Source organism: Dermacentor albipictus, chromosome 3, assembly GCF_038994185.2.
Source record: "Dermacentor albipictus isolate Rhodes 1998 colony chromosome 3, USDA_Dalb.pri_finalv2, whole genome shotgun sequence".
Lineage (NCBI taxonomy): Eukaryota > Metazoa > Arthropoda > Arachnida > Ixodida > Ixodidae > Dermacentor > Dermacentor albipictus.
This window is the reverse complement of record NC_091823.1, coordinates 62,948,652-63,019,782: the sequence shown is the minus strand read 5'-3', so window position 1 is coordinate 63,019,782 and position 71,131 is coordinate 62,948,652. Positions and strand designations below refer to the sequence as shown.

Genomic DNA, 71,131 nt, shown 5'->3' with positions numbered 1-71,131 from the left:
AGACAGATGACGATTATTGTTGTGTGCCAAATATACACCCCAAAAGTAGTACATTTGTTTAAGAGTGTATGATGGTGAGCACGTGGTGGAGGAGAGGGGTCCGCGGAGAGGTCCTCATCGATGGTCGAAACTTCCGACGCCTAGAACAACGAAGCGGCACGGATCAGCACTGGATGAACGACGGCTGTGCAAGAGAGCATAGACAAGCGGAAAGAAAATTTGCTGCACAAAAGGTGCACAATTTGCTGCACCGTTATACGCTGTAAGCCCGCGGCGCACAGAGCCATATATGCATATAATAGCTGTAATTATAGTTTGTACACCTGGTCGTGTTAGCACTGTAGGCTCATATACAAGGTGTCCCAGATAACTTTAGCGAAACATTAAATATTCAAATGCCACGTAGTTTAACAGAACTAAGAGAATGTTGTTCGCTGTCGCTTGGATATACTCAGATTATTGTTTTTTTCATTCCGCCTAATAACATAATTCGTCTTAAATTATTAATAACCTTATCAAATATTACAATTATGTGAAAAGTGTAAATTAATGAGAAAATTGTAGAGCAACATGAATAACTACCGATACAGCTTTCTGCATGCGTGCTACATAAGCTTTCTTTTTTTTTATGCGAAGCATATTACGAGAGCTCAACCCAGTTCCTCAGGCGCGGCGGTGTCGCCTTCAATGACCTTTGACCCCATGCCATACCACGTGACACCGTGACGTCACGACAGAGGAGAAACGGAGCTCCAAGTCGCGCCGTCGCTCGCGGCGTCGCGGCGGTTTATAAGCAGCTGTGCTTGTTTCTAGGTGGCTTTGGCTCAACTCTTGCAAGATGGGCTGGGTGGGAATCGAACCAGGGTCTCCGGAGTGTGAGACGGAGACGCTACCACTGAGCTACGAGTACGATGCTTCAAAGCGGTACAAAAGCGCCTCTAGTGAATGGGGTGTTGCCTTAGAAACGAGCTGTTTCTAAGGCTCAGGCGTGCGTCGCTTGCTCAGGCGCACATTTCGTTGCCGCGCCGAACGCTGCGTTGCTCGACGCTCACCGCGTCCAATGCGGGGCGCGTAGTCGCTGCGCCGTAGCCCATTGTCTTACACCCCTTGGCGGGTCGACGGGAACGCTGTCGCGTTCCACTCTTGAAGGCGAAGCAGAGTAACGCATGAGTTGTTTCTTCGTCTAGCCGAACCAAATATAGCCAAGCAACAGCAGTTCACCAGGCTAAACAGTGGTTCAACAACTAAAATAAAGGCTAGTATGCTTCGCATCCTGGGCTTAACCTTAGCTAAGCCACAGCCATTTTTTTTTTTCAAGTGTTAAAGAAGCTCGCGAATACGCAATATTGCCGCGCGACTGGCCGCTGGGGGCACTTCGCGTGTACTTGCTGGCTGTTGTTTGTTTCAGCTGGTGTACCTTCTTCTTTAAAAAAAAATGACGAAAGCTGATCATACGTGTACTTCACGAATGCGAGTAAAGGGAAATGTACTAGAAGTGCTAAAGTGTGATGACGAGCCGCCGAATGGATATATATCACCGGCCAGCCCACACGTAAGGCCAGCGCGTGAGAGAAATTTTTTTATTATATTTGGAGAGGCTTTATAGCTTATCGACAGGGTTGGAGCGCTACACCAGGTGAGGTGGTGAGGGGTGAGAGCAAGGGGGGTTTGATAAAAACAAAAGCAAAGCTCACGTAGACGCGTGCGCAATGTGCACTGACACAAAAGTTTATTTACACAGTCTCATTGAGATCTGTAATAATACATGAAAGCTATGTTCCGTATTTACTCGTGGAGAGAGAGAGAGAGAGCGTAAACTTTAATTTCAAATCAGCAAGATTTGAGTCCGGCGTCTTTTAGTGGGTCTGGGCACCCGCCGCGGACGCGGTTCCGAGACCTTGTCTCGAAGCGGCTTCCTCGGCTCGCTGGACGGCCCAGAGTTGTTCTGTCAGGTCAGAGCTGAGCAGTGCGGTCATCCAGCGTGACTGGAGGCTGGCGGTGGAAGAGACGGAGGGGTCGGCACTGCCCGACTTGTTTGTTAGGTCCCGACACTCCCATAGCATGTGATTTAGTGTGGCAACCTCGCCACACGATGTGCATCTGTTTGTAGTGTACATGTCTGGATACATGGCGTGCATGAGTCTGGGGTTTCTGTAAGAGTCTGTTTGTAATTGTCTGAAGTGTACTGCTTGCGTCCTGTCTAACATAGCGTGAGGGAATGGGTATATGCGTCTTTGTAATTGGTAGTGTGCCGTGATGTCGTGAAAAGTGGTCATACGATCCTCCCATGCCCAGACGTTTGCAGTACCCCGCGGGGGCTCTTCCTCCGATGCTGCTCGGTGAGTCAGGCCTCGAGCAACGCCGTGAGCCGCTTCGTTGGGGGTGCTCATTCCAGTGTGTGCCGGGATCCACAGCAAATGCCTTCGGGTATCAATGTCGGCCTCTCCCTGGTGTATGGGATGTCGCTGGAGTATCTGATACGCCTCTTGCGAGATGCGCCCATTTGCAAAATTGCGAATTGCTGTTTGCGAGTCACAGATCACGTATGTAGCTTTGGTTTGTGTGAGGGCCAGTGCTATGGCCGCTTCCTCTGCCGCTTCGGCATGTGCCGTGTTCACGGTGACGCTCGTGAGGTGGTTGCCTCGGTGGCTAGTAACTGCTTCCACGAAACTCTTCCTGTCTCGATAGCGGGCTGCGTCGGTGAAGACCGCATCCTTGTCGTTAGAGTAACTTTTGTTCATTTGTTGTGCCCTGGCTTTACGCCTCCCCGTGTGGTGTTGGGGGTGCATGTTGCGAGGCAATGGGGGTACGTATAGTTGCTCGCGTATGGGTCTTGGAATGTCTACTTTGACGCCATGTTGCGAGTGGTATGTGATGCCGAGATTTTCAAGCACGTGTCTGCTCGGGCGGGTCTTGGATAGGCGTTCAAGTTGGGACACTTGTTGCGCCTCCACGAGTTCTTCGAGCGTATTGTGTAGGCCTAGTTCTAAGAGCTTGGTGGTGCTGACTCCAGGCGCAAGTCCCAACGCACATTTGTACGCCTTGCGTATGAGCGCGTTGAGCTTGTTTTTTTCCGCAACCGTCCAGTTGTGAAACGCTGCCGTGTACCTTATCTGGGAAATGACGAAGGCTTGGATGAGTCGGATGACGCTGCCTTCGCGCATGCCCGCGTGTTTGTTGGTGATGCGTCGAATGAGCTGCATCGTGCTGGTGGCCTTTGCCGTTATCTTGCGAAGTGCTTCGCCATTGCCACCCTTATGCTCTATCATCATTCCTAGTACCCGGATTTTCTCTACTATCGGGATGGGTAGGCCATTTGATGCCGTTAATTGGATCTTTTGCTTTTCCTGGGGGGTGTAGCATTTAGGTGGGCGCCCCTTTCTGACTGGTCTATACAGCAGCAGTTCGGATTTTTCGGCCGAGCAGGCGAGTCCCATGCCCACGAGGTAGTTTTCTACGCATTGGATGGCCTGTTGTAAACGTTGCTCGATCGCTCCGTCGCTGCCCGTTGTCGTCCAGATCGTAATATCATCCGCGTATAGCGTGTGATGCAGTCCTTCGATTTGAAACAGTTGGTCGGGCAACCCCAGCAGGACGAGGTTGAAGAGCATTGGCGAGATCACCGAGCCTTGCGGGGTGCCCGAGCTGCCGATGTTGATTTGCTCTGACTGTAGTTGCCCCACTCGCATGCGAGCGGTTCTTCCCGTGAGGAAGTCTCGGACGTAGTTGTACGTGCGCAGGCCGAGATTTAGATTGTCTATTTGTCGCAATATGGCATCGTGGCGAACGTTATCGAAGGCCCTCTTCAGGTCCAGCCCGAGGATGGCTTTCGTCGAACGCCCCGGATTGTCTATGATTTGGTGTTTTAGTTGCAGAAGGGCGTCTTGCGTGGAGAGATGTCTTCTGAACCCAATCATGGTGTGTGGAAATAAGTCGTTGTCCTCGAGGTAATCCGTGAGTCTATTGAGAAACGCGTGCTCCATTAACTTGCCCACGCAGGACGTGAGGGAGATGGGGCGCAGGTTTTCCAGCTGTAATTTCTTTCCGGGTTTCGGTATCAGTGTGATATTTGCTTCTTTCCATCGTCGGGGTAGCTTGCCGTGCGCCCAGCACTCATTAATGTATTTTGTTAGTTTCTCGATCGATCCGTAATCGAGATTGCGTAGTGCCCGATTGGGTATTCGATCGGGGCCAGGGGCCGACTTGGTGTTCAGCTTTACGAGGGCCGCCTGGATTTCGGCTACGGAGAATTCCTCGTCTAGGGTGGCGTTGCTTTCTCCTGAGTAGTCTGGATATATTTGCGGTGGCGTTTGGGATATGTAAAGGCGTTCCGTATCCCGTAGGAATTGTTCTTCCGTTCCCCCGTAAGCGTGTATGATTTTGTATATGCCTTGCATGTTTGTGGTCTTGGTGTTGGCGGGATCGATCAGGTACCGCAGTATCTGCCACGTGCGACGCGTGGTGAGTTGACCATCCATCTCCGCACATTTCTCTTCCCATTGTTGATGTTGCAGGTTAAGCGCGTGCTTTTCTATTTCTTTGTTGAGCTGTGCTATCCGTTTACGCAGTCTCCTATTGTGTCTCTGTTGTTTCCATCGGTGCTGCAGGTTAGTTTTGGCTTCCCACATGTGCAGCAACCGGGAGTCTATTGTCTCGAGCCCAGCTGTCGACGGGATCGTTTGCGTCATGCGCTCGATATCCCACCGCAGTTGGTCGGTCCACTGTTCTATATCTGTGATGTCTTCCATCTGTTGCTCATCACGATGTTTGCGTAGCCGATTCCAGTTGGTGATCTTCATTTGACGACCGGCATTGTGTTCCTGCGGACCGCCTTCTGCTTCTATGGAAATAATGTAGTGATCGCTCCCCAAGTCTCGCATGGTGTTTGTCCAAGTGACTTTGCGTGTGTTGCGCGTGAAAGTAAGGTCCGGCGTCGTGTCAGTGCTTACGCTGTTGCCCTGCCTTGTTGGTGCCGCGGGGTCGGTGACCAGCTCGAGTCCGGCGTATTGCGCCGTTGCCCATAGATTGGTGCCTTTGGGGTGATCGTGCTTGTAACCCCACGCCGTGTGCGCTGCGTTAAAGTCCCCCCCAATGAACAGCTGTTGCCCCTTGGCGATGTCGATTGCCCGTTTGAAGAGGACATGGAAGCGGTGCTGGCGGCATCTGGGACTGCTGTAGACGTTGAGTACGAAGATGCTATTGCGGGTCTTGCGTGGTGGAATTAATTCTACGAGAACGTTTTCGATGTCACTGATTTTGGTATCGTGTTCGATAACTGTGTGCGCTCGCTTGACCAGTGTGGTGACGTTTGGTTTCTCCGCCTTGCCTGTTATAGACTGGTACCCCGCGAGTTTGGCGGGACCATTCGTTTCCTGCAGTATGATGACGTCTGGGCGTTCGGGGATCGTTTTCAGGTATTGTTGTAAGTGCGCTCGTTTGTTTTGGTAACTTCTGCAGTTCCACTGCCATATCGTGTGTTTTTGTTTCGATGAGTGTCGGGCCATGCTTATATCTTGTTACATGTGTTGCGCCGCTTCCCTATGCGACGGTACGATCGTGCTGTTTGCGGCTTCTAATCTCGACAGTCTGAGGTGAACACTCTCCAGGCTCCGCTGGATGGTACGCGTGATGGACGCGATGATAGTTTCCTCGAGATTGCTGAAGCGAGCCTCGAGTGCATCTATTCGCGCGTCGCGTATCGCTGCGCGCGTGCGTTTGGGTCGTGTTGCCTCTGTAAGGGTGGGAGTGGGTCTTCGTTTGGTATCGGGGAACTCGACCTCGTCGTCCTCTATGGAATGGCTGCAGTTTTTTTTTTTTTCGCTAAGGTTCGGGGTGAAAATCTGTAGTGCGGCCATTACACGTAGAAAAAGACACAATATTTATTTTTCCTCAATATTTTCGGTTTCGGTGGTGACCTGAGCCCGGAAAATAAAGTTGTTTCCATCCATCGGCGGTATACTTGCTTCTATTGAACTGCAGTACTCGCTTCTACTGGCTATTCTTGGCTATTCCCGCAGCACGTCACATGCCGGATGGAATAAACAGTGTCTCCCCACTACAGTGTATCCCCACGCTCCCCACATACTAGCGACGGCAGCGTCTCGGAGGCAGCCGCGAAATCTCCGAGGCTGTGCTTTTGCTGCCTTTTGCCGAAAACTCGGCACGGCGGATCTGTTTTGCCACACATCAAAGAAAAGGAAAGCTTCGGAACTCACGCACCGCACGACAGACAACACTGCCAACCTTCTAAAAAATCAAGCGTGCGGCCTATACAGGGGTAATTTTTAAATATATTTGTTGGGGGATTTTTCTTTTACGAAGTTCTGCGTGCGGCTTTTGCATGAGTGGGGCCATTGCACGAGTATGTACGGTATATAAGTGCTTCAGTGAGGCACAGTTCAGATCCCATGACAATGATACGGTCTAAGAACGCGCCGCGGGTGATGTCGCGCGTCGCGCCGCATGTTCAACTACAGATAAAAGAGCTCAGTGTGTAGCTATCACACCGACGAATAAAGCGAATGCGTATTGGAAGGATGACGGCGATGCTCTTGGTACGCCATGCCGTTCTAGACACGCTGACATAAACCAGTGGAAGTGTAGCTCGTCAATTCATAAAGGTTTCGAAGCCCTCTCTGTAATATAACGAAGCTATGCTACTGATAAGCTATAAAGTGGGGAAACAAACGTTCGCATCCAACTAAATCCGTTTTGTTTGAGGCTTTGTTTTATGCTATTCCAAAATTTTAGGCCAAGGCACACGTGTACGGATCCTTGTAGAAGAATTCCGCGTATAAATCATTAATTAACCTTCTTTATGTTTTTAAACTGCGAAATCCAAAACATTTCATGCCCTCCAGTGGGCACGCACCACACGAGTGCAAGGGCAACAATCAGTCCAAGCGTACGCGCTCACGCGCTGTTCAGGTGCTCACGCGGCATCCCCTGAGCGCGATCGAAGAAGACGATCCTAGGCCTCTTGGGAACAGAGAGCAGCAGCACCAGTAGCTTCATCGATTTACTCTTCCTCAACAAGCGCGCATATACAGTGCTCAACGATGCAGCCAACAACAGATGATGTCCCGCCCACCTCCGGAGCGCAGGTGCCCCAGGCTAAGGACGAGGAACGCAAGAAGGCGCGATCCAAAACATCCAAGCCTGGTTCCCCCGAGCGCCGTAGCCCGAAGAGGCGAGTCCCCAAGGAGCGAGACGACTTCGACATGCGTCCACCGGATCGTAGCCCAAGCCCTCGAGCGGGACCGCGAGCGTCCCGGCAAGGACGGGCGCAAGGTAATGCGCCCTTTCGAGTTGCCGACCTGCGCGGTTAGGCTTAACCTGCCGCGTCGGTCGTGAGCTCCGACGCGTGGTTTTGGCTGCCAACCCTGATGAGCTGGTATGCGTTGAATTTTGGATTTCTACCTTAGATCGTCGCGTTTGCGACTTTGTAGGCGGCCGTTGGGTTGTCTACGTTTATCGAAGGCGGAGAGGGCCCCTGTGGTGATGGAAGCCCGGCGGTACGGCACACCACGCGCCTATAGCTGCAGGGTGCGCACTCTATTAGGACATCCGCTAACTCTCTGGCATTGTATTACCTGTATTATTGTATTACCTCGAAATGGTTTGGTCCAGCTACGTGGCGTTCGCATATGTTTGAGTCTTGGTGCATGATAGTTGGGACACCCTGTATAGGACGTATGTATTTGTCGCTTAGCGAAACCGTTTCGCAAGCCACCAGCACATATCGCGAATTGTTAGACTACAGGAAAGAAGTCTATCACTGGCACACTAGAGTACAAGAAAGGGAGCGACTTAGGATGTCTGTTCCCGTGGAATGTCTCCTGTGACCTAACATTAATTTTTTTGTCAGATGCAGGAGTCAGAGTTGACCCTGCCCGCTTACCGTTCAATCGCAAGGGCAGGGGCTTTTACCAGGCGAAACCAGTGGACGGTGCCCTGTCACCGACGGGACCGCACCAGCGCGGTCCATCCGGTGCTTCCGGCAACGATCCGACCGCCGCTATGGGGAGCCTACCTATGTCACAAATGTCGCAGGAAGGGCACCTGGACGGTGCACAGAGCCCAACGTCGTTCCCATCACGCCCCATCAGCTCCACGTCGCAAGCCTTCCTCGGACAGCCGCCCTCCAGACCGCCCCCGTTGCCCCAAAATACGTTCTCCGAGGTGACGCCGAAGCCGCGCCGAGTGAGTTCTTTCACTGGGACGATGATGCGCCATTTTGCAGAAAGTTCGATGGATTGACGTCGCTGTATACATAAGCTTCACGGAGTATGCACCAGACTCGCACACACGGTTGTCCACTGCCCAAAACTCGGGCGACTCCAGCGCCGTGAAGGTGTCTATAGGACGTTGGCGTGAGATGTCACTTACTCGATATTCCGACAGCACGGCAAGCTATAGATGAGCCGGAGATAGTTGGAAATTATCCCAAGAAGACGGGGATGCCGCGACGTATGCCTGGACGTGACATCGTTTATGTGGCACTTGTCACTTGTGTCGACGATGTTCCCATATTTTGTAGATGTTTTCACCAAGCACTGCTATTATGCATATAGTCTAATACAAAGATTATCGAAGGGAAATATTACGTATACATTTCCTACAAGTATACGAGGGTGGTGCTATTGCTTTATGCGCTGTTGCGTGAGAAGCCGGCTGAGAAATATATCTCTAACATTATCATTTCGGATGATCCTGTGGGTTTTTGTATTATAAGGATACAATAAGACATTACACTAAACATCACAATAAGAATTTAATTTTTTGCACGCACACGCACACACGCATATACACACGCACACACACGCGCGCGCGCTTTAAGACGTCGTTCACAATGGCTCGGTTGAAACCTTGCCTGGGAGCGGGAAAATGGATTTCACGCCTCATATATAACGCGTGGTAATTTGGAAAAAATGAGTATTGAGCGAAAAATTTCAAAACACATCATTAACGCACAGCTTCAAACTTTCGGTACGCGGCACATACTGCTTTACCCCCCATTTTTTCCTTAGTATGAAATCTCTGCAGTCTTTGCAACTCCTGGTGCAACGGGGAAACTTTGTAAGCGTTTCATATAACGCCTCTAAAAAGCCTAATACAAGAGTTTAGACATTTTTATTTAGACTCCAAATGGCCTACACAGTTCAAAATATGCTTGTCTATCCACCCGAATATTTCCTATATTTTCCAAATGATAAAATTCGGGTGCAATGAACTTCTCTCTCTCGCTTGAGAACCGTGAAAACAGGCATGTAACGTTTTTGAGCGCTTCTAGTCGAACTAACAGCTTCGCTTTAAAATCGTTCAGAATGTGAGTAGTAATGTTCACCAGCCTCCGTCGACATACTGAAAATGTAGTGCGCACATGCATAGCGGCACGCGTAGGCGTAATAACTGCCTTTTTTCTGGTCGTCAAATTTGCGCTGTTAAGCCAGCCTTTTTTCACATTGACAGTTTCGATATTTGAGTACAAAATGTGAGAAGCCGCGGACTACATTCGCAGCATATCCTGTGACGAACTAAAGCAAAATACGGTACCCTCCATAAGCCTCGTTACTTTTGAACGACTATGGCGCCAGACATAGATACCTCCGGCAATCTTGTTATGAACACTTACGCCATCCTAGAGCTTTGACAGCCAACGGAATACGCAATATTCCTTCAGGTCTGCCGCAGCAAACGCCACGTCTTTTGCTTCGCAAGGTGGGTCCGAGTGCAGGCGTCTGACATTGCTCGGATCACGGATTAGCGCGCAACGCAACTATATGCGGCTGTTTGAGCACGATCTTCGTGGAAACAAAACCGCAATATCATATTGGTAAAAAGGTTCTTCATTAGGCTCTGTCACTGAGCGTATATATATACAACGCGCGCGGTTATCAACGCTGCCAAGTTGCTTGCACTCTTGGCGCACAAAACTCGTTGTTATAGTTAACAAGCTGAACCTGCTTCCACTTTTGCGCCGCGAATTCGTTGCCTGCCAAAAAGGTGAACGTTCTTCTTTCGATCTTTCTTTATTGCAGACTTTTGGACCTCTGTGCCTCACTCTTTGTGTACTGACGACGGTCGTGCTTGCGACGCTGGCGACAGTGGCGATCGTGAAGGCTGCCTGGCGTTCGGCGGCGCCACGACCGAGCGCGTGCGAGACGCATGCCTGCCTCGCCTACTCGAGGCGGCTCCGCTCCTCCATCAACGAATCGGCGAACCCGTGCAAGAGCTTCACGCGCTTCGTTTGCGACGGCTGGCGGCGTGAGCACAGTGGCACCATGTGGGAGGAACAATTCCGTTACGTGCTCGACAAGCTTACCACCTCACTGAAGGACATCACCGTTCCGCCGTCCGGACAAAACGAGGAGCAACGGGCAGCCGCCGTGTACCGCAGCTGCGTGTCGCTGTTCGATGGCGGCAGGGACGATCTGCCGGCCGTCCGGAAGGCGCTCGATGACGCCGGCATCGTGTGGCCGCATCCGTCCACGGACGCCGACGTCCTCTACACGCTCATGTACTGCTCCCTCAAACTGGGCTGGGACGTGCTGCTCAATTTCGACATCGTGGCGAACAGCAGCCGCAGCCGCAGTGCGGTTGAGCTGATCGCAGGTCCAGGCAGGCTGTTTTCATTCCTGTACGAGAAACACATGCGCCTGTACGTGAATGATGAGGGCGAGGCGAACTTCGAATTTCTCAAGGAGCGCTTTCAGCGCAACAATACGGTCACCGTAACGTACAGTCAGACGGAAGGTTTCGAGGACCTTGTGCTGAAAAAGCTTTTGTACGCCGGGGCGATGCGCAAAGCCAGCGTCAAAAGTTTAATTCCGGATGCGTCGGACATAGGCCTGACCGAAGCTAAGTGGACGGAAACTCTCCGGAAACTTAACATGAGTCTGGCCGAAGGTCCCTTGCTGAGGACGACGCATGTCGCTTATGTTAACGCATTGCTGGATGTCTGGAGATCAAATGGCTCGGACTCGTTCCACACACTAGTCTCTTGGTCCACGGTTCAAGTGGCAGCACTTTTCGCCAACAGAGAGCTCATTTACAATTATTACGATGCTAACTACAATATGGCTCAGGTGCACTATGGCATCTTCTGTGCCACCAGAGCCATGTTTTTTTCCAGGCAGGCACTGTTTGCGAGATACAACGCCGATTTTTCCCAGGGCAAGGCAGGGCCCGTTGCGAGAGAACTGGCGCTGTCGGTACGGCTTGCCTTCTGGCGCCGTCTTTCCAACTGGACCTACTTCGACGAGAACGTAACCGTGGTAGCCGACTGGAGCTCTCTTACGACAGCGTTCCACAACTTCGAGAAGCACAGCGAAGAGAACGAAACCGTTGTCCGAGGCCAGCTACCAGACATGACGAATTCCTTGGTGAGCAACTGGCAGCATTCGGCAATAGTCAGAAACACGCCCGAAGTGGAACAGATGCTGCTCTCCATGCTTCGCCTACGTTACTACGTCCACTCCTACGGGAAGAGGGACTTCCAGCTGATGCCGTATGCCCTGTCCTTTCCTCTGTTCGATTCAACGCTGCCATCTTCTGTGAACTACGGTGGCTTCGGATTCGGGGTCACCGTAGCGCTGGGCGACTTGCTTCTAAACGTTTACGACGTCCGAAAAGTCCCACAAATTCTCTCCCTATACGATTGCCTACAAGCCAGCCAGTTCGGCGAAGGCGTTATTGGCAGTCATTATGCAGCGCAGACAATTGGCCTCAAGGCTCTTGTCGATGCTTACGAAAGTAGCGGCCGTGCCCTGGACAACGCTGTGAAAGGGCTCGAGAAGTATCAGGGACTGCCGCTGGTGTTCATCGCTATGTGTTACATGCTGTGCGATGGCGACATCACTGTGGGAAATAGCGAGGCTGCGTGCAATCTACCGCTGCAGCAGTTGCCCCGGTTCGCTGAAACATTCGACTGCGCTCCAGGAGAGCCTATGAACCCTGCGGACCGATGCTGGCTGCTTTGAACACTTCGGTGTATGTGTGGTTGCTGCGCACCGTTGAATATGATGGCGCTTTATACTTCTTGTGTTTGTCGTTCAAGACTTACTTGTACAAACTTACGCATAACTGTCGGAGCCAGCACCCCTCGTTAAGAATGCAGGCGGCATCTTGCCTCTATGTGCGCACTGACTGCCATTGCGGGGCCGGTAATCGGTGAAGTTATACGCTGTTCTTTAATTTACGTCACTCTTACGTGTTTGTGAGATTTTTTCAGGTATGTTCTAAGGATTCATTGTTTGTACTGGTGAGCTCGGTTAGGCACTGCCCAATGAAAACCTGTATAAAATCGAGTTATCTAGGTGCTCTGCTACGATCGACTTGCGAGGCTGCACATGTCAAAACAGCCACAAACAGTTTCAGGTGACTTCGCTGCAAATGTGGTTGTGCTTCTTGCGGAACTGTCACTCTTGCGGCAGCTCATGGATTTGACTGCAGTGTAAGGCTTTTTTTTTTGTTGCTGCGCTGGCTCTGGTTGGTGCATGTGGTTTATTTGCTCGATTTTCTTGTTTCTTTATCTTTATCTTTATCTTTATCAGCAATAGCGACTTGGTGCTTAGAGTGGCAAATGAACATTAACCTAACAAAAACAGTATCAATGATCATTACACGCAAAAAGAACCCGTTACCCTTTGTGTACAGCATTAATGGCCATAACTTATCCTCTGTTACAGAATATAAATACCTTGGTTTAGTAATTACGTCAGACCTTAGGTGGAAGTCATGTAGCTCACATTAAAAAGAAAGCCATGAATAAGCTCGGATACCTGAGGAGGACCTTGGCTAAATCTACATGTAATATAAAATTATTAGCATACAAAACTTGCATCAGACCATTGTTAGAGTACGCTACTCCTGTCTGGGATCCGTGGACCCAAGCAAGCATAAATATGATTGAAATGATACAGCGGAAATCAGTCAGGTTTATTTTTAATTCCTACCGCCGTCATACATCAGCTAGCGCTCTTTTACAGCAGGCGAACCTGGAAACCCTAGAGGCAAGACGGTATCGAGACAGGCTCAAAATGTTATATTTAATTCATCGGGAACATGTAAAACTAGATAAAAAATTGTATATTACCCCTTGTAGCCGGCGCCCAACGCGTTCATCACATTCATTCAGGTTAGACGAGTATTCGCACCATACCACATTATTTAAGCAGTCCTTTTTCCCCCGAACCATCCATGACTGGAACGCCCTGCCTGAAAACGTTCTTCAAAGCTCCACCATATTGTCCTTCATGCACGCACTCATTAATCTATGAACCGAAACGTTTCCCACGATTTCTATCCTAATCCATACACTATATATTATATCATGTTAAGGGCACCATCAATTTCTGTGTGGATCACAGTGGGGCAGCACCTGTCGATCAATGGTGCTCCTCCATAAGGCCTACGTCGATGGAACACTCCGATATTACCTCCCGATCCTGCACAAAATATCTCCCACAAGCAAGAGAAAACTCGAGGCAGCACGAAACAACTGCCTTCGCGTATGTCTTGGCCTTCCGAAGGGGTCGTCCCGCTCAGGGACTGTAGCAGAAGCTGGATGCCTGCCTCTGGAAGTGCTATGTTCGCAGGAGACACTTCGGATACACCTCCGCCACGTCATTCATACGAAGACTCACTTTTTAAAGGATATTTCCAGAACCCGTGCTACATCTAGCTTTGGGCAGGCCGTCGGAAGCATATCTACTTCGATTCCTGCTGAGGCGTCACAAATTATGCCGCGAAACATTTCACCATGGACACTGTCCCCACTGGAAATCGTGCCATACATACCTGGAATCAGTGCGAAAAAGAAAATGCCTCAAGCAGCGACTTATCAGATAGCTTTAGAATATATGCACAAAGAATACGCAGCCGCAACGCACATTTTCACAGATGGCTCTACAACTCCACATCGTTCATCATGCGGACTTTTTGTTCCCTCTACAGGACAACGATTCTCGTTTCGTCTTGAGCGAGCGACATCATCTACCTCAGTGGAGCTATATGGCATTAAGGAGGCCCTTGTGTATATACTTCGACAGCAGCCGCCAAAGACATGGGTGATATTCACAGACTCAAAAGCAGCCCTACAAAGTATATGGAACAGGCACAAGCGTTGCAATAATCAACCAGCAGCATTTGACATTGCTTATCTTCACCACAGGGCTAAGATTGCTGGGCATTGCATAAAGTTCCAGTGGATACCTGGCCATGCCGGCATTTCGGGAAATGAAAGAGCGGACGAAGCTGCCAGAAATGGACTCCAATACCGCAAGTTCAGAAGAACATATTTTACAAAAGCCGACGCTTCAACCATGGCAAAAAAATATGCCTATCAAGAAAAAAACCGCATCTTGAATCTGCCGCTTCACCAAGATCACTTCCTACGTTACATTGACCCAGAAATGAGACCGAAAATTCCACGACCACTTCCTCGACACTTAGAGACATTGTACCATCGTCTTCGACTGAACGTGGCATATACGAACAATTATCTGTACCGCATAGGACTTACCACTAACCCATACTGTGATAACTGTCGCAACTTAGAGACAATTGAGCACATATTACTAGAATGCCCCGCGTACCGCGACGAGAGACAATTTTTTGAGCACCAAATGGACATGATTCGCCACGAACCGTTAACATTACCGAGCATCTTAGGTCCAATGCCCGGCCCTTCAAAACAGCGACGGGTTTTGGATTTATTGTTCAAATACCTGACAGAAATTGGTCAAATAGGAAAACTTTAAAAATTGCATCCTTCCTATACAAAAGCCTAAATTAACCCGCCATGTCACGCGTAAAAATTAGTATCAGGTCCACTCGGACATTTCATATTTATTTTTATCCTTTTTTTTCTCCCACTCTCTTCTGGAATCTTTTAATCCCATTCCCCATCCCTATACAGAGTAGCATGCCAGCGGTTATATACGCGCCGGCAAAATTCTCTGTTCTTCCAATAAAGAGCCCTCTCTCTCTCTCTCTCTCTCTCTCTCTCTCTGTGTGTGTGTGTGTGTGTGTGTGTGTGTGTGTGTGTGTGTGCGTGTGCGTGTGCGTGTGCGTGCGTGTGTGTGTGTGTGTGTGTGTGTGTGTGTGTGTGTGTGTGTGTGTGTGTAAGCCATTGTGTAAACATGTGCTGTATTGCAGAATTCTTTGATATCTTCTTTCTTTTTTATTGTTGTTTCTTTCTTTTGCATTGTACCAAGATGACGCTTTGCTTGTTTCCACCTTTTTTTTCTTTTTCTCTTTTTTTTTCTTTCTTGTGTTTCACATGTTATTGACTCTTAAAGCCTATATGTATCTCCCACTCCTGCCTAGGGCCTCTAAAGCAGGCTGGCAGTGCGGAATAAATAATAAAATAAATGTCTTTTCAGAAATCACCGTCAAGCACGCCAGAACTCAATACAGCAAGATGGATAACAGCTCGCATAAATCTCTAAATTAGCGCAACGAAAGACGGTGAAACCATAGGAAATGCGCATTTTCGTTTGTCCTTCGTTTTCTCTAATGAAGAACACGTTATAACGAGCTTCAATAATTGCGTGATTGTTATGCCGAGTAGTCTCGACATGCGCGGTCATTTCGCGTGGCACTCATATTTTGTATTTTTTATGCGTTGCATATTGCAATCACTCAGTTCAGCCCTTGGGCGCGGCCGGGCAGCCATCATTGAGGGTATGAGCCATTGTTCAATGCTGCGCGTCTCATATGTGGGTCTATTCTCTTTTAAGTTTGCTATGTTTGTTATTAAGTTGCTTCTATTTTTATGCGTTGCATATTGCAATCACTCAATTCAGCCCTTGGGCGCGGCCGGGCAGCCACCATTGCGGGTATGAGCCATTGTTCATTGCTGCGCGTCTCATATGTGGGTCTATTCTCTTTTAAGTTTGCTATGTTTGTTATTAAGTTGCTTCTATTTTTATGCGTTGCATATTGCAATCACTCAGTTCAGCCCTTGGGCGCGGCCGGGCAGCCACCATTGACCTTTAGCGCAACCACGTGACGTGACTTCACGACAGCCGGAGGAAAAGCTGGGCCCCAACTCGCGCAATATGCAACGCATTCTTGGCTTAACCAAGCTAAGCCTGGCCATTTTTCTTCGTATTTTTCGTTTTTGATTAACTAGATGGCGAGAAATGTTTCAAACCGTCGCCATGAGGAGACCAATGTCACGTTGTAGTTACGTGACAATAGTAAGTTTATTACCACATTCATCTCCGTCGAGGAGCATTTGCACTCTGAGGTAAAGTGAATCGTTACAAATAAGTTATTGATGCAGTATCTCTATGAAACCAGCCTGCATGCTTATATTTAGCCCGATTATGACGTTAACCGCGTCGCAAACCAAATACACACACAAAAAAGTGTGCACATTAGAGGTTTTTCTTTCCCTTCTTTCCAGCCCCATTTGATCTCGGGGGGCCGGGGAGGTTCTTCTCGAAGATCAGCGGGCTAAATTGCGAGATTTAATTGAAGCACCGAGGTTGGACTCTGCCTACGCATCACCTAAATCATGCCCCCTATTTCCACGAAACAGAAACAATGGCACTCAATCAGAGCGCCTTGTATACGGTGTGCCATATGAATATTGAAACAAAATTTTCATTTATTATGTGCAAAGATCATATTAAAGACACAAATGATAACCACTCTCCGTATATCGCCTCTAACATTGCTCCCATTTCTGTCAAATGTGAACTCGGTGTGACTTACAGTTGTCTTGGGATGCAAAGAAACATTGAGGATAACGGCCGTATATATAACGCTTTCGAGCACTTAGGTTGAATAATTTGCTTTTATAGCAAATAGCAACTAAATACTAATAGTTGGCTCATACCAACTATTGGGGGTTGGCCATGAATCGGATGCCCTTGCTGAGGAGGAGGAGGAAGGAATTTTTATTGTGAGAAACAGTGAGAAAGTATTCTTTTTTCACCCTAGGTGGGCGGCTCTCTTAGTCCAGAAAGCCGTTGGCTAATGCCGCAGCCCGGGCCCAGTCCACAAGACTTCGCTGATCTTCCAGGCTCTGTGCCTTTAACATTGCCTCCCACTTTTCTTCGATGTCTTGTAGCGGTTCTGAGGCATCATCTTGACTGTTTTTCTCGTGGTGGGGGCACACAAACACCATGTCTTGGAGGTTGCCTGGTACATCACAATATCGGCATAGGTATGAGAATTTGGTGGGGCGAACCCGGTGCATGATAATTCCAGTGACAAACGTATTCGCTTGTAGTCTCCGGAGGGCGGAGGCACCTTCCTTGCTTAATTTTGGATGTGGTAGAGGATATTGTTTTCTTTCCAGTCGGTAATGTTGAAATATTACGGCGTAGTTGATGGGAATGTCCTCCACCCTTGTCGCTTTGCGGAGATAGTGCGGCAGGAAATCCCAGCTGGTATACTCTCAGGCGACAGCATGTGTTGCTTCGTTTCCTGCCAGGTGTTCGTGGCCTGGGGTCCATTAGACGTAGATTTCGGGTAGTTCTTGGTGTCTTGTTATCTCCTTTAGAATCTTCACTGCTGCGGCAGAAATTCGGCCTTTTTGTAGGTTTCTACATGCCGTTTGCGAGTCGTGCAAGATGATGCCTGTGTGTTTGCATTTGGCGATGCCGAGGACGATTGCCACTTCCTCCGCTGTTTCTGGGTTTCTGGCCGGTATTGTGGCCGCGACTAGCTCATTCCCTTGATTATTGGTCACGGTAATTGCGTATGCTCTTCTACTGGGTATTCTGCCGCATCTGTATATCTCGTGTTGGGTTTCTTTGAATATTCTTTGCTGAACGCTCTATTTCTTGCTTATCTTTGTGGTCCGTTTCATGCATGTTGCGAGGTATTAGAGCGACGGAGATAGAGTCACGAAGAAGTGGCGGCAATCGGGCTTTAGCGTCTGAGTCTGCTATGAAGTTTTTTTCTGTATGCGAATTTGTGAAGTACTGCTGGGCCTGTTTGAGTCAGCTTAAGGCGTTCCTGCTGGCTGGCTCTGTGCGCTTCACTCATTTCTTACCAGGTGCTACGGAGGCCAAGATTGAGGAGTGTCGTGGTTGAGGTCGTACTGAAAAGACCTAGTGCGCTCTTGATTGATTTTTTGATGACGATGTTGAGTTTTTCAATTTCAGCTTTCTTGAAGAGTAGATAAGGGGTGCCAAATGTGATCCTGCTTATAATGAGTGCTTGAATTAATTGGATGGTTTCTTGCTCTTTAAGTCCTCTTCTTTGGGTGGTTATATGCCGAATGACTGTTCTGTTCAGTCATTCGGCATATAACCACCATTGCGGACAGGCCGCCATTGGAATATGAACCTGGCAACGTTTAACGCTAGAACGTTATCTAGTGAGGCGAGTGTAGCAGTGCTATTGGAGGAACTAGAGGGCAGTAAATGGTATATAATAGGGCTCAGTGAAGTTAGGAGGCCAAAAGAAGCATATACAGTGTTAAAAAGAGGGCGCGTCCTGTGCTACCGGGGCTTAGCGGAGAGAAGAAAACTAGGAGTCGGATTCCTGATTAATAAGAATATAGCTGGTAACATACAGCAATTCTATAGCATTAACGAGAGGGTGGCAGGTCTTGTGAAATTTAATAGGTACAAAATGAAAGTTGTACATGTCTACGCCCCTACATCCAGTCATGATGACCAGGAAGTCGAAAGCTTCTATGGAGACGTGGAATCGGCGATGGGTAGAGTGAAAACTAAATACACTATACTAATGGGCGACTTCAATGCCAAGGTAGGCAAGAAGCAGGCTGGAGACAAGGCAGTGGGGGAATATGGCATAGGCCCTAGGAATAGCAGGGGAGAATTATTAGTAGAGTTTGCGGAACAGCATAATATGCGGATAATGAATACCTTCTTCCGCAAGCGGGATAGCCGAAAGTGGACGTGGAGGAGCCCGAACGGCGAGACTAGAAATGAAATAGACTTCATACTCTGCGCTAACCCTGGCATCATACAAGATGTGGACGTGCTAGGCAAGGTGCGCTGCAGTGACCACAGCATGGTAAGAACTCGAATTAGCCTAGACCTGAGGAGGGAACGGAAGAAACTGGTACATAAGAAGCCGATCAATAAGTTAGCGGTAAGAGGGAAAATAGAGGAATTCCAGATCAAGCTACAGAACAGGTATTCCGCTTTAACTCAGGAAAGGACCTTAGTGTTGAAGCAATGAACGACAATTTTGTGGGCATCATTAAGGAGTGTGCAATGGAAGTCGGTGGTAACTCCGTTAGGCAGGCTACCAGTAAACTATCGCAGGAGACGAAAGATCTGATCAAGAAACGCGAATGTATGAAAGCCTCTAATCCTACAGCTAGAATATAACTGGCAGAACTTTCGAAGTTAATCAACAAGCGTAAGACAGCTGACATAAGAAAGTATAATATGGATAGAGTTGAACATGCTCTCAGGAACGGAGGAAGCCTAAAAACAGTGAAGAAGAAACTAGGAATTGGCAAGAATCAGATGTATGCGTTAAGAGACAAAGCCATATTACTAATATGGATGAGATAGTTCAAGTGGCTGTGGAGTTCTATAGAGATCGATGCAGTACCAGTGGCACCCACAACGATAATGGAAGAGAAAATAGTCTAGAGGAATTCGAAATCCCACAGGTAACGCCGGAAGAAGTAAAGAAAGCCTTGGGAGATATGCAAAGGGGGAAGGCAGCTGGGGAGGATCAGGTAACAGCAGATTTGTTGAAGGATGGTGGGCAGATTGTTCTAGAGAAACTGGCCACCCTGTATACGCAATGCCTCATGACCTCGAGCGTACCGGAATCTTGGAAGAACGCTAACATAATCCTAATCCATAAGGAAGGGGACGCCAAAGACTTGAAAAATTGTAGACCTATCAGCTTACTGTCCGTTGCCTACAAACTATTTACTAAGGAAATCGCAAATAGAATCAGGACTACCTTAGACTTCTGTTTAGCAAAGTACCAGGCAGGATTCCGTAAAGGCTACTCAACCATAGACCATATTCACACTATCAATCAGGTGATAGAGAAATGTGCGGAATATAACCAACCCTAATATATAGCTTTCATTGATTACGAGAAAGCGTTTGATTCTGTCGAAACCCCAGCAGTTATGGAGGCATTACGGAATCAGGGTGTAGACGAGCCGTATGTAAAAATACTGAAAGATATCTATAGCGGCTCCACAGCCACCGTAGTCCTCCATAAAGAAAGCAACAAAATCCCAATAAAGAAAGGCGTCAGGCAGGGAGATACGATCTCTCCAATGCTATTCACAGGGTGTTTACAGGAGGTATCCAGAGACCTGGATTGGGAAGAATTGGGGATAAAAGTTAATGGAGAATACCTTAGAAACTTGCGACTCGCTGGTGATATTGCCTTGCTTAGTAACTCAGGGGACCAATTGCAATGCATGCTCACTGACCTGGAGAGGCAAAGCAGAAGAGTGGGTCTAAAAATTAATCTGCAGAAAACTAAAATAATGTTCAACAGTCTCGGAAGAGAACAGCAATTTACAATAGGTAGCGAGGCACTGGAAGTGGTAAGGATATACTTAGGGCAGGTAGTGACGACGGATCCGGATCATGAGACGGAAATAATCAGAAGAATAAGAATGGGCTGGGGTGCGTTTGGCAGGCATTCTCAGATCATGAACAGCAGGTTGCCATTATCCCTCACGAGAAAAGTGTATAATAGCTGTGTCTTACTAGTACTCACCTACGGGGCAGAAACCTGGAGGCTGACGAAAAGAATTCTGCTTAAATTGAGGACGACGCAACGAGCTATGGAAAGAAGAATGATGGGTGTAACGTTAAGGGATAAGAAAAGAGCAGATTGGGTGAGGGAACAAACGCGGGGGGGGGGGGGGGGGAATGACATCTTAGTTGAAATCAAGAAAAAGAAATGGGCATGGGCAGGACATGTAATGAGGAGGGGAGATAACCGATGGTCATTAAAGGTTACAGAATGGATTCCAAGGGAAGGGAGGCGTAGCAGGGGGCGGCAGAAAGTTAGGTGGGCGGATGAGATTAAGAAGTTTGCAGGGACGGCATGGCCACAATTAGTACATGACCAGGGTTGTTGGAGAAGTATGGGAGAGGCCTTTGCCCTGGAGTGGGCGTAACCAGGCTGATGATGATGATGATGATGATGATGATGATGATGATGATGATGATGATGAATAGTAGACGAAGCGTGGCACTATCGGTCCATCGAACGTTATCATTGCGGTTTCAGACTTGCCGAGCATCCGGGCTTGGACGATTGTCACTCCTTGAGTGTGCACTCGGAGATGACCTAAAAGTTAATCTTCTGGGGTTTCGCGTTGCAGTCCGGGTACCACTCCTTCGAGGTACCCTTCCGGGGTGGTTATGTTGGTGTTCATAGGATGTTTAGTGCCATTGAGCTCCAGCGTTTCGATCTTCACGATCTTCTCTGCCACTTGTTCGTAGGGGGTACTTACAATGATTATGTTTGACCCGCTGCGGAGGCGAAGCAGAAATTTATCGCTCCTGCAGGTCTCCGGGTCGCCGCTTGCACGTTCTGTCCCTCGCGCAACTTCGTAGATTTTAAGTTCTTTTACAACTTGCCCTGGCATGAGACGCATGATAATTTTCATGTCATTTCTGGGCAGCAGCACCACGCGCGTTCGCCGTCGGGGTCTTATAGACGCTACGAGAGATAGTGATCTAAGGAAAGGAAGGACGCTTGGTTCTGCAAACCGTCAGGGAGCACGGCGAAGCGTCAGCAGACGCTACGCCGCATTTAGCTCGCTCTCCCACAGGCGCCCTGGCGTTGCAGCTACTGTTGCCCTTACCGCCGCCTCATCAGAGACTGCTCGAACTTGTTTGCTTAAACCTTTTGTTGTTGTTAAAAACTTTATTTAAACAGAGGTGTTCGGGCCACGTAGGCCCCTGGGCCCCCGCACGACCGTAGTCCACTCAATTGTTTATGTTCCGTAGGTCCATAACACTGGCAGCCCGGCTGGTCGCGATGGTCTGCGTTGCCGGGTCCTCAGAGCGGAGCACGGTCTCCCAGTCCTCCCACGATGTCAGGTGCTCCAGGCCCCGCGGGGGAGGGTCCGCCGGGCAAAGCGAGAGGATGTGGATTGCGGATGCGAACGGTTCGGGACAGAGGGCGCAGGCGGGCGTGCGGAAAGAGGGATGGTAATGGATAGGGTGACAGGGGAGTGGAGTGTGTGGGTCTGGAGTCGCCTCCACAGTGTCGCATGTCTGTTGTCTAGGGATGGGTGAGGTGGGGGGTAGATCTGACGTGCTGCTCTATAAGCCTGCGTCAGATCGCTGAAAGAGTGCATGCGCTCCTTCGTGAATTTCGGATCGGAGGCCACCTGAGCCCGGTAATAGAACCTCGGGCTAAAAGGTTGGCAGCCTCGTTCCCGGGATTCCCGGAGTGCGCAGGCACCCATATCAGCTCCACATGGCGGGGTGGAGGTGCAATGGGCGAGTCCAGTATGCAAAAAGCACGAACATGGACTCGGCCTCGTGCAAAATTTAGTATAGCTGTTTTTGAATCTGTTATTATGTACCGGGCTTCCGGATGGATGAAGACAATGGCAATCGGTGCTTCCTCTGCAGCATCTGGGGAAGAGTGTTGGGGGAGGGGTAGTGTGATGAGTGGGGAGAGGGAGCAGTCCACCATGGGGGCAACCGCTTGCTCTCCCATGCAAGCGGCGTCCACACATACGGCGTCCAGTTCGAGGCCGTAATAGCGATGGAGCACCTTAGCTCGAGCTCGGCGGCGCGTCTCGTGGTGTTGTGGATGCATGTTCCTCGGGAGCGGCTTAATAAGCAGCTCCCGGTGGATGTGGCGTGGGGTGGCGAGTTGTGTAGGGTCGTTGGCCGGTATCCGGGATCCCGAGGGAGTCCAGGATGTGCCGCCCAGTGGATGTTCGTGTCAGGCGAATGTATTGCGGGCTTGCTGTGAGGGTAAAGGTCGTTTTCCGCCATGTGTTGTGTGAGTCTCGATAATATTACATGCTCGAAAAGCTTTCCGAGGCATGATGTTAGCGAGATCGGGCGAAGGTTTTGGAGTGTAAGTGGTTTGTTGGGTTTGGGTATGAAAATGACCTTCGCATGACGCCAGGACTGGGGGACGGTGCCCTCCCTCCAACACTGGTTGAAGTAGTCCGTAATCTGTGTGATAGATTGATCATCCAGATTACGAAGCATAGATTTGGTTACCTGGTCGGCGCCAGGTGCGGAGCTGGCACGGAGAGTCAGGAGGGCCGCTCTGACTTCCGTCTCCGTTATGTCCGTGTCGAGTGTGGGGTTGGGCTGCCCTGTGTAGGGAGGCAAGCGAGTCGGTGTGCCTGGGGAGGTGTACGTTTTTTGAAGTGTATCTATAAGGCTGTCAGGGTTGTCTATGTGTGCGTGGATGAGTCTTGTTACATGGTGTTGTGTTGCTGTTTTTGTCTGCGTCGGATCTATAAGGTGGCGGAGGAGTTGCCAGGCCCGCTTGGTGGACAGGTTCCCAGTAATGCCGTCGCATATCTGGCCGCAGTTGGACCGGCAGAGCTCCTCAGAATGTTGCTGGATTTGGGTTTGCAGCGCGGCCAGCCACTTTTTAAGTGCCCTGTTTAGCTTAGTCCTCTTCCACCGTTCTAGGAGGCTGTGATAGGCCTCCCAGAGGTGGGCCAGTCGGGTGTCTAATGTAGGGGTTTCTGTGGGGGTTTCAATGAGTTTTGTGTTGCATTGGACGTCATCCTGGAGTGATATCACCCAGGTGTCGATATCGGAAATGGGGGTGTCAGAGTGGGCCGCCCGAGTGGTGCAGAGAGAGTCCAAGTTTATGAGTTTGTGTGTCATGTAAGTGTGACGGGGTTGTTTGTATGGGACAGTGACCTGTATAATGTAATGATCGCTGCCTAGTGTGTATTGTGTTCTGGTCCAGGTGACGCCTCGGAGGGAGTGGGTCAGCACCAGGTCCGATCTGGTGTCCATGCTGACGCTATTTCCGATCCGAGTGGGCGTCAGGAAGTTGTTGTGTACGGTGAGGTGGAGGTTCTGGAGGAGCAGCCAGAGCCTGCGACCTCGGTGTGTTGTTGTTTTGTATCCCCAGTCTATATGTTGACTGTTGAAGTCTCCGCCGACTAACAGGGGGTGCTTTCCTGCCAGCCGGTGCACCGATCGAGTAGGGACTCCAGATACGCCATCGGGTGTGATGGGAGGTGATAAATGTTGACAATAAATATGGATGGTAACGTGTGTTTATGGTGTATGATTTCAGTGATCACGCAGGGCGTCTCTGAAGCGATATGGTGTACCCTGTGAGTGATGCTACGGTGTATGAGTGTGGACGCCCTGGGTTTGTCTGTGGCGTCCGAATGTACCGAGGTGTAGCTGGGAAGTGTTGCGCAATGTGCTGCGTCTTGGAGTAAAAGTATTTGGGGCTGAGGAGTGAGTGTGGGAAGTAAAAGCTGCAGAGGTGCATGCTTGCCCCGGAAGCCACGACAATTCCAAGTTGGAATTTGTAGGTAATTATTTCCCCACGCCGCCATACTGGAGCGTGGGGGGGGGGGGCGGAGAGGGGGGGTTAGTTGCGTGTCCATTGGAATGTGTTGGACAGGAGGGGTGAATTGTGTAGGCTGAAGGGTGGGTTGCGAGGGTATGGGAGGACACATTTGTGTGAAGCGGTGTTCTATGTTTTCAAGCATCTTGTTAAGCATAACATCCATGCGGTGCTCTAATTTCTCCGTGAGGGTTTCTACGAGGCGAGTGAGTTTAGCCTCGAGGCGTGTTTCGAGTTCTTGTAGTTTACGATCGGATTTAGCCTCAAGCGCTGCGAGTTTGGCAACTATGTCTGTCAACTGAGGGAGTAGTATTTCCTGTGTGGTTCGCTGTTTTTTCGTGGGAGGTGTGCTGGGAGATTCCGTCTCGGGGGGTGGAATGGAGTTAGGGAGGCCTGATTGTGTCGGGGGTTGGGTATGGATGAGGGAAGCAAATCGACTTACCTCTTCCCTGAGGGCCTGGAGCTCCCGTTCCTGTTGCAGCGCTTCGGGAGTCTGGGTGAGCGGGGGGGTATGTCTTCCGGCGGCCAGGTCGGCCCATGTGAAATGTCGAGGGTCCGAAGGGCGAGAAGCTGTGCTGCCGGAGCGTGGACGCGGGCTGGGACTGGATCGATGGTGTTGTCGATGTTCTGTGTTCTTTTGAGTGGATCGCGGCTGGCGTGTAGTAGGACTTCTTCGATTTGCTTTGCATCCACTTGTTCCGGTCATGTGTGCTCCACCGCAGAGAATGCATTGTGGAGCGCAGGTTGGGGGGTCCACTCTTTCATGAGTTTCGCCACATCTTGGGCATCGGTGGGAGCGGGGCAGGGTACATACATCTGCTCGATGTCCTGGTTTTCTGCAGTTCGCACAGGCGACGATGTGTCCCCGGTAGACCGTGCATAGGTGGACACCGCCGCCGTAGATGATTTCCCTCGGAACTCGTCCGTACGCGAAGGTGATAAGGATTTAGCGTGTTTTCCCCATACGTCGGGCATCAATGATGGGGACTTCGGAATTTCGGGCCTGAACGTCTGCGATGACCTCGCTGGGGGTTTCATCCCAAAATGCGTTCGTGATCACTCCGCGCACCGCCCCGGCTGGTGGGGCGATGTAGGCTGTGATAGCATATTTTCCGTCGCGCAGTGTAATTTCCTTGAGATTGACGAGTTTGAGGGCGGTCTCTTGGCACGTGTTGTTGGTGGGATGTACTTGGATCTAGATGCCTTGTTGGCCTTGTAGCTGCGCTGCTTGCATGATTGTGGCGAGTAGCGAGCGCGGTGGGATGTCGAGAAGCGCGAGCCCTCCCTGCGATCGGTAGACAATTTTGTAAGCGTCGGCAGGCAACGGCGCGAGTTGGCGACCTTTGAACGCTGCTGCTCTCGCAGCGCGCAGCTGTTCTTGGCGAGGCTGGAACGCGGGCGGCGATGGCGTCGTGGCATTTGTGTTCTGTGGCGTCCCCATGCTGGATCCTGGGCATGCGGGAGACGATTTGGAGGCTCCGGTCGTGTTCCGACGGAACGCGTGCATGGACAGGACATGCTTCCAGTCCCGGGGGTTGTATTCGGACGGGTTCAAGTCCTCTGCAGACACTGTGACCTGCATGCTGGAGTCTGGGAGGTGGCCGCGCGAGGCCCTGTGCGGCGGCTGCGCCGCTGCCAGAAAGGAAGGCTGACGGCTCAGCAGGAGAGCGTCGGATCTCCAAAAATGTGGGGTCCTCGGGAAGCTCTCACCTTGCTGCGTTGATTGAGGTAGGCAGTGGAGTTCCACGGCGGGTTCGCTGACCGCTCTTAAACCTTTTAGTTCTCGCAAAGATAGCACAAGTTGCCACTGACCGTTCTTGGCTTCGTCGTCTTCCCTGGCTGAGTCGTTCTCCTCGTTCTCGTCGGCGTCGCTGGTTGATTCCCCCTGTATCACCGCGTCAGGCGAGAGGAAGTCCTCTTCAGCGTCGGCCGCAGATCCCGCTCGGGTTTCGATGGCTTGATCATCCGTGTCTATGGTGTCCTGGGCTAGTTCCGGGTCGTTGTCCGTTGGAAGTTGGGCCGTGGCGGCGCCATGCTTGGGCCGGGAGCTGAATGCCGGGGGTCCGCGCTCCGCTATGTCGTTAGGCTTAGCGTGGCGGGCCGGCATGCTCGGGCGATGGTCGTATATTCTTGGAAGAAGACGTGTCCACTTGTTAAAAAAGGGGATATCAGCGTGCTCCTGGTGTATTTCTACACAAATCCTGTGAATTCCATGGTGGTCACATGATTTTGACCGCATGCTAGGCAAGATTATTGACGGAGCCGATGCGAATACGTCTGAACTCCTTGGCGCCACCGAAGATTCGCAAAGGGAAGGAGACAGGGGAATTTTAATTATATTTGGAGAGGCTATATAGCATCGACATGGTCGGTACGCTGCACCACCTGAGGGACGACAGAAAGGTAGTTTGATAAAAACAAAAGAAAAGCACACGTATAGGTGCGCGCGCAATGTGCACTATAACACGAAGGTTTACAGAGTTTCATTTAGATCTGTAAGACTACAGGAAAGCTATACGCGCTTTATTGTAGCACAGTTCATATGCGAAAACAAAGGTACGGTCTAAGAACACAGCAGGATGTCGCGCGTTGCGTCGCATGTTCAACTTGGTATAAAACACAGCTGACAGTGTGTAGCTCTCACATCGACGAATAAAGCGAACGCGTATTGGAAACATGCGGCGACGCTCTTGTTACGCCATGCCGTTGTAAACACGCTGACATAAACCAGTGGAAGTGTAGCTCGTCCCTCCAAAAAGGTTTCGAAGCAGTCTCTGTAGATAACGAATTTGCGCTAGCGATAAGCTATAAAGAGGGGAAACAAATGTTGGCATCCAACTAAATCAGTTTTTTAGGCTTTGTTTTATGCCTTTCTAAAATGTCAGGCCGGAGAACACATGAAGGGATCTCTGCAGTAGTCAGCGTGTAAATCGATATCGATCTTCTTTATTTTTTTTAACTGCGAAATCCAAAACTTCTCGTGCACGCCGCGCAATTCTTTGCCGTGCCCTCCAGTGGGCACGAACCACACGAGTGCAAGGGCAACAATCAGTCCAAGCATACGCGCTCACGCGCTGTTCAGGTGCTCACGCGGCATCCCTTGAGCGCGATCGAAGAAGATGGTCCTAGGCCTCTTGGTAACAGAGAGCAGCAGCACCAGTAGCTTCATCGATCTACTCGTCTCAACAAGCGCGCATATACAGTGCTCAACGATGCAGCCAACCGAGGATGTCTCGCCCACCTCCGGAGCGCAGGTGCCCCAGGCTAAAGACGAGGAACGCAAGAAGGCGCGATCCAAAACATCCAAGCCTGGTTCCCCCGAGCGCCGTAGCCCGAAGAGGCGAGTCCCCAAGGAGCGAGACGACTTCGACATGCGTCCACCGGATCGTAGCCCAAGCCATCGAGCGGGACGGCGAGCTCCCCGGCAAGGAAGGGCGCAAGGTATAGCGCGCTTTCGAGCTGCCGACCTGCGCGGTTAGGCTTAACCTGCCGCGTCGGGCGCGAACTGCAACGCGTGGTTTTGGCTGCCAACGCTAATGAGCTGGTATGCGTTGAATTTCGGATTTCTACCTTAGATCATCGCGTTTCCGACTTTGTAGGCGTCCGTTGGGTTTGCTAAGTTTATCGAAGATGGGGAGGCCCTGTGGTGGTGTAGGTCTGGCGGTACGGCACGGCACGCACCTAGCTGCAGGGTGTGCACTCTATTAGGACATCCGCTAACTCTCTGGCGTTGTATCCCAGCAGTGACATTATTAAACTATTCGCATGGGACCTGCTTGCGAAAGAAAGACCGTATGTACAGAATGGCCCAACTATCATGCGCCAAGATTTAAAAGTATGCAAATGCCACGTAGCCGGACAGAACCAAGGAAATGTTGTTTTTGCCGACGTTTGGAGATACTCAGATTATCTTTTTTGAATTCCGTCTAATTACATAATTATTCAATTCTCAAATATTATAGCGATATCAGAAGATTCAGTGAGAAAATTGTAGAGCAACATGAAAAACTGCTGCTACAGCTTTCTGTAGCTCAATATGTGCAACATAAAAGTGTTCTATCGAGCGTGAAAAAAGCCCGCGATTTCACCCAGAATTTCCCCTCGACTAGCCGCTTGAGGCACTTTGCGTGTGTTCTCGGGGTTCTTTCATGCTCGGAAAAATATTTTATCGCGATTGCGTTAAGGAGCTCGTGACGCTGAAAAGCCGGTGTCGTCGGCATCGGCGGCGTTGGCCGTGAACGAAAAATGGCGGTAAGCAATTCATAAATAAAAAGAACTTGCAAAATGGGCTGGGTGGGAATCGAACCTGGGCCTCCGGAGTATGAGACGGAGACGCTACCACTCAGCCATTAGTTCGATGCTTCAAAGCGGGAAAAAAGCGTCTCTCCTTGGAAACGTGCCGTAGAAAGTTATGCTGCGGTGTATATCGGTAATTATAAGCATGTAATTTCAGAAGTCGCAGTTAAATGCGTAGTGAAGTACGTTTCCGCTACATTACTTCTGCGCTTGGCGCGAGCGCAGAGCCATCTTGCGGCAAACACAGAAGACCCCCTCCTCGCAATGTACGGCGCTGCCAGGGTTGCCAGTTCCGCTTGATATAAGCGAATGTGGGCTTCTTTTTTCACCGAGTCGCTTGTAAATTTTTACAGTCGCTTGTCGCGTTTTTTTGGGCTTACTCGCGCTTTTCCTGCAAATATTGTTATTTTAATGCCCGTAGGCTTCCTCCCAACATTCATCTTTGGAATTCCATGAAATCATTCTCGCCCGAGAACATACTGAGCCAGGTAAAACTGCCCCTTCAGGATGTGCCTCTCCTCAAACTGTTCAAGGGTGATGTAGGACTCCTGGATACTCAATATAGACGGCTGTGCCTCCTTCCTTGGAAAAATGTAAACAACAAGGACGGCGCTTCTTTCTGGGTAGAAGTGCTAGATTTCAAGGATGCAAGCGGCGAAAGTTGTTTCAAGGAAATAGCAGAGTTCGCTCCGTCGTTGTTGGCCATGTCTCTTAGCAATGCCGATGTCGAGCGCGTGCTCTCGCACATGAACCTGGTGAAGTCGCGCCACCGAAACATAATGAAGAATCCTATGTTGAGCGGCATCCTGCACGTACGTTATGGCCTAAAGTTTCGAGGTCTTTGCTGCCGGGACTTTCAACCGACATTAAAAATGTTGCAGCTATTCAACTCTAAAAACATGTATGGTTCCGAAGTGGACGCGGAGCGTTTTCCTGATGTGTCGAACACATCCGACGATGACTGTATGTAGTTGAACCGTGAAATCAAACATTGATTGGAGGAGTCAACAAGTAACTTCATTCATGTACTGGCAAACGCGCAATGAACAGGGTGCAGACTACCCTGGGGACAACGTTAAAAAGTGCATGAGTGTTTTCGCTCATTCTTGCTGATATTGTTGCTGTTCAAAATAATTAAAGTGATTTGTTTTCCTTCCCTTCGTATTTGTGCGATTTTTAACACTATAATTAAACGATTTGCAAGAATGAGAAAATTTTATATCGTCCGCTTCTTTTGGGCTTCTTAGCAAAAGTCGCGCCGCTTTTTTCGGGCTTGTTTTGGGGTGGTTATTTGCTTATTAGCTCGGCAGCATCTGGCAACTCTGGGCGCTGCCCCCACAGCTGGCGCGCCACTCGCCCGCATAGAGGACGACCCCATCGGGGCGTCAGCCCTATGATCGCGTCCGCCTTCATGGCGCGTCGCGGCCCGGCTGTCCGTGCCAATCACGACGTTTGGCTCGCGTAGATCGTTTCTCCCTCCGAGACACCGAGTTATTTGGTTCGTTCCGCTTGCTCAGGCGCACGTTTCGTCTTTGACTCAAGAGCATGCCGAGCGAATGTGTGGGCGGTGCGAACGGGGTGCGATAACACTATCGCGTTCCACCCTTGAAGGCGAAGCTTAAACGTCCGCCATATTTTTTTATATGTAGCACGTATTGAGCAACGGAAAACTGCATCGCGAGTTTTTCATGTTGCCCTGCAATTTTCTCATCGACACTTTTCATCTAATTATGATGTTTGAGAAGTTGATTAGTTACATAAAACGAATCATGTAATTAGGTGTATGTAAACAAATAATATGCGTATCTCCAAGCAATCGCGAATATTACTTCGCAATGGTTCAGTCCAGCTACGTGGCATTCGCATATATTTAAATCTTGGTGCATGATAGTCAGGACACTATGTAGGACGTAGGTATTTGTCGCTTAGCGAAACCATTTCGCTAGCCACCCGCAAATATCGCGAATTGTTAGAGTACAGGAAGGACAGCGACTAAGTATGTCTGATCCGGTGGAATCCTTTCTGTGACGTAACATTTTCTTTGTCAGATTCAGGAGTCAGAGTTCACACCGCCCGCTGTCCGTTCAACCGCAAGGACAAAGGCCTTCGCCCCGAGGCACCTTCGGACGGGGTGTCACCGACGGGATCGCCCCGTGCATACGGTGCTTCCGGCAGCGACCCGGCCGCCGCCGCGGGCAGCCTGCGTGTGTCGCCGATGTCGCAGGAAGGGTACCTGAATGGTGCGCAGAGCCCACCATGGCTCCCATCGAGCCCGTGCAGCTCCATGCCGCAAGTTTGGAGCCTAGCTGGTTCTCCTGGTACGCTCGCGAGCTCCGCAGCCTTCCTCAGACAACCTGTCTTCAGACCGCCCCAGTTGCCCCAAGATCCGTTCTCCCAGGTGACGCCGAAGCCGTACCAGGTAATTTCTTCGACTATGCATTATGCACCATTTCGCAAAAAGCTGGATGGATCGACGCCGCAATGTTATTCTAGGCTGCAGGTGGTGGAAGGCATTGTTCTGCATGCCATGAATGCATAAGCTCCGCGGAGTATGCACCAGACTCCCACACACGGTTTTCCACTGCCCAAAACTCGGGCGACTCCAGCGCCGTGAAGGTGTCTACCGTGCAGGACAGTTGCATGAGGTGTGAGTGATTCCAGAGTCCCACAGCATGGCAAGAAATATGCTGGAGGTAATTGGGAGGTATCACAAAAATGAAGGGATGCCGCGAAGTATCCGCGACGTGGCATCGACAATTATGGCACTTGTGTCCACGATGTCGCGTCATTTTCGTCACTGCAAAGATTAATGAAGGGAAATATTACGCAAACATTTCGTACAAGTGTACGTGTGCTTTGTCATTGCTTAATCCGCCGTTGCGCGAGAAGCCGGCTGGGAAATATGTCTCTAACATTCTTATCATTTCAGCCGATCTTGTGGCTTTTTGCATTATAACCTTCGTAAAGGTAGCTTGTCATCTCGCATTATTAACAGGGTGATTCAATCTTGATCCTGTGAGTATGTGTAGGTACTCCTTTACAGGGACTCCGTTAATTTTCTCAGGGAAAAAGTCGCAATTTCGCCCTAAAGCCGAAGCATCGATGGGGATAGCAAATTAGTGCACAGCTATAGGAAGTAAGGATAGCAGATTTATCGGAAAAGCATGGTGTCACGTGTGCACAAGCAAACATGAACACATCTCAGTCTATGCATGACCACGGAAACTCTGTCAAAACGCTGCAGTGAGGAAACGCGGCAGCAGCAGCGAGCGTATTAACTTTCGTTCTGCTGCTCGCATCAACCCGAACTAAGCCGCGAAATCACAACGGAGCGTGAAGGCCAACCTCCATGTAGCAAAAAAGCGACGAACTTTCGGCGGCCGCCGCTCGGCGACCGCAGCCCGCCGCCCGACGTCCAAAAACTGGCTGTTCGCCGCCGATCCACTCTTCCCAGATATTCGCCGCCTAGCGAACCACCGCCCCTGGAAGCTGTCGCGCCCGGCAGTGAGCGTGCACCAATCGGACCGTAGCACAGCGGTTGGCTTCCGTCTGTCGCCAGTCGGAGGGAGTTTTGCATGGAGGGAGATAAACGATAGGAGGGAGCATACTGCAACGCGATTTGCTGCGCTGCCCGTCATTCGATGTTGAGCGCACTGCGCTTTATGCATCATATCGTCGTGCGGGACTGCCCTGCGACACGGAGGGAGCACTTCTTTTCCCTGCAGCCCACCCCTCCATCGTCAAGAGAGTGCTTGCTGCCCTGCTTGACTTTTGTTGTGAAACACAGCTCAGAGCGCGGCTGTGAGCCCCGCATTGCTTCTTCAGCCTTCTTGTCATTTTTTTCCCGCTTTCTTTCCTTCTCTACCTGATCTTTTTCTCCCCACTCCCCTTACCCTGGGCAGTGCTGTTGAGGTGTCCTCCTCAACAGCTTGATTGGGACGCTGCAATACCCATGATTGGGACGCTGCAATACCCTATGTGATATTCGCGTACAACACAACCAAGCAGGAGACCGCTGGTTATTCACCGTTTTTTCTCTTATAGGGTCGCAACGCTACATTACCCATGGACACCCTGGTGCCTTCTTCTGGGTGCCCACCCACTGAATATGCTCGGGAGACTGTTATATCCCGTGCCGACCATGCACGTCAAGTTGCTGGCACTCGATTTTTTAGTCTTAAAATCCACCAGCAGTCTCGATACAACAGGACCACCCACTTGTTCCTGGATCGCTCGTCATACTGTGGTCACCAGCACGACGTGTCGGAATATCCGAAAAACTGCTTTTCCAGTATGCCGGTCCATATCGCGTGTGCCGCTAAGTGACTGATGTCACTTAAGAAATAGCTTCACTGCTGTCTTCCTCATCATCTGCTCATCCCCGCACGGACATTGTCCACGTTGTCCGTCTCAAGCCGTATCGTGCCCCGGAGGCATCATAATATACCTTGTGTGCTAGTTCTTTCACGCAGATTTATTCACTTGCACCGAGTCGCTGCTTTCGTCGCCGGAGGGAAGTGTTATGAGCCAGTTGTCTTGCTGATATACAAGAAAATGCTGAAGTGTAGAGCGGACAAGAGGCGGACGAAGTGAGGTCTGTCATCGGCCATCTTGCTATTGCCCCACAGTTAGTCTCCTTGTATACATAGTGTAAACAAATAGCCTTTTCTGTAGATCTCCCTATAACAATACGCCTGCCTATCCTCCCGAATATTTCCCACATTTCCCCAAATGAAAAGCTTCCTGAGCGATGCAGTTTTCTCTCTCTCTCTCTCTTCAGAACCGTGAGAACAGGTGCGTAACTTTTTTGAGCGCTTCTGTTCGCACTAACGCCTTCGCTGTGTTATCTTTCAGAATTTCAATAGCAATTTCCACCAGCGTTTGGTCATACAATGAAAATATTTTGCATATGGCTGCACGCATAGGCGAAATAGCATTTTTTTATATATATGTCAAATTTTCCGCCATTAACGAATATAGTTTATTGCGATAGCAATTATGCGGATACTCGCAGATTCATTTTGCCGTCGGCGTCGCCGTGATGCCTCGTATCAACTCCAAGGGCGACAACACCGTTGCCGCGCGTCCTATGCTGTACGTGCGAGTGAAAACACGCGAGAGAAGCCGACGATGGTCAAATTGAGCGCCGATCGTCGGCATCCCCCGCATGCTTTCACTCGCAAATACAGCATACGGCGCGCGGTGACGGTGTTATCGCCCTTCAAGTTTATATGGAACATCACGGCGACGGCAAAATGTGCCTGGGGTGTTCATATACTTCCTACCGCAATAAAGGTATTGTATTTGGCTCTGTCCCATGGTGCGGTTATAGAGCGCGCCATTATCAACGCTGTGAAGTTGCTTGCAATCTCGGCGCACACAACTCGTTGTTATGTAACGCGGTGAACATGCTGTCGATCTTGTGCCGCTAATTCGTTGCCTGCCAATAAAGGTGAACGTTCTTCTTTCGGTCTTTGTTTACTGCAGGCCTCTGGACCTCTGTGCGTCACTCTGTGCGCATTAACAACGGTTGTGCTTGCGACGATCGTGACAGTGGCGATATTGAAGGCTTCCTGGCATACGCCAGCGCCATTATCGAGCGCGTGCGAGACGCATGCCTGCCTCGCCTACTCGAGACGGCTCCGCTCCTCCATCAACGAATCGGCGAACCCGTGCAACAGCTTCACGCGTTTCGTTTGCGACGGCTGGCGGAAGGAGCACAGAGGCACCGTGTGGGAGGAACAGTTCCGTTACGTGCTTGACAAGCTTACCGCCTCACTGAAGGACATCACCGTTCCGCCGTCCGGACAAAACGAGGAGCAACGGGCAGCCGCCGTGTACCGCAGCTGCGTGTCGCTGTTCGAAGGCGGCAGGGACGATCTGCCGGCCGTCCGGAAGGCGCTCGATGACGCCGGCATCGTGTGGCCGCATCCGTCCACGGACGCCGACGTCCTCTACACGCTCATGTACTGCTCCCTCAAACTGGGCTGGGACGTGCTGCTCAATTTTGACATCGTGGCGAACAACAGCAGCCGCCGCCGCAGTGCGGTTGAGCTGATCGCAGGTCCGGGCAGGCTGTTTTCATTCCTGTACGAGAAACACATGCGCCTGCACTTCAATGGTGAGGGCGAGGCGAACTTCGAATTTCTCAAGGAGCGCTTTCAGCGCAACAATACGGCCACCTTAACGTACAGTCAGACGCAAGGTTCAGCGTACCTTGCGCTGCAAAAGATCTTTTACGCCGGGGCTATGCGCACAGGCAGCGCTGAAAAGTTAATTCCGGATGCGTCGGACATAGGCCTGACCGAAGCCAAGTGGACGGCAACTCTCCGGAAGCTTAACATGAGCCTGGCCGAAGATCCCTTGCTGACGACGACGAATGTCGCTTATGTGAATGCATTGCTGGATCTCTGGAGGTCGAATGGCTCGGACTCGTTCCACACACTAGTGTCTTGGTCCACGGTTCAAGTGGCAGCTCTTTTCGCAAACAGGGAGCTCATTTACAATTATTACGGTGATAACTACAAAGTGGCTCAGGTGCACTATGGCATCTTCTGTGCCACCAGAGCCATGTTCTTTTCCAGGCAGGCACTGTTTGCGAGATACAACGCTGATGTTTTCCAGGGCAAGGCAGGGCCCATTGCGAGAGAACTGGCGCTGTCGGTACGGCTTGCCTTCTGGCGCCGTCTTTCCAACTGGACCTACTTCGACGAGAACATAACCGTGGTAGCCGACTGGAGCTCTCTTACCACAGCGTTCCACAACTTCGAGAAGCAGAGCGAAGAGAACGAAACCGTTGTCCGAGGCCAGGTACCGGACATGACGGATTCGTTGTTGAGCAACTGGCAACATTCGGCAGCAGTCAGAAACACACCTGAAGTGGATCAGATGCTGTTCTCCATGATTCGCCTACGTTACTACGTCCACTCCTACGGGAAGAGGGACTTCCAACTGATGCCGTATGCCCTGTCCTTTCCTCTGTTCGATTCAACGCTGCCACCTTCTGTGAACTACGGTGGCTTCGGATACGAGGTCACGGTAGCGCTGGGCGAATTGCTTCTAAGCGCCTATATATACGACATCGGAAAAGTTCCCGAAATTGTATCCCTATACCGTTGCCTGCTAGCCAGCCAATACGGCAACGTCGAAGATGCCGACTTTTTTGTGGCGCAAACTATTGGTCTCAACGCTCTTGTGGATGCTTACGAAAGAAGCGGCCGTGCCTTGGACAACGCTCTGAAAGGGCTCGAGAAATATCGCGGACTGCCGCTGGTGTTTATTGCTCTGTGTTACGTTCAGTGCGATGGCAGCGTGACTGTGGGAATGGACGAGGCTGCGTGCAATCTGCCGCTGAAGCAGTTGCCCCGGTTCGCTGAAGCCTTCGACTGCGCTCCAGGAGAGCCTATGAACCCTGCGGACCGATGCGAGCTGCTTTGAGCACTTCGGTGTGTTTGTGGTTGTGGCGCATCTTTGATTACGATGGCACTTTTATGTCACTGTATTGCGTTCATCGTTCGAACACTATTTATTTGTGGAAACCTATACATAAATGTTGGAGCCATGGGCCTCCCTCGTTAGGAGTAAAGACGGCATTTTGCCTCTATGTGCGCACTGACTGTCATTTCCCTCGCGACGCCGTTAATTGCTCAAGTGTTGCGCTGTTCTTTGTATTACGTCACTCCTAAGCGGTGATAATTTTCATATGTGTTTCAGATTCAATGTACTGATGAGCTCGGTTAGGCACTGCCCAATGAAATGCGGATTGCCTAGGTGTTTGCAACGATGGACTTACGATGCTTCACATGTCAAAACACAGGCAGACTGTTTCAGGTGACTTCGCTGCAATTGTACTTGTGCTGTTTGTGAAACTGACTTTTGCGTTAGCTCGCGGATATGACTGCAGTGCAAGGCTTCTTTTTTCCTAAATGCTTCGTTGACTACGGTCAGCGCATGTGGTTTATTTGCTCGGCTTTCCAGTTAAATGTATTTCACAAGGCATCGTAAGGGGGGCCAAAGCTCTATACAGCAAGATGGATAAGCGGGCGATAATTCACGTGCATGTGTACTGTAGGGCAACGACAGATTGTGAAACCACGGGAAAGTGTGCTTTGTCGTTTGGTCTTCGTTTACTCTAATAATGTGCACGTGACAAAAGATCCAGCTCCACGAAGTGCGCAATTGCTATGCCGAGTAATTTCGACATGTGCGGGCACTTATCGCGGCACGATTTTTTTTTTTTTCGATAGGTGGGCGGACACACAGGTTGCTTCAATCCGTCGCCATGGGGAAAGTATAGTTGATAAGCTGATTGATCTGCGTCGAGGAGCATATGAGCTCTGAGTGAAAGGAAATCGTTAGACAAGTGTGCTTTGTCGTTTGGTCTTCGTTTACTCTAATAATGTGCACGTGTCAAAAGATCCAGCTCCAGGAAGTGCGCAATTGCTATGCCGAGTAATTTCGACATGCGCCGCACTTGCGAAAATTTAGCTTCCATGTACAATTTTTTTCTGTATACCTGTGTTTATATTTGCATATTCAACTGTACCCACCCCTTATGTAATACCCCTAGCAAAGGGGTCTTTAAGGAAATAAAACTGAACTGAACTGAACAAGTTTGCGCACAGTAGATTTCTCTCTCTCTCTCTCTCGATCTCGAAAGAGCAGATCAGCGGGCTAAATAGCGAGATTTATTTAAACCACACACATTGAACTCTGTCTACGCATCACCTGTAACATGCCCCCTATTTCCACGAAACGGAACACTATGCCTCTCGTTCAGAGCGTCTTATTTATTTATTTATTTATTTATTTATTTATTTATTTATTTATTTATTTATTTATTTATTTATTTATTTATTAAGTACTGCTAGCCTGAATTCCAGGCCTTAAGCAAGAGTGGGTTACTCTTCGGTACAAATGTACCTGAACAACAAAAAGAGCACACATACAAACAAATGGAACTGGAGAAAAAGTGAATGTTGTGTGAAGTACGGCACTGAATTATATAATTTCAAATGGTAAAGTGTTATATATATGAACACACATCATATTGCTACGGGGTAGTATTCCCAATGAAGAGCCGAGCAGGAAGAAGAAGACGACGACGATTGGAAGCTAGCGCGGGCTGTTGCCTCTTGGTCAACTGCGGCGTATAGCCTTGTAAATATACTTGTAAATAGCTTTTCGTCGGTGTCTTCCTACTTAACATATTTGGTGGAGGTGGACGTTCCCCGTACCTCGTCACGGAGCTTCGCAGTGGACGGTACGTCGAGCCTACCTTCATGGCTCCCGGCGACGCCAACCCGACACCACCGGCTCCGACACCTGCTGCCACTTCGACGACCTACATCACCCTCTCCGCTCCCCGTGATCCTGGCGTATTCTCGGCAAAAGATGGGGAAGACGTCGAGGACTGGATCAGCCTTTACGAACACGTCAGCCGCAATAACCGGTGGGACCCAACTATCATGCTCGCCAACGTCGTCTTTTACCTCGGTGGCACACCTCGAGTTTGGTATCGGACGCACGAAGATGAGCTGACCAGTTGGGATTCGCTTAAGCAAAAGCTTCGAGACTTGTTCGGCAACCCCTACGGTCACCAACTTGCCGCGCAGAAGGCGCTTTCCGGTCGTGTGCAGACGTCAACGGAGCCCTACGTCACGTACATTCAGGACGTCTTGGCTCTATGCCGCAAAGTTGAAGCACACATGACTGAGTCCGACAAGGTCTCCCACATCCTCAAAGGCATTGCCGACGACGCCTTCAACTTGCTCGTATTTAACAACGTCGCGACGGTGGATGCAGTTATAAAAGAGTGCCGCCGCCTGGAATTTGCTAAAAGCCGACGTATCGACCAACAGTTTGCCCGTCTGCCCAACACCCCAGCGACATCTTCCTGTGCCGACGCTCCTCGTCCCAACAACACTGGCGATGTTACCAGGATTGTCCGGCGTGAGCTCGAGGCCGCCTATCCGGCTGCGTTCGACTCCAGCCCCTCCAATGCACCTGCAGTCCCTGTTTCCCTGATCCAGGCAGTTGTCCGCCAGGAGTTCGCCAACATGGGTATTCACACCATCTGCTCGGCCCATCGCCCTGATCCCCACCCGGCATCTTCGATTCCACCCCGTCCCGCACCTTCTTACCCACCACGTTTCCGCAACCCCTCTGAATGGCGCACTGCAGACGACAAGCCGATTTGTTTTCACTGCCATCGAATTGGGCACATTTCTCGGCACTGCCGCAGTCGCTGGAGTTCCCTCAACCAGTCTACATATACTGCCTACTCTCGCCCCCCAGATGGCCTTTCTCGTCGCTATGCTGCCCGCTCAGATAATGCCACCACCGATTCTCCTGCGCCGAACCGCCCCTATTCTCGTTCACCTTCGCCCCAACGACGACAATCTCGCTCTCCCCAGCCCCGTCGTTCCTATTCGCCGACTCCCTTCGGACGCCGCTCCCAGCCGGAAAACTAGACGATGCAGCGCCTCGAGGTGACGCTGCATTGCTCCCTACGCCGCCAAATCCTCTCCTGACGTTGCCCACTCATCTGAACCTTCTTTCCGTGCAAGTCGACGGTGTTCCTGTATCAGCTCTCATAGACACTGGGGCGCATTTGTCGGTAATGAGCGCGGATCTTCGTACCCGGCTGAGGAAAATAATCACGCCCGCCACGACGCCTGTTGTCCGTGTCGCCGATGGCGGAACAGCCCCCGTAATTGGTATGTGTGCCGCCCGCGTCTCCTTCGCCGATCGCTCCACTACCGTGCTATTCACAGTCATCGCTCACTGTCCCCACGACATCATCCTCGGCCTCGACTTCCTCTCCGCACATTCTGCTCTCATCGATTGCTCCGCCAGTACTCTCCGCCTCGACCTGCCTGTTCTGGATCCCGCTGAACAACACCTTCCTCGCCTCAGTTCCGTCAACTTCGTTCGTTTGCCACCTTCGGCACTGACTTACGTTGACTTCGTGTCATCCCCACCAGTGCCCGACGGTCACTACATCGCGGCTCCTATGCAAGACGTCCTCCTTACACACGGGATCTCACTACCTCATACTATTTTATCTATTACGGCGAATTGCGTCTGCCTGCCAGTGGTCAATTTTGCCTTGACGACACAAGTGCTGCCACGCGGGATGTCTCTGGCCCAACTTTGCTCATTCGAGGATCACTCTGTAGCATCGATTTCAGTAGACGACAATTCAACCAATCCTCCTCTACCATCGCAGTCGGCAACTTGTGCCATCGCCAACTTACAGAAAATGATTGCACCCGACATGCCGTCCGAGCACGCTCGTGCGCTCTACCGCGTTCTGATGTCCTACCAAGATATTTTTGACTTTAACGATCGTCCTTTGGCCCAAACAACAGCTGTTAAACATCGCATTAATACCGGAGATGCCCCTCCCATTCATCGCCGCCCGTATCGAGTATCACCGGCTGAGCGTCAAGTGATTCACACCGAAGTTCGCAAAATGCTTGCCAAGAACATTATTGAACCGTCGTGTAGTCCATGGGCGTCACCGGTTGTGCTGGTAAAAAAGAAGGATGGCTCATGGCGCTTTTGCGTGGATTATCGGCACCTTAACAGGGTTACCAAAAAGGACGTGTATCCCCTACCTCGGATTGATGACGCCCTTGACTGCCTCCACGGTGCTCGCTATTTCTCCTCTATTGACCTTCGCTCCGGCTATTGGCAGATTGCCGTGGACGATCTCGACCGCGAGAAGACTGCCTTTGTGACACCCGACGGTCTTTATCAATTCAAGGTGATGCCGTTCGGCCTATGTAATGCTCCTGCCACTTTTGAACGAATGATGGACTCCCTTCTTCACGGTTTCAAATGGTCCACATGCCTGTGCTACTTGGACGACGTTATAGTATTCTCCCCAACATTCGCTACGCACCTCGAGCGCCTCTCAGCAGTCCTGGACGTTTTTCGGCGAGCCGGTCTGCAACTCAACGCATCGAAGTGCCAATTCGGCCGTCGCCAGATTACTGTCCTCGGACATCTCGTTGACGCGAACGGAGTGCAACCGGACCCAGGCAAGATCCATGCTGTTACGCACTTCCCTGTTCCGAAGTGTGTCAAGGATGTGCGCAGCTTCATCGGCCTTTGCTCGTACTTCCGCCGTTTCGTCAAAAATTTCGCGGCCATAGCACGACCACTAACCGAGCTTTTGAAAAAAGACGCCCCTTTCCAGTGGGGCGATAACGAGGCCTCTGCATTCTCGCTTCTCATCGATCTTCTCACAACGCCTCCCGTTCTGGCCCATTTCGATCCTTCTGCGCCTACCGAAGTCCGTACTGATGCCAGCGGTCACGGTATTGGCGCAGTACTGGCACAACGCCAGCGTGGCCACGACCGTGTTATCGCTTACGCCAGCAGGCTCCTCTCACCCGCGGAGCGCAACTATTCCATCACTGAGCGTGAGTGTTTGGCCCTAGTTTGGGCGGTTGCGAAGTTCCGCCCATACTTATATGGCCGACACTTTTCCGTCATCACAGACCATCACGCGCTTTGTTGGTTATGCTCATTGAAAGACCCTTCAGGAAGACTTGGTCGCTGGGCCTTACGCCTCCAAGAATATTCGTCCTCTGTCACCCACAAATCTGGCCGACTACACAAGGACGCTGACTGCCTGTCTCGCTACCCGGTAGACGAGCCTGACGACACCGACGGTAGTACCGCCGACGGCATTTTCTCTGTGTCTGCCTTCGCTAACATCGCCGATGAGCAGTACCGAGACCCATCGTTGCGAGTACTCATCGAGCGTCTGCGCTCTACACCTACCGACGCATCCGTTCGCCGATATGTCCTCCAGGGCGGTATTCTGTACCGAAGGAGCTTCCTCCCTGATGGCCCTGATCTTCTTCTTGTCGTGCCAAAACATCTACGACAGACTGTGCTCTTTCAGATGCATGACGCACCCACTGCAGGACATCTTGGCGTAACCCGCACGTACGACCGCGTCCGCCGCCGCTTCTATTGGCCTGGTCTTGCTCGCTCCGTCCGACGCTCTATTGCTGCCTGTGATCCCTGCCAGCGTCGGAAAACGCCTCAGGTGCTACCTTCCGGTCATCTCCAGCCGATCCCCATCCCTGTGGAACCGTTTTTTCGTGTTGGATTAGACCTCCTCGGTCCCTTTCCCACGTCATCCTCTGAGAACAAATGGGTAGCCGTCGCAACTGATTACGCCACCCGATACGCTATCACGCGGGCTCTTCCTACCAGTTGCGCCACTGACGTCGCGGACTTTCTCTTGCGTGACATTATCTTAGTGCATGGCGCCCCGCGACAGCTGCTTACTGACCGTGGTCGTAACTTCCTCTCGAAAGTTATCGCCGACATTGTGCATTCCTGCTCTATTCAACACAAGCTGACTACCTCATACCATCCTCAAACCAATGGCCTGACAGAGCGCTTAAACCGTACTCTTACCGACATGCTGTCCAAGTACGTTTCGAAGGACCACCACGACTGGGACGTTGCCCTTCCTTACGTCACCTTTGCTTACAATTCTTCCCGGCACGACACCGCCGGATTTTCTCCATTTTATCTACTCTACGGTCGCGAACCGACCTTGCCCCTTGACACGGTACTTCCTCCTGCTGTGACCTCAACAACCGAGTATGCGCGCGACGCCATCGCCCTCGCCGATCATGCACGCCAGCTTGCCCGTGCTCGACTGACGGACTCGCAAACCACGCAGCAGCGTCAGTACAACGCCCGCCACCGTGATGTACAGTTTTCGCCTGGTGCACTCGTGCTCCTGTGGTCGCCCTGTCGTCACGTTGGACTTTCCGAAACGCTCCTTTCGCGATACACAGGGCCCTACCGCGTGCTGCGCCAGGTGACGCCTGTGACTTATGAAATTGCTCCTGTGAGCTCAACCTCGTCATCTACTCTGGCGTCTAGTGATGTCGTGCACGTCAGTAGGCTCAAGAGCTACTACACTGCTTCAGAGTCCAGCCTTTAGTCGCTCCGGGACGGCGCTTTTGCCGCCGGGGGTAGTGCTACGGGGTAGTATTCCCAATGAAGAGCCGAGCAGGAAGAAGAAGAAGACGACGATTGGAAGCTAGCGCGGGCTGTTGCCTCTTGGTCAACTGCGGCGTATAGCCTTGTAAATATACTTGTAAATAGCTTTTCGTCGGTGTCTTCCTACGTAACAATATCGCAATAGTAGATATATGAATACACATCAAGACATATTTGACAAGTCCGTTGCTCAACAATTGACAATGTGAAGGAAACAAGAGAAAAAAAAGGTATTTGGTTCGATGCGTTATACATGTCAATGCGATGCACAATATAAAGAAAACATAACTGTAAAAACATCAAAATAAAGAAAAGCAGGAGATAAGTGCGACGCTTTCATGAAACGTTGCTAGATCATTGGGGAAAAGACACTATCATTTCACATTTTGAAGTGCGGCAGTGAAAGTGGCAACAGAAGAGCTCTCGATTATTTCTCTGGACAAACGATTCCAATCACGGATGGTACGGGGGAAGAAAGAATTCATGTAAGTGTTGGTTCTACAATAAATTTCGCTAACTTTTTTTGAATGGAAAGAACGAGTGGAACGCTGCGTAAGAGGTTTCAAGTAGGTGTTTTTGTCGATTCCAAGGTTATCATTGTATATCATGTAGAATGTTTTTAGCCTTTCGCGGTACCGTCTTGTTTGAAGGTATTCTAGATTTGCAGAAGTTAATAGAGCAGTCGGCGATGTTTTGCTGCTGTACGAATTAAAAATGAATCTAGCTGCCTTTCGCTGAATGTTTTCTAGTTTCCTTATATTTATATTTGTGTGCGGATCCCACACTGCTGCAGCGTATTCGAGTGTTGGTCGTATATACGTTTTGTAGGCCAAAAGTTTTACATCGCTTGAAGCTTTGGGAAGTGTTCGCCGTAAGTAGCCTAGTTGTCTCATGGCTTTCTTGTGTATGTATGTGATGTGATCATTCCATCGAAGATCGGATGTAATAGTTACCCCTAAATATTTGTAACTTGGAACTACAGATAGATTGTTACCGTTGATGCTATAAGTGAAAATGAGTGGGTTCATCTTACGCGTAAGTCTCATCGCTACCGTTTTGCTGTGGTTTATTTGCATCTGCCACGAAGTACACCAATTTGATATTTGGGCTAAAGATTTGTTAAGAGAAACTTGGTCGTCAGAACTGTGGATTTCGTTATATAGAATGCAAAGCCACAAGCGTTAACCATTCCGCGTGTATCACCCCTGATATTGCTCCCATTTCCGTCAAATGTGAACTCGGTGTCACGTGCAGTTGTCTTGGGACGCAAAGAAACGTTCAGAATAACGGAAGTTGATAAAAAATGCTTTAGAGCTCTTGGTTGATTGGTTTGCTTTTATATAGTTGGGTCATACCCACTATTGGGGACTGGTCATGAGTCGGATGCACTTATTGCAGAATTTTTTTTTCTTTTCTAGTTCTGTCGTTCTCCAGTTCTGTCCTTCACACGTCATCGAAGAGAAACGCGTCCTCGCTGAGTGAATTCAAGTTGATGGCCACGTGACCATCACGTCGGCATGATGACCGCTTAGACGGATCGGTTCTACATGCAAAAACAGCTTCCCCAAACCCTGGGCCACCATCGACGCCCTTTCTTCTTTTTCCGTTTAGCTTAATCTCTCTCAGCGCGCAAAGAAAGAGCAACGGTCGTTTCCTTAAGCGTTGTTTCCATTCTTAGAGGATAGCACCTCAGCGTCCGCGACGCCACTGCCGACCAGGAGGAAATGGCGATGCTAGGCGAACAGCCATACACGCCACATTCGTGCACTATTGAGGTCCAAGCAGGCAAAGAAAACGGAAATAATGCACTGATTTTCACTGAGAATGCCTTCACAGCATCTGCTCGCGGATACTTATCTCTTCTTTGTGAAATTAATTTTCTACTTTGGCACAGTTCACTGGGGCACGTTCGTAGGGTACATCTGCGTGGCCGCTTCCCTATACTGTTGTGTGAAAATGAAAATTTGAGAGAAGAGGATTGCATTTCAAGTAGTAACAGACATACCTTCTCTCCGCTTAAGCTCCATTTATGCTTTGTTTTCGCTGTCAAACTTTTGAGTGCCGGGACATCATCGTCATTGTTCCACCCAGGTAGAAAATAATTTTAAAAAAAAACAAGGCTGTGGATAATGAGCTAGCTTATGGCTAAAACCATCGCATTATCAGTGGGAAATATCGCAACATGGGAACGACAGGCAAAGCGGGCTTCTCGTAGCAAAGACGTGCATCCACTATGCAATGAAGCGCATCAAGCGTTGATACTGCCGAGGGCCTGTTTGGTTCATATAAGGGAGTCCATCAACAATGAAATGAATAATACTCGCGCACAATATACACTTCTCTAGAAAGGACTTGATTGAGCTTGATTTGCTTTGGTTCTCGTCCTTAGTGAACACACAATTGTCAGTTCACCGTGAAATTATCTATAGCTTTGTATGTGATAAATAGAGCACATCAACGTAGTGCTCTTCGATCGACAGTTAGCTAAATGTTAGGTGTTGTTCCGTAGTGGGTCTCTGGGCTGCTATTCAAGCGTACAACTGTATACGTCGTGCATGCTGCATGTGCCTGCGTGAGAAAACACTCGCACCAAGTCGGTATAATCAGCACTCCTTAGGGCATTACCGACTCGTTACAAAACAAGACTGAGGTTGTTTTGCGTGCCATGATGCCGTCGTGCACGTCATATGCAGCCCAGACCTGGTAACGCACTACCAGCGGGCATTTGGCACACAACGTGGGGCCCTGGCAAACTTGGAAACATAGTATAGTTCCCCTCCCCCTTCCAATCCTTGCACATGCTCCACAAAAACAAAACAAAAACAAAAAGACACGTCACTCTCGATGTTGAGGCGTACCAAAGTGCCGGTATTGCTGAAAAGAGAGAGTCGGTGCTAGATGTAGGTCGTGCACTGCCCAGAACAACCGTAATCGAGATCGTACGTTGCACAGCACGCGTCTCGGTCGGCAGGGTTAATCACAGCCCGCGCGCACGTCTTCATCCGCTCAGTTCAGCAGACCGTATACAGCGCGTTCCACGACGAGCCTGACTCGACTCACTTTTTTTTACGCGGAGGACCGCTCGGTGACCCGCCGTCGTCGGCCCGCCCAAATGCTCGCCGCGGTGGTGGTCTCGAAAAGCACGCGACTTTCTCTGCCTCGTTGGACAACAATGAAGCGCTCACGGCGACCTTGGGGAGGCGGTTCTTCCCTGCGAGCACGCCGGCGCAGGCCGCCGAAGCGTTCGCGTCCACTCACTCCACGCGCATTCCTGCACTGCTTCAGAGGTTCCGCGGAGCGCTCCTGGAAGAGAGACGTAAAAGTCGGGCGATTTCAACTATGACAACATGCGACGGTGCTGTCTTTCCGCCGACGCGCCTCCCAACCAGATAATGGTACCACGTGCCGCTTCCTCTCTGCTATGAGGCCTGTAGGAAAGTGCAGGGGGGGAAGAGAAGGGGGACCACCCAGTTCTGCTGTTGACGGCGCGCCTCGGACTCGCGTCGTCGCGCGAAGCACCATTCGGAAACAACGCCGGATGCACGAGCGCTCGCGAGCAGCGTCAGAAAAGCTGGTTGGTTGCGCGCAGTGTCATCGAAACTGAATGCCTGTGCCACTGAATCCTCCCTGTCTTGGCGGAAAAGAACAGCCTCGTTGTAGCCGCATTGTAGGCGGCTAAATTAAAAAAAGCCCTCGAAGTCTCTAGCTGTAAACGCCAAGGCTATGTCGGCGTTCTTGACACGACTCTTCAAAGATCGACTAGAAAGGCATGGATATTGGGATTCTGGTGAAGTTCTTACGCTCCAGCAGGAGGTGTCGCCGTTGCTGCAGGTTTTCGCTTGGCTGCACGGAACTTAAAGACAGACGTGCGGATATATAGGGGCGGTGATCCGACGTCGAAGCGGGTGGGCCGCGCGGCGGCGCATTCCTAGAGCGCCTTGCCGGCTCGCGAGAGCGCCCGAACAAGCCGTAACAACGGCTTTCAAGACGTCTGGAAGGAGCCTCTATCCCAGAGCGCGAGAGGGAGAGAGGGAACGATCCAGCGAGCGCTCCTTTCTTCCGACGACCCTTGCTAACCCCGGCGGGCGGCTATAGCGAGCAGTATGCTCACGCATACAGCGATGCCAGATTATAAAGAAAACAAAAGGAACAAGAGGCGGCCGCCTTTTTCCTTTGGTGCTCGGCCTTGCCGCGCTGGCGCGATGTACTTTGCACTTTCGCGTTGCAGAGAAGAAAAAAAAAAACGCTGAAGGTGTGCGAGGTAACACGCGCTAGTTGGAAGCGTCGGCGCTTCGACGCGACGGCGGGCGCGCTTATTTTTCCTGCGCGGCCGCGTCAAATGTGGCTCGTCACGACCGCGCCGCGCGCGCCTCCAATGCCACGGCCGGATCGTGCACTGTTATGGAGTGGCGTCCGCATTCCTAGGTCGCGTATAAGGCACCCTGCGGCAGCCTGCAGGGAGTCACTCGTCGCTGATCCTTCGGTGCAGCTTGAGCAGCAGCATCTCTCGGCACCATGGGAGCGGTAGGTACTGCGTTGTGACGCAGACGACCGGCACTTTCGCCTGCCGCAGCGCTTTTGTCGCTTGGTGATGTGCAATGAGCCACCGGGTACCACTTGGATACGCAGCTCTTTGTCTGCCGTCCTCTTCAAGTGTCGAGTATTCAGGCCTAGCGCAACTCCACCACTTCTGGCGGCTTCTGCTTTCGAGAAGACGCAACGAGCAACACCAGTGGGGTGTCGGCGCCAAGTGTGTGGACCTAGTGGAGCCAGGAGCAATTTATGTGCGCCTAGTGCCTCGTCTTTTTGTCAGACATTAACGATGAATAGCGGCGCCCACTCTGTGCTAAACGTTGTTAACGCCCTTTAGCTTTGCACCGCGAGCGCGTTTCATCATGCGCAATTAAGCAGCCTTAGTGACTGAAACGCCCTGCACTTTTTTGTCTTCTTTTTCAGAATTACCAGCGGCAGTGCCTGCTCCTGCTGCTGTCCTGTGCTACGTGCTCCGCTACTTTCTTTGGAGGCGGTGGCAAGGGCGGTCGAGGAGGGGGTGGAACTGCCACTTTTATCATTAGTGGTCCTACACCCGCTATGGGCGGCGGCGGCGGCGGCGGCGGTGCGCCGGGAATGGGAATGGGAATGAACATGTTCGACGTCATTGACGTGGTCGAGACAATCGGCACTGCGGACGTCGACGGCAACGTGCTCGTCGAGGGTGGCGAGGACGGCACTTTGGTGAACTTGGAACCTGGGTCGCCGCCGCAGGTCGCCAAGGTCGAGCCTGGGTCGCCGCCGGAGGTCGCCAAGGTCGAGCCTCCTCCGCCGGCACCGCTGCCACCCCCGCCACCCCCACCACCTCCCCCGGTCGAGGAGCCTCCGCCGCCGCCGAGCTACGGATCTCCGCGCAGGCCGCCCTCTCGGCCAACCGGAGGATACGGAGGCGGCCCCGCAGCACCCGCTTTCGAAGATGATGGCGGCGACTACGCCGAACCGGCGGCGGAAACTCCGGACATCGGCGAAGACTTCGACTCTCCAGGAGACATCTACGGCAGGTCGCCCGTCGTCATCCGAACGGACGACGCCGAGTACGAAGAGACGCCCCCTGGCTCAAGAGCCGTTGGGTACGCGCGCCTGGTGTCGGCGGGAAGAAAAAGCACCCGAGGATACCGCCCGCAGCCCAAAGCCAAGTCTTCCGCTCGCGCTGCCGCTCGCTACACCAGCGCTCGAGTCACAAAGAAGCCACGGTTCACCATCAAGCGCTTCCCTATCGAGAAGTTGAGCGCCGCGTTGCAGGCCGAGGATCCGCTGGAACTGATCAGGACTCTGGAAGGCAAGCAGCAGCAGCGGCCGCAGCAGGAACAGCGCAGCCAGCGGCTGAGGGGTGTTTACGCCAGTCGCGACCCGTCCAAGACGAAGTGGAAGACGGTCGGCGTGTTCCCGTCGTCGAAGCCGCGGCAGAATTACAGAGGAGTGGCCACCAACTCGGGTAAGTGGCCCGCCAATGTGGAGCACCGAGGCCGCAACTACCGCGGCATGAAACCCGTGGTTCTACACTTGTCCATGAAGGGCAAGCAGTCTGGAGGCACTACGAAGCGCCCCAAGTGGATAAGGTCTATCATGCTGATCCCGTCCTCTGTCGACATGAAGGGAGATCGGGCCACGGAGAGTAGGAGACGGCACAGAATCTACCTAGAGGAGTGAAACAGTGCGCGTCGCTCATGCGCTGAAGTACCACGTCTGTTTTGGTCGCCATGTGCAGACTTTTAAGGTAACCGAGAGACTGTCCGTCAATCGCCGTGCTGTTGCTGCATCTCGACGAATGTTTGCAGATACACCGCTGGTGGCTCTGCCAGCCACACTGTCAAGCGCCTGGGACGTTTGGTGGTGAGATGTTTGTACATAACGACATTCATTTTGGAAGTTGTCGAGCCGATGCGCAACTGGAACATAATGCCCACGCTTGAGAACGTCCGCAGCTTTCGTTTCATATCTTCATTTTGATGGCAAAATAAATGATTTCAAGTACAGATGTGACGTTGACTGGTCCGTCTACTTTGCTTGTCCTTCTTCGAACATCATACAGGCCTGTATGACCATAAGTCAAAATGACCGCCCAGCCACATATACATGAAAATAGGATGACATTTCCATCCATCTCATGGCTCTCTGACCTTACACAACCTTTCAGCGATATTGGTCTACCGTAGTAAAGTGAAAAGAGGGTTGCATATGCGCAGTTTTCGCCACGAACGTCTATAGCAGTGATGTGGCGAGGGTCAATCCAGACACTGTTATAGGAATTACAGAAAAACAGATTATCGCACAATGGCTGCACTTCGTCTTCGTTGGAAGAAATAAAAACTTAACATGGGGACAAACATCAACAGCGATTCATTGTAGCTCGACCATATAGCTTTTTTCCACAAGCCGAACAACGAGCGTTACCTGCTGTATTACAATATGCCTAAAGGAGAGACGGCGGCGTGCGTGACAAGCTGGTTCCTTTTCATCACGTTTATAAAGTTGCATACGCTTATGCTCTTTACGCTCTTAATACGGTTAACGAATGGACAAACGACAAAAAGGAAACTTGCTCCGTGAGAACGGTTGTACATCTTCACTTAAATGCGCGACATGTAATGGTGTCAAGAGATCAGTAGGTAACACACTTCACGTTCTAAACATGCCCAACTCACGAAATCGTGACTTTTGACATCCGTGGGACGCGTGTTATCAAACTTATGTCGAGTGTCGCACGTCAGGCGCTGTATGGCGGCAACTACTTTGGAAAAGTGGTCAAACGCGTACAAGCGTGATACACCTGCTAGTGACAACGTGCTGGCTTTTGTCGTGAAGTATTTTAGCCGAAAACAGCTATAGTGCAGTCAGTATTTAGTGAATTTAATAAGATACGAATGTGTAATGTCGTGGTGTGTGTAATTGTGGTGTTAAGAGGAAACTTTAGCTGCGGGTCTCCTAGCTAAATACATGGGAAAGAAAAAATTGGTTTTCTCGGCAAGCACTATACCAAATTTGATGAAGTTTGTTGCATTTAAAATAAAAAGTTAAAATCTAGTGACTGTTTGTTGGATGGATGGATGGATGGATGGATGGATGCAAAACTTTAATGAAGGTCCTGTGGTACGCGACTCAGCGCGCTGCGGGCCGCTCCCACGTTGGGACAGTCAGGCCTTGCCTGACCGCCGCATCGTGGGCCCTCTGGACAGCCCATAGTTGCGCCCCGGCATCGGAGCTCTTGATAGCGGAGAGCTACTTTAGGTCGTGAATATTTTAATAAAAATGTTTAAATATTGTAAATTTCCAGAAAACAATAATATGAAGTTTGCAACTTTCTAACTCAGCAATGAAAAACGATACCACATTTCTGTAAATGGCCCCTGATAGTACATTTAAGGCGGACAAGATTGATATATTATATATGGCTTTAGAAAAAACATCATGTTGTGAGTAGAACATTTGCAAAACCCTTGTAAACGATGTAACAGATTCAGGTAAAATATAAACTGACGTAGCAAATATGTCCGCTTTGGATGCTCCAATGGATGCAGTTTTTTACATGACTGTGATATCTGTTCTGGATGAAGGGCTACCAATTTGTAAACTTTGTGCTTCTACTTGTTTTTTTCAAACCTACCAATTTGTGAACATTTCATTAAAAAAATTCCAGCTCTATATCAAAATTTATCTTCCAACAGTCACTAGAATTTAACTTCCTCTCTCAAATGCAACACATTTAATTAAAATCGGTGCAGTGGTTATCTCAAAAAAAGCGCCTCTGCATTTTACATGTATTTGAAAAGGTGGCATCGGAGTCGGGCCCGAGCTAAAGCTTCCTCTTAAGGGTGTAGGCGATCCAGAGCGGGACGCATCTCCAGGCCCGTCGCCCTCCCGAGCAACACTGAAGCATATATATAGCGTAAAGCCGCGCTACAGCTGTCATACTGTATCTACTATCAACGTAATTATCCACTGCGCAGCCAAACTACATATGATATTGTGGCGTGAATGCAAGTCGTCTATTCTTACTCTTCACGCATGTCTCCACAGCATGTCGTCTTGATCTTTACTGGATACGCGCCCCAGCGTTACACTCTTTAACACTGCACTGCGGCGATTCGCATTGTGGCAGAACACAGGCCTACTCACTTAACGGATAATTTTCGGTCACAAACATTTTCTTGTGTGCGCGAACTTAGCGGTATCGCGTGGACTTTCACGTGATCAATGTCGGTGCATTGTATGGGAGTGTTATGTCAAACATTTCCAGGAACCTTTACTTCTCTTCTGCCGAGCCGATGAATGACTGCACTTCAAACTCGTATATCCGGCACATATCTTTTTTTTTTTTTTGAAATAAGAACTAGCGTGTTGATAGATTGAAACGACAGCTAGGGTGCGAGAAATCACATATAGCACTACAGTTTCGACCGGTGGGAAGTTAAAAGAACGCATGGCAGCCGTGGGGCACAGCTATAGCACGCGGGACGAACGCCGTGCAGCCCCTGCGTCGTTGTCCATGACAGCGCACTCGCCCGCCCGCTTGTGGGCACGCAAGCTTATCCGCCGCTAAGGGCGACGTGCTCGCGCACGGAACACAGGGCTTGGAAAGACGCACGCTGGCGCGAACAAAGGAAGCCCAAATTAAGAACGAATTGTTGAGACCGCCGTTGCAAGGGGGTGAGCTGGTGTCCGGGAACAGAGCCAGGCTTTCTTTTCACCTGTTCGAGGTGATGCCGCTGCGGCAAAAGAATAGGCCGACGTTTTTCGGAGGTGCGAATTCCGTGGGACGCACAGAGGGAACGAGGGAGGGGGTGTTCACGTGAGCATTATGCTTGTCCTCAAGGACCTGACTCTGCCCGTCTCTCTTCTTCCGCGATACGCGCGGTGCGCTCTAAAAATAACGTTAACTCTCGGCTTCGCGACGGCAGAGCGCGTTTAAACGCGGCGAGAACACGCATACTCGCTATACGACGACGCCGACGACGACGACGGAGAGGTCTGGCGCTTGAAGAGCGGCACTTTCACCGCCGGGCGACAGCGGGAGGCGGCGAACCGGCGATCTTGCTCGCTCGAGGGGAACCGCGCGCTTCGCTCGCCCACTCGCTCGGGCAGAGAAGTCATTGTACTCGTGGAACCGTGGAGGCCGCCGTTCTGCGTCGCTGCAGCGGAGCCCGCGATATGACCGCGATATCTCGGCCCGGTCGTACAGTTGGGAGAAATGAAAACGGCGCCGCGAGGCGTACACCTCGATGCGGAACCGTCCGCGCGATCTTCGCACAAGGCTCTGTCTTCACACAAATGCAACTCTCACCTCCCTGGGAGTTCACCTCGCGATATCAGGGCTCAAACCAATCTCGATGAGCGAGCGTCGGCAGAGGCGTGTTGCGATAGCAGGCGCCTCCCAAACACCCCGTGTAATGTGAGGTCAAAAGGAACGGGCCTCGTGTGTGTATGTCCAGTGTCTCACGTTGGGTGTGGCGTCACTTGCGTCTCGCATGAGAGAAACGGACCCTGTCCTCTACGCTGTGCGCGAGTGAGAGTTGGCCTGAGGGCGAGAAGGTAATTAGCCTGAATGCAAAAGGGTGGGGCGGGGTTCCTGTCGTCGTGCCGCTTCGCCAGATGTTGTAGAGCATCTTGCTTCCTTGTAAACTTTGCGTTGACGAGTCGATCTCACGACGAATGGGGTTCGGCCTTAACTTGACCGAAGGCGTGCGGCAATACTTACGGGAGCGGCACTCTGCTCATGGGGTACTGCCGACATGAAAAACATCGAGTGTTGACGGCAATAGCCGCCGAGCTGCCTCAGGATATGCTACCGTTAATACCCGCAGAGGAAAACGGTTAGAGCAGATTGCTTATACTGGTTAAAGATCTCTCAATAGGCAATCATTGTAGCAAACAAAAAACAATAGAGAGGAAAATGAGTGTGTTGGAACTAACAAATCTGGCCTTGAATATGGGAAACACTTAAGCAGCTAGTGATCTTTGGCGGCACAACATAGTTTTTTTTTTTACTTGTATACTGCCGTGTCTTCCGTACCGACAACTTGGTTAATTAGTATTAATAACAGCACCCTGTTAAGAGAGAGAGAGGCAATAACCAAAGCAAGCAGATCAGCCATGTGTAAGTGTCGGGCTTGGTACCCCGCATGAGGGCAGTTACGGCTATGCTAGCGATGAACGAAAGTGTTCCTCGCACGTGCTGATAGGTCACACTCGAATTATGTTCTTACATTCATCCAGACAGCTTCAGCTGAGTGCATGCCACCGTACACCAAATAATGGGAGCAGTCGATGGGTCTATAGTCCTCGCTTATGCGTTGTTGATGGTCAAAAAGGCGCATAAATTACCCTGTAAGCGCAGTGCTGCATGCAGATCGCTAAAATTCATCATTAACGTGTGAGCTTTTGTAAAAGTGTTTCGATACCAGTCATCGGTCGAATGACATAGTATATACATATATATATATATATATATATATATATATATATATATATATATATATATATATATATATATATATATATATATATATATGCGTAGTGCACCTATCGAGGCGCTTCTGATAGCCAACTAGCGGGCGCTTCCAACAGTACGCACGGGAGCAGTATAGTACTATAGACGACAACTCTTTGCAGCAACGATGGCTGAAGTTCGCGGCTGCGATTTCTCCTTTGTTCGGGTGCCAGACTGCTTCTTCTGCGTTGACAGCTGTGTAGGGAAGAGGCTGGCCTCTGTGGGAGCGGGCATGAGCCCGATGTTACCCGTGTTTGGGACAACCCGGTCCACATACGTGCCAGGTACGTCCCGCAGGCAAACGTCATGAACCCCATTTGCACGAAATGGAGCTCATGTTAACTAGCCACTAAATTTTGTTTATGCGACGTCTCGATCGTTTCTTTTTTTTAATCTTTCCTTGCCGTAATGCTGCTTCTGTCCCTCAATAATTAGCACCCGTCGTTAGTGCAGGCTTATATCTCAAACAAATCCTCACGGTGCGATGTCTGCACATGCCGTTGTGATCTTTCTGCCGATGAATACATGGCACACCGCCGAATAAGTGCAGTCAAAGTCACCTCAAAATGAGTAATTGCGAATTTATAGATGGAAACCTACACTAGTCAGCGAAGTCAGCAAACGCATGGGTTAATAAGAGCGCGTTTGAGCGCTGTACCACCGATGCGAATCTGCTGCATACGCCGATAAACTGCCGTTCCCGCTGCAGCTTTTACAATTTAAGTTCCCTAAGGGAACTGCTTTAAAACGTACAAAGCCAAAGTCTGACCAACTTTTTAGTACTTTTTTTAATGTTCCTAGAGAGAGATGCCACATTACATATTTAAAGCAGAGCAGCGCCAGTCAAAGTAGATGGGCGCTGGCGCCTATACCAGGTTTAGTCCTCTGCGGCGTAAACACAATAAGAAAGAATTCAGCTGAGCACGAAATTTACACGCAAAAAGGGACTACGTTGTGAACCAAACAAATCAGTCGGCGTGGTAAGTCTGCTCAGACAGCATCGAGGTGTGATAACTTCCCAAACGTGACTCGAACTTTTCAGCGAAAATGGAATAAAAATATCGTATGCAGAAACTATTAGCAATTCCCGCCTTGAACTACCCATTTTCTAAACACATTTCCCAGAAATCCGCAATATCTAAGATGCCTTTAGTAGAATAGTTTGCTGGGTCAATTGGTGTATGGTGAACGTATAATGGTTTCCAGCAAGTACGGACGCAAGCACAAGGAGTAGAAACAGGCAGGACAGCGCTGGTGTGAAGTTTATTGTGAAAACATTCCACGAATCTAAGATGCCCTCGGGCAAAAAGAATAAAGCTGTTAAAGAAGGACTTGCCATGGTATCGTTCCGATAAGACACGGCGTTATTTAGACCGTTTACAAACGAGGCAGGGTGAAAACCTCGCACCTGAAAAAAATCAACATGTTATGCATGAAGCAACTAGCAACAGTTAAACATGCACGAACCCACGTATAATATAGATGCAAAAGCATGAAGTGCGTGACAGCTGGTGCGAGGATTTACCGGGCCGCATAATACCAACAATTTCAGTTCTTTCAAGCTTCAGTAGCTTTAACAGAACACTATGCGCTCGTGCAGGCATGCTGCCTAGCTAGCGCAACGCGGTAAAGAAGTGGCAAACAGTAAAGCGGCAAACGGCATTCAGAACTTTAGCGTAATGCTTTTAAACCGCATGCTACACTTCGGACGAACTTTTTCCCTTACCCATCTAAATATGATCGAACGGGAAAAAAGCACCGACACGATAAAGGAAACGATTAGAACAATAAATTTCCCGCTGAACTGCTGCGATCCATTGCTACCGTTGCTCCCGTTGATGAAGCTTGGCGGGCAATGATTAGAACCGTATCGCCGGCACGGTTTTGCCGGTTTATGAGCCCCCACCGTGCAGCAATTCTTCTTCGACATTCCTTGGAGCATTGGCTACCCCATACATGCGAAAGGTGTTGCCTATTTTGCTCTGAAAACGTGAATAAGACAGAGAAGCACGATCAACGACGCAGCAAACTACTGCGCGCGGCTGGCTTTTTTCCCGAGTGTTCTGCGCAAAGCCGTCACCAGTGGCGCACCCATCGGCGCGCACTACGCGCATATATAAACTCTGTTGCGCCTATCTTTTGAGTCTTTCTTACCTTGCTTAGCCCCTGTGCCCTTCCCCAAGTGTAAGGTAGCCGACTGCGGCCATGGTTACCCTCCCTACCTTTCCTTCTTTACACCTCTCTCTCTCTCTCTCTCTCTGGCGCTTTGGAGCAGTGGAAGTTCGAGAGGCGCGCTCGCACAGCGGTCCGCCAAGAGTCATGCACTCATAGCCTTCGAAACTTTTGGAAAAGTCTACAATCGGCCAGAAAATCGCCGTTTCACCCGAAATGTGAATCAGTGACAGAGACAGCGACGCAATATTAGGCGCAGCGAGGCTCCTGACCTTTCGCGCAATATAAATTGTATAGTGAATATTCGTGGCGACGCGCGCAGTCGACGTGTCACTGCGCGTCTGAAGCCTCGCTTTGTATATAGCACGCTTGTCCGATATGGCCGTGGTACTTGTACTTTGCCAGGTGGCCGTTCCAAGCCCGAGACAGAGGCGAGTCAAGCCACCAGAGTGCCTGCCTTGTTACACCCATGGTAGCGTGACGTATTGCTTGCCTAAGTTCGTCGAAGAGTGCAACCATCCTTTTGACGGCTTGCAACGCAGAGCGTTCTCATAGCACGTTCTGACAGTCATCCCAAACCGCTTTCTCATAATACGTTCGAGTGGTCGCTGTCGAGGGTTCTCGAGCGCTCTGCAATCAACAGGACGAAACCGAATGCTCGGAACACATTCTCATGGTACAATAAGAGCGCCGAGCTCCAGAGCGGAGCGCTCTGTGGCGCTCTCACCAGCTGAGAGCGCGATCTAGGTTTGACAGAACTAAAGACACATGGCTCCTTCGATAACTCTGCAGGAGGAACTGAACGTTCGTCTCAGGCACGCTTTCTGTGGCTCTAATCCTGAGAGGGCTCGCACCTCTGAAATCGTGTCAGAGCGTGGTAGGAACCAGTAGAATCTACCACTATTTATGGTGACTATACCACTACCACTATATATGAGCCTGTTTGTTGGGCGACGAGTGACGGTTAGTTTTACTTGCTAAATGTCACCAGTCGCTCGATGGTTGAGTCCATGGGTACACGGTGGACATTGCGGTGGACCTGTACTTCACTTGGCCTATATGTCGTTCTTCCTGGCTCGTCGATATCTCTTGGTAGAGCGTTAGTGACACGTAACTTGCTCACGCCGCACCTATCCTATCACATTGAAACTGGCAACTATAGGCCCACGCACGTTAAATCTAGAGGCTCAGGCTGAGCAAACGCCGATGTGTCCAGATAAACCTGTAGCTAACATCTGCCTTTTCCTGCTCCTCCTCCTATCTCTACATCTCTAAAGAAAATCTCGGGGAAAACGGGAGTAACTGGGCAGTTAGTTCTAAAAAGGGCGCTTTCGTCTCTCAGTGGAGTAACTGCATGAATGTGCGTACCGTGTGCAAATTTCGGAGAGTAAGTGTTTAGTCCCTGGTCGGAAAGAGAGCAACAGGAGGACGAACGGCAACAGTTACTCCCCATGTGCGCCGCTGTTTTCGTCCGTGTCGTAGAGTGATGCGGCTTAAAACAGTATTGTCTATAAATCGTGAATAGTTCGAAGTTCGTGCACTGTCTATTGAACTACATGCAAAGCAGCACTTTGCCTCTTCGTGAGAAAATTGCGTGAAATTTAAAAGCTGGAATCTGAAGAGGCATGCCCTTCGGGCGCACACCATAAGTGAGCGATACACATTAAACGCGCAAGTCATTGATAGACGACCAGATTTTGCTGGTAATAGCATCTAAGTTCCTTCCGTTCCAAGGAGATTACGAACTTAACTGAAGCGATGTGTATAGCTCAAACGGGACACACTAAGCGACAGAGAAATTGTCCTTCTCTGTCGTCGTATAGGTGCCCCGTTTGAGCTAGCTACATGTTTACATCGCGTAGTGCGCCAGTTTAAATCACCCTAAGAATACTCGGGGAGATTTCTTTTGGCACTCGCTTATGGTTTCAAGTACACTCAACGTTACACTCTCCCCGCACAGCATACACAAAATGCCGAGTCTCTTTTATATTGCCGCACCTGCGTTCCGATGCCTAACCTGTCTCAATTTCCTGTCCCGTCAACCGATCTGCCGTGGTGCAGATCGGTTGACGGGACAGGAAATTGAGACAGAAATTGGTGCAGGGAGAAAGAAGATGACGGCGTTCCGAACGGTCGCTTTTTTCATGTTCTCCGCTTCAAAGGATTTATCGGCCCCAGGCCGAGGTGCTGCTCAGGCTTCAGCCAGCAGCAATGACTGCCGTGTTGTGCGACCTCGTCTTCCTACCGGTAAGCTGGTTGTGGACTCCGTTTTCCTTCATGCTGACTTAAGTGGTCGACCGTACAGAGCCTAAGACTTCAAAGACGCCCTTCGGAACGTTATTGACCTGAAGAAAATAAGTTCCATCTGTCAATTTCAGATGTCGCACGTGTGGATGGTGACGTGCAAATCAGGGATGACAAAATCAAAGCTAGTCACATGCGGGAAATATCAGTAAAAGGTAGATGCTTCGTCGTTATTGATCCGGAGCGCATGGAAGTTAAAATGACGCTTTTATGGCTTCCTGAGCGTTTGGAAGACGACTACATTCGAGATGCGCTCCAGGTTTACGGGAAAGTGAAGTCTATATCAACAAAAAGTTGGAGAGTATCGGAGATGGAACTAATGCGTAGGCTAAATCGTGACTTGGTGTTGACTCTTGCGGATGGAGTCAGCTTGGGGGACGTTCCACATCTACTACCTGTTTGTGGAGTGCAGAGCCTTGTATTAATTCCAGACCGGCCACCGCTTTGTCTGCGCTGTAACAAGGTGGGATACATTCGTCTAAATTGCGGAACCCCACGTTGTGGAGCCTGCCGGTGCTTTGGCCACACAGCTGAAGAATGTGTCGTAACATACGCCGATAAGTTACGACGCAGAACAAGGCCTCCGGATGAAAGCTTGCCAGATCACATAAAGCGGATGTTCGGATGTTCGGAGGTTACGGAGGTTCTCGACGCGACTGGAGACGTTCCTTCTTCCGCGAAGACCAGTTGTGCCAGTATAAGGCCCGTCTACATGTTAAAGACAATGGCATCGCAGAACTGCCCATGAAAAAGGAATGTAGCGAAGCGAAAGATGCCCAATCCAAGCAACAACCCAAAGAAGCACCCGCTACCACGCAGCCAGTTGCTGCCCAGCAAGCGAATGAGGGAGCCTCAGATGACTCATCTGATACACCCAAGCATCTTAACATGTGCGCTATGCTTGCAGAGGACAGACGAAGTAACGCGAATACTTCAATTCCGGAGCGCCGTGCGACTAGCAGATCGGAATCAAGCACGGATAGCGAGACGACCAGTACCACAAGAAAAGCACGTCGCCGCAAAACATCGAAACACTTAGGAAAGTGCCGACGATCATGGTCCAGAAGGCCTGGTGGGGATTCGGAGGGAGTCTCACAGTTGCCTTCTAGGACCGATCACATAGATCATTAAGTCCACATAGTTGGTAGTCACCATGACCCTGTCCCAGCAACTTCTCTTCGTAACTTTGAACGTACGAGGCCTTAGGTCTTTGCAGAAACAGGCGCAGCTTTGCCGGCTTTTGTCTAGGAAGCGCCTAGACTTCGTCGCGTGCAGGAGACGAAGATTGAGAGTGATGACGAGACAAAAAGGGCTTTGCGACCTTTTCTGTCTGAGATATATAATGTTTGCGTTTCACACGCACTTGGCTTCTTGTTCAGCAAAAAGAGCCTTCTTTGTTCAGCATTTAGTTACCATGTCGACACTGACGGTCTATATATATGTTGTGATTTTGTGTTGCTGGGTGTGTCATGGCGAATAGTCAACGCCTATGCATTTGATGACGCTGCAAAACGAATTCTTTTATTTGATACTGTGTCTAGTTTATTGGACTGTGATCGTTGCGTTGTTTTAATGGGAGATTTCAACTGTGTATGTGATCCGAGCGATCGAAGCGGCATTAACACTCAGCGGGACAGGAGTGGTGAAGTTTTGTCTAGCATAATAGAAACTGCAGGGCTCATTGATATAGGAGTGTCGGGACAAGGAGCTAGCTCTTATACACGAATTCAAGGTCGTTCTTACGCCCGCCTTGACTGGATTTACGTTTCATCACTCCTCTCTCGAGGACTGTCCTGTATTACTATCCCAGTCTCGTTCTCTGATCATTGTATGGTTATCGCAAAGATTGGTGAAAAATCTGTAACTAATTTCGAACCACAGTGTGCACTCTGGAAGCTTAACTCTGAGCTCCTAAATGATCAAATTCATTAATCACGTGAGCATGGCCCTAACGAATTCTCTTTCTACTGACTTGCCGTTATTTGCTGCTTGGGAATTCTTTAAACAAGAGGTTCGTACAGTGGCTATAGAAATTGGATCGGTGAAATCATTCTATAGAAAGAATGAAGAAAAAATGCTTCTAAGAGCCTATGTGGTCTTTATGAGATGGAATGCGAAGTGCCAGGCACTTATATTGTTGACATAGAAGATCTTAAATGTGAGTTACAAAAGCATCATGCACTGGGTTACAGAGGTGCGCGAATTCGATCTCGTAATATGCGTGCTCTGCAGTCTGAGCAGCCAACACGTAAAGCTTTACTTGACGAGCGACGTCACGCTATTTCCAAAGTAATTCCGGAAATATACTCAAAAGGAAGTCATCTAACAAATGCCAATGACATAATTTCTCACTTCGAAACTTACTACACTGTGTTGTTTAGTACGCACGATCACGATGCAAACGTTTTAGAGAGATTTGTATCTCTTGTAAAACCGTTACAGGATGATGACTGTGCATTGATCAGTGGTCGTCTTACGATCCAAGAAATTGAGCTAGCTATTGATCAGCTGCCTTTGTCGAAAACACGCGGCCCCGATGGAATTTTAAGTGAATTTTACAAAATTTTCAAATCAATTATCAGTCCCATATAATTGGACATATTTATTATAAGTTTGGAAGAGGGCGCCCTACGGCAATCTTTTTGCAAAACCCACACAGTTTTAATTCCCAAAAGTTCAGATAGAGAGAAACTGCGTTCTGTTGAAAGTCACCGACCAATCACATTGTCAAACGTGCATTACAAAATGTTTGCAAAAGGTTTATCTAATAGATTGCGCTTTGCGATATCAATTCTAATTGGTTCCCATGAGACGTGTGGAATTAGGGGCCGATCCGTTCAAACCACCATACATATCGCCCGTACACTTCTTCAATACTGTTATATGGTTCCACTGAGCGGCTTGCAGTGCTCCAGGTAGACCTTGCTAAAGCTTTTGATCGTGCCAGTCACTCCTATTTATTTTCTCTTCTGGAACATGTCAATGTTGGCTCCATTGTGCTTAAAGGCGTTAGGCTTTGCTACACCAGTTGTACTACTCGTTTAGTTATTAATGGCCAACTCTCCGAACTCGTTTCTATCTGCTCATCAGCGAAAAAAGGATGCCCGATGTCCCCACTACTATTCGTCCTTTACCTTGAACTGCTATGCTTAAGCGTAATTCAGTCGAGTTACATCCATGGCTTCAATATACTGGGTAATGAAATAAAAGGCTTAGCTTATGCAGATGATCTAGTGTTCTTGTGCACGGGTAAGTCCAGTGTTGAAAAGGCAGTATCGACAATAGGAGAATTCCTCGAATGAACTCCTCGAAAAGTTTAGGCTTATGGTTTGGCTCATGGTGCTATACACCAGAACAGTTTGCAGGCGTTAAGTGGATTGATGTCCCGCCAAAGTATCTTGGCGTGACGCTATACGCACATAACTTAAGCGCTCACTATTGGAAAGAACGGGTTTCGGCCCTGCAAAGTTGCGCCCAGACATTCGTTTCACAATGACTTTCCATTTTTGGAAAAGCCAAAGTCTGCAATAAGTTCTTGGCAACAAAAATTTACTATGTATTGAAGTTATTCATTGTGCTAGGCTATACACCAACGCGTTCACCGAATCTTTGCAACATTCGTATGGTCTTCAACGTTTGAGCCCATGAGACGAGAATATTTTTAGGCCTGTTAGTGAAGGTGGGCCTTGCCGTTATCTTTATGTGCGGCAAATAGTGTCTAATTTCTTCTTTTTTCGCGATACTTCGCATCCTATAATTCGGTCATACATGTAAGTCGCACTTGTCAATGCGCTACCTGATTTAGTTGTTTCTTCCAATTTTTCTTCGCGTTTATGCTTGTGGGTGTTCATGCAAGAAGTTTACTTAGTGGTTCATTTCCTGACAGTTTGGTTTTCCACTGAATAGTTGTACTCCGTGCCGCGTAAAACGTTATAAAAATATTTACTGTCCATGCTATTTCCGCCTCCATTTTACCGATCACTATACACTAAATGGCCAGGCCACGATGTACTAAAGCGAGTTCGCAAAATGTATTTATCCCGTTGCTTCAAAACATTCTTTTACAAGCTTCATAGTGAAACCATACCGGTAAGAACATGGCTACAAAAAAGGGTATCTTTGTCTCTTCTGTTAACTGTTGCCTTTGTGATGCACCAGAGACAATTGAACATTGTTTTATTAGCTGCACCGACGCCATCCTATTTTGGGATGTCCTCCAACGGACTTTAGAAAATAATTTGAGGTTAACGCTCATACTGTGCGATTCCTGCTGCCAACCTCTGATAATAGTGCACCTTTCGGTATGTTTTTTTCTCATGGGAATGCACAGTTTGTGGAAAACGCGAATGATGGACCGAAACGCCGAAACGGTGTTACCTACAAGGGTACATTTTAAGCCAATGGCACTACACCTAAAGCGTGTTTATAAAGGACTCGATATACAACCGGACTGGTACCCTATTTTGGTGAGGTGCTTATCGTTACCACCCTTCTAAAGTGAAACCAGTGCTTCTACTCACAGTATGAGCGCTGCCTTTTCTGTGTGTGACTTTCATTGTGCCCTCCATTCTCTAACTATGCAAAACTGATGAATGTTGGATGGAATGCTACTGTAACAAAAATACCACAAAAGAGAAAAAAAATGTGCCGTGGTGCAGTGGTTAGAGTACCGGACTAGTGAGTTCGAATCGTACTTTCCGGCAACTTTTTTCTTCTTCTTTTTTTCAGCTCAGTAATCTTCTTTATCACTGTATAAATGCATAATTTCACTAATTCCACCTTTGCGGAGCATCGGGAATAATGACCGTTACTCCCTTGAGGAGCATCGGAAAAGAGCAACTGTTAGTCCTCGGAGGAGTAATGGCATGGGAAGTAACAGTTCATCCCCTCGTACTTACCCCCTAAAAGGAGGAATGGTTGTGCTAGATCGGTCCCTCCCCTAAAGGAGTATCCTCAATATCTCATTTCCTCCTTTTCTTCTTAGAGTGTATATGGTAACCTGTTATGTGAGTCGGGTCGTGGCTGACCGTTTACGTGAATCGCATCTTGATTCGCGTACAAGACAGCACTGGCGCGAAGAAATGTCAAGGCAGATAGAAAAATGCGGACAATCCTTGCAGCTGGGAAGAGAGATACAGGGGGAACACAAGATCATGTGCGCCTCGCGACAGGAAGGTTCCTATACAAAAGGCGTCTCGGTATACTTAGAGGATATTAAGAGCGTGTTCAATTGGAGACACGCACGCACTGATTGGCGGCGCGATTCAGCAGGCACCGTGCTCGAAAAGAAGCTCCAGTTCGCGCTCTTTGTAGCATGATGCACAAGCATGCAGCATGACGCACACGCCCCTCCAGCCCCCCGCCAGGCAAGTAAGTGGATGAGTGGATGCGGGAACTAGGGACATAGACGCACGTGCGCTTATGCAAGTAGATGAAAATTGAGTGAAGGATGTTCGGAGCTGGCGTGTGTGTGCGACATCCCATTCAGGCGGGGCTGCCGCTGAATTCTTATAGCTTGTAAGAGACTCTGTAGCTGCAATAGTCTTGAATCAGAATGCGGAAGGTCGTATTTTGCCACATCCTACATCGAATAAAGTGTTTCTACGAGTATAGTGATTGCATATTCAAAAGAACGTTCAGGTTGAGCGGACGGCGCGTCGCTTAATTTAATGCCATCGGAGAAGTTGAACGCATCGATCGCTGTAATTCGTAACGTGGAACGGAGACTATTGCGGTCATGTCATCGCAGTTACGACGAACGCTCATTGCCTTGCTTTCATTAGATTTGCGGAGATCCGCGCCACACGACGAACCAAACCAGTGGTACTTCTCGCACGTACATCTCGTATGCCTCGACAGTTATCGATCGCTTTTATACTACATGCTATTTGCACCGTGCCACGAAGTGCTCCGCTAAACGGTTCGCCAAACGTGGACCAATTTGTCATCAGCATTTATTGTCAGTGTCAAACGTACGTACATTTCCTCCAGAACAGACACAGCAAGGGAGGCAGAAGCTCCACTGACCTCTCAAGCGTGGATCAGTCGGGCCTGAATAGCCAACTACTCCTACACTTGCAAAAATTTTCAGGTGTCGATAAGACGCTTCAGTTCTGTATTTGAGCAGTGAACTAAAGTTTTACGTGGCTCGCACCGTAACTTATGTAGACAGCGTTATTCCCTTCCTTTTGTTTCTCTGTTTCATCTGTCTGTCCTGCATGTTTTTTTTTTTCTGTACTATTACCTGTACAAGAACCTTAACCCCCTTCCGTCCACTGGCCCAGGCGCCAGCGTCGAGCTATGCAGTTACGGTGCGGCCAGCGGCCGGAACGTCTCAATTTTCTTCACTTACTTCCCCTTACAACGAAGGCTATTGCTTGCCTGCTGGGCAAGCAATACGTTGCATTTCTGACTTCCTCGGAGAACCGCCAACTCCCAGTGCAAGCTCTAACCTCGGCTCGCTCTCAGACACTTGATTGCCGGAGGTTCGTTTGCTTAATACATGAAGCTTCCCACGAGAACAAGGCGGTGAAATACGTAAGCGCTCCAGCACGCGAGCGTGCACACGTAGTTGCAGTTTACATGAAAGCAAAAAAAACAGGTAGACCTTTGTGAGCAGCTCTAAAGCACACAGCGGCGGTGGAGGAGGCGCGGGAAGGGGAGGCGAGGTAGAAGCCGAAGAGTGGCGACAACACCGTGCATACATTCAACTCGCCAACCTAACCACGGAGATTGCGTTCACCGACGAAAAATGCTCGGCCCTCGCGGCTGAGCGACGAAACGAACCGAGACAACGCGTGCGGACGTGGCGGGCGCGGGAGTCCGCGCTTCTTTCTGCCTCGTACGTCTCGAGGTTTTTCTCACAGACTCGCGGCAGTCTGTATAGAATGCGCACGGGTGCCTTTTTTCTTGTTTTTCGCGGTTCCTACTTTTTTTTTTCTACGGGGCACTAACCGGCTGCTTTCGCCAGGAAGAAAAAAAAAAATAAACTGCTCCACCTCATCTGCCTGCCTTCCGGCAGCACGCAGAATGCTCTCATATCTCGCCGTGCAACTGCCACGCGCGAAAGCCTCCGCCCTTCCTTCTGTTTTTTTTTTATTCTATTCGCTGGCGCGCATCTTGTTCCCATGCCTCAGGAAAAGAAAGAGTAGGGTAGCGCACAACGCTGGCGTTCCCGTCCGAATGCATGCGCATGGCAAACAAGCGGGCAAGCAAGCAAGCAAGCAAGGATCGCCTCCGCGGCCACCGAAAACTCTTCTCCGTGAGGTCGTCCTCTTCCCAAAGACGAGCGACGTTGTCTCCCGGCACATCCTTGCGCGTCCGTCGGCAGCCTGCAAGCAGCCACGTCAACGCGGTAATGGAAGTTCGTTCGCTAATGCATCTTCGCCAAGCGGTGAAGACCGCGCGACCCGGCCCCCCCCCCCTTCCCCCCCTCCCTTTTTTTTATTTCTTGCTGGAGGAGCGAGCGGCTGCGCAGACAGGGACGGTTGCAGCCGTCAACAATAGGGACAAAGCGGGCCACAACAAAGTCGTCCACTCGAAAAAGGCTTTGTTTGTGCGGCTTCCGAGAGCACGCACTCTGTCTTTGACGGTGTTTGATGGAAACACTTTGCAAAAAAACAAACTTCATTGTCTTTTTTTGTCCTATGGTTTCGCGTTAGCTGGGTTTTGCCATAAAAGCACAAGCTTTCGTGGTGGTCTGCTGCTTGCCGCTTCCGTGTTATGAATAAAATTTAACATGAACGAGCCTCGTAAAGTCCGCGTTACCGAAAAATGTGGAGGGAGGAGTGAGTTACACAACCTCTCAATTTAGATGTATAGAAAAAGAAATTGTGCGCATTAGGCAGCTATAACATTGTATCAGGATTTTGAGTAGACGTATTAGTTGAGATACGAGATGGACAATAAGGCCTCTAGGGTTTTTCGCAAGACCCGGTTGGGCTCACAGCCGGCAACATGGCCACGCGAAAACTACATGCTCCTCAAGAAATTGGTAATTGGTTATTCTCTAAATGACCGTTATCGGTTATAAGCGGAATCAGTGATTTTCTAACCTGCAAGGGCCGTACTCCGGATGCCACTCTATAGTTCTGTACAAGCTTTCTTGAGGGAAACCTGTTTTAAATGCAAGAAGATGGCACCATATCCACCCCAAGATTTTTAAAAAAGACATGTTCTCTCTCTCTCTCCTTCTCTCTCTAGGAAATGTTAATTGAAATATTACCTCAACCGCGTGGGGAAAACGACTAGAGTTTTTTGGTGCATTGACTTGGAATTTTCTGTCCATTCAATTAATGGTTGTTAGAAACTTCTAACTTGCTTGTAAACGCTTTTATCACTGTAATCAAATGCCATGACTCCTCTCCTTAAGACCATGACTGGCTGTTTTGCTCTTCAATGAATTATTTCTTCTGAAACACCTATGTATTGCTTTCTTAGAAATGCGTGTATCTATAAAGATTAGCTTGTGGCTGACTTACAATGGATCTCATGTGTTGAACCAGATGGAAGGAAGGAAGGAAGGAAAAAGTGGAGAAGGAAAGGTAGGGAGGTTAACCAGTATGGCTTAACCGGTTTGCTACCCTACACATGGGAGAGGGATGGGGGAGATTAAAGATGGGGAAGGGGGAGAGGGAGAGAGAGCACATATCACAGCACACACACATCGTCCGTTGGAGTCCATCATTCTGGCATGGTACGCGACGTTACTCTCACAGCCGCTTGTCCAATCCCGTCTCTTTCAAAAACCGAAGTAGTCCCTTTGTCGCCTTCACCTGCGATATCTTCTGTCGGCGGCATGTGAAAATCGTGTCGAGCGACAATGGTCTACTGTCAAGGCGCGCTAGAACAGATGCCAGGGACTGTCGCTGAACGTTATAGTCAGGACAGTCGCACAGAACGTGTTCCAGCGTCTCCTCGCAAAGACAGGCATTACAGAGATCGTTGTCGGCCATTCCAATGCGGAAGGAGTAAGATTTGGTGAAAGCCACCCCCAGCCATAAGCGATAAAGCAGGGTCGCCTCTCTTCGACGCAGTCCAGATGGCATATAGAGATGCATCAAAGAGGGCAGGTGGTAATGACGGTTGCTCTGGGTGGTCTGGCTGTTTGGTGTGCACCATAGAGATAGCGTGATCTCATGTGCAAGCACTCGAAGTCTGCTAGCTGCGTTGGATCGTGAAAGCGGTATGGCCTCTTCTTGTGCGTCTTCAAGAGCTGCCCGAGCGGCATTATCGGCGTCTTCATTTCCAATGACGCCGCAGTGACTTGGCAGCCACTGAAACGTCACATGGTGTCCTTTCTCCTGTGATGTATGGAGTAGGCATCTAATATCGAATACGAGCTGCTCGAATGGCCCGCGATGCAGAGCTGATAGTACAGATTGTAGGGCTGCCTTTGAATCGCTGAAGATTGACCATTGCCGAGGTGGCTCCCGATTGACGACACGAAGTGCAGCGCGAAGAGCAGCTAGTTCAGCAGATGTCGATGTTGTTGGGTGGTCAGTCCTAAAGCTGATGGTAATAGCTTTTGCTGGGACAACCACAGCACCGGACGAACACTGGATGTTTGTGGAACCATCGGTATAAATGTGTTCCCTGTCCGCGTACCTCTCGTGCAGAAGAAGCAGAGACAGTTGTTTGAGCACAGGCGACGACAGTTCAGACTTTTTTCCGATTCCTGGTACACTGAGATGGACTGTAGGGCTGATAAGACACCAAGGGGGTATCGATGGTTTAGATGCAGCGGTGAAGCCCGATGGCAGTTTGTCGTTGTATTTGATGATAGTTTTAGCGAATGATGATTGGTGCCTGTGCGAAGGTAGTGCTGCAAGGTGGTGATAGGTGGCACGTGCAAAATGTCTGATGTGCGTTCTCAGGGCTTCCACCGTAATGTGAGTTCGCATTGGATGGTCCCGAGCAATCGCAATAGTTGCCTCTGTTGAGGTGCATCTGGGCAAACCAAGGCAGACTCTGAGTGCTTGAGCTTGTGCTGCCTGCAGAACACGAATATTTGTCTTGCAGGTGTTGGTCAGCACAGGCAGACTATATCTTACAAAACCGAGAAAGAGAGCTCTGTAGAGTTTAAGCATTGCGTCTACTGACATCCCCCACGTCTTTCCTGCCAAGTATTGAAACAACTGGGAAGTCGCTGTCAGGCGCCGTTTCATGTAGGCCACGTGCGGGCTCCAACAGAGGTCTTGGTCAATTATTACGCCAAGGAATCTGTGGGTTCGGACATAGGAAATAGTCCGCCCATTGATTGAGATGATATAAGGCGTCATCGGTTTGCGAGTAAATGCTACTAGTGCGCACTTTTCTGGTGATATGCTGAGACCCTGTTTACACAAGTAGTTCGCTGTCAAAGTGGCCGCTCTTTGAAGTCGCGCACGTATCTGAGGACGTGTGACTGCCGAAGTCCAGACACAGATGTCGTCAGCGTATATTGAAATTTTGATGGTAGTTGGCAAGTACTCAGCAAGTCCAACAAGAGTGAGGTTGAATAGCGTCGGGCTGAGAGCACCGCCTTGAGGAACGCCCCTGCTGGTATAGCGTCGCGTAGTTGGGCCATCGTCAGTTAACACAAAGAATGATCTTGCAGATAGGTAGCTTGCAATCCACAAAAAAACTCGACCACCTAGGCCAACCGTCGCAAGGGCGTCGAGAATGGCCTCATGTAATACGTTATCGTATGCCCCTTTCACATCTAGGAGTAAAGCTGCAGATAAACGCTTACGGGACTTTTCGTGCTGGACATAGGAAACGAGATCCACTACACTGTCGATAGAAGAGCGGTCACGTCGGAAACCAGCCATGGAAACCGGATAAATCTTGTAGTATTCAAGGTACCATTCCAGGCGGCCAAGGATCATCCGTTCCATTATCTTTCCTACACAGCTGGCCAGCGCTATTGGGCGGTAAGAGGTGAGTTCTAATGGGGATTTGCCCTGCTTTAAGAGTGGCACCAGGCGGCTTACTTTCCATTCGTCAGGAACATTTCCCTCCTGCCATGAGGAGTTGTAAAGGCTCAACAACTCTATCCGTGCGGACTCTCCGAGATAGCACAAGGCCCGGTATGATATACCATCCGGACCCGGAGATGATGAGCGCCTGCAGAGAGCTAGAGCCGCTTCGAGCTCCTCCATTGTAAAAGGAAGGTCCATGCGGCCATCACGTGAATTGGGGACGTCAGCTCGGGCTGGAGGATCTGGACGAGTAGCTTGGTCTGCGATCCGCGCACAAAAGTCTTCTGCGACATCGATGTCTTGCCGCCCTTGGAAAAGCGCTAGCGCCTTGAATGGGAAACGCCGTTCCGGAAGGCAACGCAGACCTTGCACCGTTTTCCATATGTGAGACAGTGGCTTGCGGGGGTCGAGTTTCTGGCAAAACGTTGCCCAACGTTCCGACGCTAATCTATCCATACGACGCTGAATCTTCTTTTGCATCCTCCTGGCTGCCCTAAGGTCATGAATTGATTTTGTACGCCGATATCGACGTTCCGCCCGGCGACGAAGCGCTCGAAGGCGCTCTAATTCTATGTCGAAGTCATTCCGCGTGGAAGAGGTCGTCATCATGCGAGTGGCGTTTTGCATCGTCATTTTAATCGTTTGCTCTAACCCTGATGGTAGGCCCTCGCGGCAGGCATCTTCCATCTCAGATTTGAAGTTGGCCCATTGAATCGTCCGAATGGTATTCCGTAAGCCTGCAGACGACAAGCCTTTGATGTTCAGATAGGTGGGAATGTGGTCACTCCCATGTGTCTCAATGTCTGGAAACCACTTCACACATCTGGCGAGAGAGTTGGAGACGAAAGCAAGGTCGAGGCAGCTGCCGTATGTCACGCCGCGAAGAAAGGTGGGGCTACCATCGTTCAGGAGAGTAAGGCCATAGTTGTGGGCGATGCTTGCTAATCTTCGTCCTCTTGCATTTGTCCGTGTACTTCCCCATGCTGGATGGTGTGCATTGAAATCTCCTATGATGACCCATGGGGCGGGACAAACACTCAAGATATCCGCAAATCTTTTGGTATCGAAATTGCAGGAAGGCGATATATACACGCCTATGAGAGTAAACAAGAGTTTGTTCCTTTTAACTGTGATGCATATATATTGATTGTCGTCGTGGGGAGCAATTGGTTGCAAAACATAGGTGAGTTCACGACGAACAAAAATGACGATTTTGCTGCATGCACCATTTGTTGATGACACGATAAATTCGTATCCTGACAGTCTTATTGATTTCGACAAGTTGGGCTCACAAATGACGATGAGGGGAAACAGATTGGTGTACACAAACTGCCGAAAATCTGAAATTCGTGATTTTAGCCCTCTGGCGTTCCATTGGATGATGGACGCAGCCTTGACTTCTTTCCGGAAGGATGGGGTATGGGTAGCCATCTTTCTAGTTGAGGGATGCAAGCACTGGGCCTAAGGCGTCCAGCACTTTAAGTGCGTTTTGAGCACAGGGTGTCCCGATGTCCACTAAAATTGCTCGAATGGCCTCCATGAGAGAACGTAGCACCGAGATGACTTGGCGGTCTGTTTTAGGGGAATCGTCCATGGCCGGAGAAGGATCAGGTGGGACCCCGACCTTCTGAGGTTCCTTCGCAAGGGAGCGGCTTGGTAGCGTAGGCCATTCCTCTAAAGATAGAGTCTTTTCTGCTTCCTTCGTGGAAGTGGTGGGCCTTGTCGCGGAGTGACTAACTGGCACCGCAGTGGAGTGGGTACTGTCACTTCGCGCATGCGCCTTCTTCGAAGACGTACGATGGCGCCTACGTCG

At 49.9% G+C, this 71,131-nt stretch overlaps 2 protein-coding genes across 4 annotated transcripts; both read left to right on the top strand.

Moving 5' to 3' along the window:
- Positions 1-6,757: 6,757 nt before the first annotated feature.
- LOC135898793 (endothelin-converting enzyme 1-like) lies at positions 6,758-12,929 on the top strand. Of its 2 annotated transcripts, none has more exons than XM_065427960.1 (3): positions 6,758-7,290; positions 7,874-8,202; positions 10,041-12,929. In XM_065427960.1, exons 1-3 carry the CDS (start codon positions 7,059-7,061, stop codon positions 11,979-11,981), a joined length of 2,502 nt encoding a protein of 833 aa, XP_065284032.1. In that variant the 5' UTR covers positions 6,758-7,058; the 3' UTR covers positions 11,982-12,929. The 2 variants fall into 2 exon arrangements, with proteins under 2 accessions (XP_065284032.1, XP_065284031.1); XM_065427959.1 differs by having other exon boundaries at positions 6,760-7,290; positions 7,868-8,202.
- Positions 12,930-27,613: 14,684 nt separating this feature from the next.
- On the top strand, positions 27,614-49,377 carry LOC135898792 (neprilysin-like). Of its 2 annotated transcripts, none has more exons than XM_065427957.1 (3): positions 27,614-27,948; positions 30,852-31,222; positions 47,800-49,377. In XM_065427957.1, exons 1-3 carry the CDS (start codon positions 27,627-27,629, stop codon positions 49,042-49,044), a joined length of 1,938 nt encoding a protein of 645 aa, XP_065284029.1. In that variant the 5' UTR covers positions 27,614-27,626; the 3' UTR covers positions 49,045-49,377. The 2 variants fall into 2 exon arrangements, with proteins under 2 accessions (XP_065284029.1, XP_065284028.1); XM_065427956.1 differs by lacking the exon at positions 47,800-49,377 and adding an exon at positions 34,291-37,170.
- The last annotated feature ends 21,754 nt before the right edge of the window (positions 49,378-71,131 follow it).

Bases quoted from the DNA above. Each gene is read 5' to 3' on its own strand.
- LOC135898793 (XM_065427959.1), top strand. From the start codon at position 7,059: ATGCAGCCAACAACAGATGATGTCCCGCCCACCTCCGGAGCGCAGGTG. The intron at 7,291-7,867 runs GTAATGCGCCCT...TTTTTTTGTCAG, and splicing joins CCGGCAAGGACGGGCGCAAG to ATGCAGGAGTCAGAGTTGAC. The intron at 8,203-10,040 runs GTGAGTTCTTTC...TCTTTATTGCAG, and splicing joins TGACGCCGAAGCCGCGCCGA to ACTTTTGGACCTCTGTGCCT.
- LOC135898792 (XM_065427956.1), top strand. From the start codon at position 27,627: ATGGTCCTAGGCCTCTTGGTAACAGAGAGCAGCAGCACCAGTAGCTTC. The intron at 27,949-30,851 runs GTATAGCGCGCT...TTTCTTTGTCAG, and splicing joins CCGGCAAGGAAGGGCGCAAG to ATTCAGGAGTCAGAGTTCAC. The intron at 31,223-34,290 runs GTAATTTCTTCG...TGTTTACTGCAG, and splicing joins TGACGCCGAAGCCGTACCAG to GCCTCTGGACCTCTGTGCGT.